Source organism: Centroberyx gerrardi, chromosome 2 (assembly GCF_048128805.1).
Source record: "Centroberyx gerrardi isolate f3 chromosome 2, fCenGer3.hap1.cur.20231027, whole genome shotgun sequence".
Classification (NCBI taxonomy): Eukaryota; Metazoa; Chordata; class Actinopteri; order Beryciformes; family Berycidae; genus Centroberyx; species Centroberyx gerrardi.
In genome coordinates this window covers 24,541,297-24,596,619 of record NC_135998.1, presented here as the reverse complement: position 1 = coordinate 24,596,619, position 55,323 = coordinate 24,541,297, and the positions used below count along the sequence as shown (strand labels likewise).

Below are 55,323 nucleotides of genomic sequence, written 5' to 3'. Positions count from 1 at the left end.
CCAGAAACCTTTTTTGTTGATTTTTTTTTTGGCCCTCTTGGTTACCCAGGATATTTCTCATCCCATTTGAGTGTGGGCGATGGTGGGCCCGAAGATCTTGAATTCATCAACTGGTTCCCAATTTAACCATAGACCTTCAGTGATAAATGAGCAGAGGGGTTCCTTTGGAAGTCAATTCGCATCTAAACAGTTTTATGAGTGTAAAATGTATACAAAAGAGGCTACAAATACATGACCATACAAATTAAGTATCAAAATAAATTACAAGTTCCTGGTGTGAGCAAATGTATTTACTTAAAATACATGTAATTTAAAAAATACATACATGAACAAACAAACATGAACATTTGGCAACAAATAATAAATCAAGCATGAAGCCTCAAACAGGTGCCTTGCATAAAAGAAAAAGGGGAAATTAAAAAAATGAAACCTGTTGTCTTTTTTGCCTCTTAATGAATTAATGAACATATTTTTCAGTCACCGTTTACTGTTGATTTTAAGTACGTTGTACAACTACTTTTCCTTACATTTCAACAGTTAGCAAATCACTGTTTACTCTCTTTCTCTTTTTTAGTTGGTTTTGAGTACAACTAATTTTCATGTAGCCTAGTCACTCCCAGCTGACACATGCATCAAGCAAGTCATGTGACACATGTCCAGAGGCACAGTCAAAACAGGGCTGCATCTAAAAACTAATGGAAATCTATAAATACTGTCCATCTCTGATAACAGAAGCATCTCGGTCTCTTCATATCATCATGGGTAATCACACTGATTTAGACAAAATATGTATACTAATGTTTCTGTGAAGACGTCAGGGATCTCTTCCTCCTTTAGTCCACCACATGTTGCTGAGCAAACTATGGACAAGCAAGGCTTAACAGGTTCTTTTAGGACCCCCTCGAAAACAAGATGGTTCATCTCAAGGGGTTTATCCTAATAAAATAAACCTGTATCATCAAGCAATGCAGCTCTACTGGATTATTCCCACAGTGTGTGTCAGCCCAGTTGAAGCCTCTCCTGCCCCACCCAGGGGATACACTGGGAGCTCTGCTCTTTCTGCTACCCATGTTACTGCCACAGCTCATGCCGACCAACATATTGGGAGCATCTCTGTCCCACACGGCTGAAGGCCAGACATCTGTCATGATCAGCAAGGTGCAGCAGGCACCTCAGGCCTCCAGGCCTTTTCTGCAACTTAGAGACGGTCATAGCTGAAGGCTCACAACCCAAATGTCTTACCTGTGTTTGGATCCCTCATGGAGAAATCTGTGGGCCACAGGGTATGCACATACTAAATATAACTAGGCTCGTATATCTCGAGTGATATTCATAATGATTGATTGTTTTTTTTATATGTAGGCCTAGTGAATATTCCTAATTGTCCTATTTTCCAGAACAGAATAACGTTATTGATAGTCTTAATTTTCTAATGCTCCAACTTGGCTCGGGTTTGTAACAAATGAGAGAGTCCACACACAACTTCAAAATTCAAATTAATTTATTGAGCTAAGTAAAGCAAATAATGTCAAAACCATGGAGTGTGAGGACTTGGAGAATCACTAGTGTGATGCATGAGTGGATGCATGGAAAGTGGAGTGTAAGTGTTGTATGGTGTGAAAACCAAAGAGTCAACCTAAAGGTAAAGTGGTAACCATGAGGAGGGAGTCGGGGCTGCCCAGAATACAAATGTAATGAATGTTAATCCCTAAATGAAGCCACTCCATCTAATGTCTCTTACTTTCAGAAACCCAGACTCCACGCTCATGGCAGCAGAATTTCTGTCATCCACTGAAATAACTCCATGTGTAACCCGTGTCAATAAGAGAATTGTCTTTATATGAGTAGTTGAATGTTTTGTTTTGATAAGAAAACACCCTGTGATGTGATATATAAACCTCCACAATGTAATAATAATCCCATTTCTGATTTCTCAGATAACGGTCATAATTCTTGGAGATTTCAAGATATGTGTATGTGGTCAAGATAATATTTTGGGCCAAGAATTTTCAAATCTAATTGGATCTTTTAATCCTTTAGAATCTGTAATGAATAATCTTACTGGACTTTCTTGGCTTTGCACCTTTCTTTAAAATGTCTAGAAACAAAGGATTTATTTGTCTCTGGCCATTCTGGTATTTAACAAGTTTTTAGCATTTCTTGTTTTTCTTCTACTAAGATCTCATTTAATTGGATTCAGACCCATTAACTCTAGTACCATAAGTAATCCAAGACCATTGGCTTGGCTACATTAGATAAAGTTGTTTGTCTATTACAAGAGAGTGCAGGAAAGTTAATCAAAATGGGAGAGAAATAAACTTGATGTTTTTGTTATTTACATATGAAGAACTTGATTATTGTTCTATGCTGTGGATAAGTTGGCATGAGAAACATATTTTCTCATCTTATTGCTGAGAGTTACTATAAGCCTAGAAACCCATTTAGTGCTGTTGATTAAGTTATTTCTGCAATGTTAATTCTGTCAGAAGGTTTTGATTATATTTTGCCAAGAAAACTGAGAACACAAAAAAATTAAATTACACCACCTGATCGTGAGTTGAATAACCAGAGCATCTGGGAGATTCATTGTTCATTACTTTGAACCAATAGGCTCAAACAATTTCCAGGGGAGTAATAAGAGGAGTAGAGTGCTACAGGTTAATGTGACCAGTCAAGCTAAAGATTCGGTGTCTACTGACTACTGACGCCCAGGTTGATACTGAGGGTGAATGAGACGCCCATAAAGGAGAGAATTTAGACAGCATGATTAGCTTGTATGTTAGGAAAGAGTGTGCTGTTGTGTTTGCAGTGGTGCACTGTATGAGTTGGAGGTCCTCAAGTTACCTCAGGTACTGTATCTTTCTAAACAGAGGAATTAAAATACCCAATGGTCAGACTGGATTTGATGCAAGCAGAATCTAAAGACTCAACACTAAAATAGGAAATAGATGCCCAAAAGAGCAGCTCCTCAGGTATAATAGGCACTAAGACAGAGGGATATTGTAGGGGGAGTGCAGCAGGGTCACGAGGCCCTCAGTCTTGGCAGAAGCACATTGGTATGGAACAGTTAAAGCAACGCCATTAGAAAATAAGGACATCAAAATACACGGCCAGGAAGGAGCAGCAAGATGTGCCAAAGGAGGCTCTTGTGCCAAGCACAACAGATTAAATGGGAAGAAAGGTAGAGAGGAATAAGTTTATCAGAAATTATTTATTTGTTCCCGTGTCTGGGTGGGGATGACTATCTGGCCTTTTTTTTTTTTTACAGGTAATGTTGTTAACGTGATTGTTGTGTTCCTTTTATTCTTTTATTTGTAAATTATTTTATTTTACTTTGTTAATACACAGCCACCCAAATGCAGTTGTTAATATCACCGTTATCACCATACCAGATAACTTCAGAATTCACGACGTTCCCCTTTAAAAAAAATCTTCGTCGCTGCTTCCGCGTTATAAGCCCCGCCCACTCCACTTCGAAATATCACTGCTGCTGTTTCTCGCGGAGCCAGATCATCTTGTGATTTAGCTGCCTGCTGCGAAAATGGTAGCGAGCCTGAAGTTCGCGGTACTGCTGCTGGCAGTTGCGGCCTGCCGGGGAAGTAATTACAACGATATCTTCGGAGAGGATGCGCGTGACGACGAGCCTTCAAAGTACGGCTCCCTCTGGCCTCTGCCACAGAAAGTGCAGATGTCAGAGGTTTCATTCAAACTCACCAGCTCTAGCTTCAAAGTTGTCGACGCCGAAGAGTCATCTGCGGGCGCGAGCTGCAGCCTTCTGCAAAATGCGTACAGGAGGTAGGAAGCTATATATGTTTTGGTTTGTTTTCCTCGGTTTTGCCTGCATGTAGTTCTGCGTCCGGAAACGTGACAGTGATGACCAATTATGTTTTCTTTTCCCACTCGACAGGTATTATGAATACATGTTTGGCGGCGCGAGAAAGACGGGGGACTACAAGGGCAGGGGGTCAGGCCCGTCCGAGCTGTCGGAGCTACAGGTGTGGATCACATCACCTGACTCTGAGTGCGACAGCCACCCCAGTGTGACATCTGACGAGTCATGTGAGTCTCCTCCTGATGCTGGTGATTCTGCGGAAGAGGAAGTAGCATGATGTTATCATGGCCACAGTCAGCAGGACAGACCTGTCTATCCATATCCTGTGCCATGATTCATGTACTGTTTAGGCTGTTTAAAAATATTCTGCATTGTAACCTAGAATCTACCTGATTCTGTACATGTGAACTGCTACAGCCAGGGACTGGGAGTGTGCTCAGGTCTGCCACTGGAATTAGAGATTACAGGACAGAAACTGCAAGGGTTAACGAGGTTAATTTAGACCAAACCCCCCTGAGCGCTAAAGACTCTGACTTTACATCAGTCGGCTGTACTATAATAACCCCTGCCAAGCTGTGACAGGACTGAAAACTATTAGTGATGGAATAAGAAGAAATGTTGTTTTCTAAGGCCATGCACACTGTTTTGTCTCTGCAGATGAGCTGTCAGTGGACCAGCCGTACGCCGTGCTGAAAGCACCGAAGGTGTGGGGAGCTCTGCGTGGTAGGGCTCTCTGCTGTTACTGCACCATTTCACAGCAAGGGATACAAATACACTTCATGGCATTACCCATACATGACCACAGATGAAAACTTAATGTGTAACATGCAGTTGTGTAATAATAGATGGGATAGATGATAATAGACGATAATAATAAACTTTATTTGTATAGCACTTTATAAAAAGTTTACAGAGTGTTTTACAGAAAACAACTCAAAAAAGAAAGACAGACAGCCATACAGAAGACAGACAGTAATACAATTGACAGACAGTAATAGAAAGCACAGGGCAAAAACATTTTTAAAAAAATATTTAATATATATATATAATATAATATAACAGGATAAAACAATTACATGAAGGCCAGTGTGTAGAAGTGTGTCTTGAGAAGTGATCTGATGGAGGACACAGACTTTGCTAGTCAAATTTCCTCTGGCAGGCTGTTCCAAAGTGCAGGAGGTCTAATGGCAAATGCCCGGTCAACTTTAGTTTTCAGTGGAGACTGAGGAACGGAGAGCTCTGCCTGACGATCTCAGGCTCACTGGGATCTGAAATGGGACAGATCTGACATGTAGGTAGGCGCCAGGCCTAGACGAACTTTTAAAGTGAACAGAAGAATCTTTAAATCAATTCTGAAAGTGACAGTGTAGCCAGTGTATGTGTAACTTGTAATTGTATGAGTAATACCTGTGCCTCCAAAAGCTATCGGGCTGATAAAATGTGAAGTCTAATGTGGTTTTGTACCTTGTTTTGCACTGTGATGCCAATTTGGCGTCACTCCTTGAAAATTGACCTTACACACTATTCAGTGTGTATCACAGTGGAACTTTGCACACATATCTAGTGTGTGGCATAAGGCAACTTGTAGTTTTATGGTGTCATAAAAACATCCAACAATCTTTCATATGAGTTTCATTTGTGGCTTGTTTCCTTCGTTTTAGGTCTTGAAACTTTCAGCCAGTTGGTGTATGAAGATGAATATGGAGCTGTAAGTTAATTGTAATGTTCTGACCCAGAGAGTCTTGCTTTATTGTGTATCTGCATGCATTTCAGCTCATTCAAAAGAAAAGTGTCAACCCTCTTGTAAGCCTGGATTTGACTCATGCCGATTGACATTGTCTCCTTTCAGAAAAGCATCAATTCGACCACAATCAGTGACTTCCCAAGATTTGCACACAGAGGAATCTTATTGGACAGCTCTCGTCACTTCCTGCCCATTAAAGTCATCTTGGCGAACCTGGTATGTCAGTTAGGCCTTCTTATCGTGTCTTCTCAGTTTTAGTTCATTGTGCCCGAAAGTAGCGCATTTCCTCATATTTTACTCTTCACTTGACGCAGGAAGCGATGGCGATGAACAAATTCAATGTATTCCACTGGCACATTGTGGATGATCAGTCCTTCCCTTACCTGAGCCGGACCTTTCCACAGCTGAGCCAGCAGGTCAGTGTCATTGTTTATTTGTGTATAAATATTTGACTGATGGAAAGATCTGTACAGCTGAATACAAAGTAGAGAAAAGTTGAGTATTTCATATCCATCAGAGCTAAGGAGCTTCTTCACTGAACTGTGTTTACAGGGAGCTTACCACCCATACACACATGTGTACACACCCGCTGACGTGAAGATGGTCATTGAGTTTGGCCGTCTGAGAGGCATTCGCGTCATCCCCGAGTTTGACACCCCGGGGCACACACAGTCGTGGGGCAAAGGTGAGTTTTTGCAGGTGTTGCTGGAGAGAAATGTGAGTCGGGTCGCCCTCCTAATGAAGCAACTTAAAATGGATTTTCTTTCAAAATACCTGTCGTCATTGTCATCAAGTGAAAGCAGTGAAGCGTGACAAACATATCCCCTACACCTCTTTCCCTCTCAGGCCAGAAAGACCTGCTCACACCCTGTTACTCCGGGCCCACTCCCTCCGGCTCCTTCGGACCAGTCAACCCCATCCTGAACACCACTTACGATTTCATGGGCCAGTTCTTCAAGGAGATCAGCATCGTGTTCCCTGACGCCTACATCCACCTGGGGGGCGACGAGGTCGACTTCAGCTGCTGGTGAGACTGTTTTCACAAAAACTACTCTCCCATATCTGTGGCAAAGAGTATGACTGCTACATTTCATCAGCAGGATATGGTCGAGATGATGATAATATGAGTCAACATCTGATATGAAGTGCTATTTCGCTCTCCCCTGCAGGAAGTCCAACCCGGATATTCAGAAGTTCATGGATCAGCAAGGCTTCGGACAGGACTACAGCAAGCTGGAATCATTCTACATCCAAAGGTGCGTTAAGTCAGAGAGAAATATGGGCAGAAATATGGTGATAGTTCAATGTGAGACTAGTAGAGAAATCTCACATTCTCCAAATTTCAGTCCCTATAAAAGGAAATGAATTGTTTTTCTCCTCTTGTATGATCTGATAGACTGTTGGATATCGTCACCACGACCAAGAAGGGCTACATGATCTGGCAGGAGGTCTTTGACAACGGCGTTAAGGTAACTGAAGAGAAATGCAACACTCGGCAAGTTAATTCCATATTATTACCATGAAGTTTACACTAAAATTGAAATGCAATACTTTTGTTGCATGCTAACTAGACCTAACGTACTGTACAAAATGTGACATGTTCTTTTTTTAATATCCAATCACAATTTATGGGTCATTTTTCAAAATCATGCTGTGGTTTTATGATTTACGCTTTGGTTTTAGTTGTTTGAAAATGACTTGCATTAATTTTGCTCTTCATCCCGTGCTAACCACAAACAAGTCATATAGTGTCTAAGCTGAGTACAGTAGTTTGGCCTGTGACTATTACAGCTGAAGCCAGACACAGTAGTGCATGTGTGGATGGGCAACAGGCTGGAGGAGGAGATGTACAACGTGACGGCAGCAGGCTACACCACCATCCTCTCCTCCCCCTGGTACCTAGATTACATTAGCTACGGACAGGACTGGAAGAAGTACTACGAGGTTGATCCGCTGAACTTCAAGGGTCAGTCTTCATAAGAAGGGTGTCTAATGTTTGTATCGGCTCAAATGGTAAACAATCCTCTCCGGAGGATGTCAGATTGGTTTCTGCAGCTTGGAAAATTCTAAAGACTTCGTTCAACAGGCTTACGTTTGAAAACTGCACAGCTGTGACAAGGCGTTGGCAGGAGAGTCAGTGTCAGACATGAAGAGAGTCAGCATGGGGTGGTGGGGTTGGTTGGCAATTTTTGTTTTTGGTTTTTGGTTTCTTTTGGTTCTTTCTTGGTTTGCATTTAGTTCAACCTGTTAACCCGTTAGGCTTAATCAATCCATTCGCAGTACTCGTCCACGCGTGATCACCTGGACCACGATGGAAATTGGTCTACAGCTTTGACTAACCAGTCAGCGCTTTGTTTTTTGGTTCCCATCAGGTCATCAGACATGCTGTAATGTTCTGCACATAATTTAAAAGATAAGGAACACAAACAGGAGAAAAACTAGACTCATCTTTTCAGTTCACGACACATCAGTGTCTTGAATGTACTCATCAAACTACTTAATGAAAGCCTCTCCTGATATTTTCTATTTTATCTTGCTGTTCCTGGTACTAAAAGCTTGTATGTATGTATGTGTGCTGTGTAGCTGAAACCAGACACAATTATCCACGTGTGGAAAGGGAACCAGCAGCAATACCAGAATGAGATGGCAAAGGTTACATCAGCAGGGTACCAGACCCTGCTCTCCACTCCCTGGTACCTGAACCGTATCTCCTACGGCCAGGACTGGCAGGGCGTGTACAAGGCCGACCCGCAGGACTTCAAGGGTTTGTGTCTGCATGATTGTTTTATTAAAGGGTAACTTCGGTATTTTTCAACCTGGACCCTATTTTCCCAACTTTTTGTGTCTAAGTAACTAATGGGGACAACAATTTTTTTAATTGGTCCAGTATTGAGCGAGATCGCGTCAGCCGGCAGCCGCAAAACAGGCTGCAATGTAATCCGATGGGGCAATTGTGAACCGTCAATGTACGTCCACTAAAAGTGCTTGTTTTTGCCACTGACAGGCTCAGATTGTTATTATAAGTGTCTGACAACATTATGGAAAGGACCCTACAGAGAAATGAAACGTTTTTCTTTACCTTTCGCTTGATCCGGTCTGTTTGTTATTGTGTACAAGTCAATCTCCTATTATAATCTATATATAATGATATATTTATTTAGCCTATTATACTTATTTATTTAGACAATCTGTATGACTTCCACCTACTTGGCCCATTACTGTCCTCTTCAGTGCTGCTGGATAAAGCCGCGTCCTCCTCATCCTCCTTCCCCGCCTTGAGAGGCTCTGACCCCGGCCTCTGTTCGCTCCTCTCCCCGCTGTGACAGTCTCTCCACTGGGACCGGTTCGCCTCGTGTACCCGGCGGCTCCCCGGTGTGCTCTCTCTCCGTTTCGGGACCCCCTCCCTCAGTCGCCTCAAAGAACGGGTTGAAACCGGAGGGGGCTGGGAAAGTCCGAAGGGCTCCAGCAAACGCTTGGGCGTGATAACGCGGACCGGGAGCGTTATAAACCGCGCCACCGTACAGAAAACAATCGTTTTCGATCCGCTCCGATGAGGGTGGGAGAGTCGGGTCCCCGTGAAAAACAACTTCCTCCGGGGTGTAGAAGCAGGACGGCGGCGGGGAGGCGATGGGACGGCTCGCCTGGTAAAGGGACCATTTCCCCGGTGGAGGCTTGGGGTAAGTAACAGTAGCCTCGGTAGTCCGGTAATCTCCCCGCTGGATGGCCGTTATGGTCCCTGAAAGTTGTGTCGTGGTTTTGTCTAGAGAGTTGGACCGACTTGTTGGCCCCGGTCTCGGTTAAAAACGGTGAATTAACGGAGCCAAAAGCTTGGTAAATGTACATGGTGCATTGTAGTTTACTCTTTCTATAGGCTGGTGTTGTGTTTTGTAAGCGTAGGCTTGTGAAATAGGCTATAAGCCTATAAGACTTGGTTACACACAATAACAAACAGACCGGATCAAGCGAAAGGTAAAGAAAAACATTTCATTTCTCTGTAGGGTCCTTTCCATAATGTTGTCAGACACTTATAACAATCTGAGCCTGTCAGTGGCAAAAACAAGCACTTTTAGTGGACGTACATTGACGGTGCGATTTGCCCCCTCAGATTACATTGCAGCCTGTTTCGCGGCTGCCGGCTGACGCGATCTCGCTCAATACTGGACCAATTTAAAAAATTGTTGTCCCCATTAGTTACTTAGACACAAAAAGTTGGGAAAATAGGGTCCAGGTTGAAAAATACCGAAGTTACCCTTTAACGTCACAAAAGAGTGTGATGCCAGTGCAAACAGATGTCCTTGGGATACTCTGTTGTTTTTTACTGTCAATTTTATTGGCCTTTGTCAGTTTCTGCAACATTGCTTTATTTCTCTTTTCAGTTTTGAACTTGCTCCAGCCTTGGTAAATTTCCAACTCACTGGACTCACTGTTAGGACTGTTGCCTTAGTTTTATGGTTATGTTTTATTGTTCTGTTGTCAGTTTGCCCCAGACTGATCAGCTGCTTTTTCGATTCATGTGACAGATCTGAAAAGTTTTTTTGGTTTTTTTTGGCACTCCTGTGCGAATACATGTAAGCCTGTTGAATGAAGAAAAGGGAAATACCGTATTATTTGAGTCAGAGGGGAGAAAATCACCAAATAATTCTTGTGCAATTAAATTCACATTTTCAATTCTGTATCTACCTAGTCTATGGGGGTTTTAAACTCCCTGGACTCTCCTTGTGCTGTCTGATCTGATCGAATATTAAACTTGATTTGACACAGGGACTGACGCACAGAAGAAGCTTGTGATTGGTGGAGAGGCCTGTCTGTGGGGAGAATATGTGGACGCCACCAACCTGACGCCCAGACTCTGGTATGGATCATCATGTGATTCCTTTAAACTCATAAATCACAAAGGGCGCACTTGAATTTAACCTGTTGGACCTTGATACATCAGATGCCATATCCAGTCGCTTTAATGTTTTTTTCCTCTTTCCCTCTCTCCCAGGCCTCGTGCCAGCGCCGTGGCAGAGCGGCTGTGGAGCGCCAAGGAAGTGACCGACGTCAACGACGCCTACAGCAGACTGTCGGCGCACCGCTGTCGCATGGTTGCGTGAGTATCTGTAGTCCTGCAAGAAGAGGGATTCCACACAGTGTATCTGCATTTAAACAAATATTGTTCTCCAAGGGGAAATTTAAGTGCCTTACATACCTAAAATCCTAATGTTTGTATCCTTGAATGTAATAATTATGTAAGTCCCTTGCGCTCCCACTGGTATGATATCAATGTCTGATAAATGAGAATGAAGAAACATAACTTTTATATCCACATCTAATCGATAACTATCTTTTCTTATCGAAGGCGTGGGATCCCAGCTGAGCCTTTGTTTTCCAGTTATTGCCCCCGTGAGTACAAAGGTATCTGAGAACAACTAAAAGGCCGGACATGGGAGCAATCAGCCGCAGCCGGAAGAAAGGGAGGCAAATTCACATTCAAAACAATGCTTGTATTTTCAACTGAGAAATCGAATGTGAAATTATCTTTTTAAAGATGTAAATGCACTGAGACAAATTACGCTTTTTAAATCTGTTCTACACAATTCTTCATCAAATCTATTGTCATACATTTAAGAATGCAGTCTCTTTTTATATTAATGTTTGTATGATTTAGTGAATAAATATTTTAAAAAATGTTGACATTTCAAGTTTATATTTCACCCAATTTACAACTCATGGTAGACTCACATTGTCATCTGTATCCCACCATAGACTGGGGATAAATAAGCCACCAACTAACATCAGTAGATATTCACTCTATAGCATATCACTCAGCCTAGTGGTCAGTGGCATAGTCTGATACTTCAAACTGGATCGGTCCATCTGGCTATTAGCCAAGTCTCTGTCCCAGATTGGCCTTTGGTCCCACTGCTGACCAGTTACACTGCGTTGAGAGCATGGTGTCAGACCAGACCGGCCACTCTTTTGAGGAGGGTACTTTGGTCCTGGGGGTTCATGGCCTCATAGGTGTCCAGCTCCAGGGAGAAGGTGGCGTTTCCAGAGGTCAATGTTCGTAGGATGGTGGAGTAGCCCTTTGGAGGGTGGGAACAGAGTCAATTAGTAAACAAGTTTTGGAGGGACAAGGTAAACAAAACCACTACAGAACCAAATGTACTAGATTTTTTAAATTAGAGCCTCCTATGGTCCATCCTTAACTCACCATCATCTCAGCCAGGGGCACCGTGGCTATCAGCACCTTGTTGTCATGACGACTCTGGATGTCTCTGACAGCTCCTCGTCTTTGGGCCAAGTCCCCCAGCACACAGCTTAGGTGCTCCTCCCCTACTGTCACCTCCAGGGACATCACAGGCTCCAGGACCTGCCCGCCTGCTTGCCTCATGGCCTGTGTCCATAGGAATATACTGAACTGTGGCTCATCTATTTACAAGCTAATAATATGTTATGGTTTTGCCATAGCAAGTTGTAACGGTTTACCTTAAGCATGCAGCGAGACACACAGGCAGACACCATGGCTGGAGACGTTCCTGGTTCCATGCCGACATTCTGGATCAGGGTAGATACACCCTGTACAGGGTAACCTAGCAACGGACCTGAAAGAGGGAGCAGGTGTTGAAAAAATGTGTGTATCAACAGGTTATCCCAAACAAAGGGCTTCATTGCTTATTTGCGTGGGTTTGCTCCCACATACCCACAAAGATGCAACTTTTTGGAAAAGATGAGGAATGAGTTCAGCAGGTGTTACCTTGAAGATAAGAGCTCTGCACTCCATTCTCCACTGCCTCTTTCACTTCAGGCGATAGCTGCCCCTCCACTTCCTCTTTGAACGAAAAGTCACAAGAACTGCCTGTTGAAATGTCTGCAACAGGGCTGATGGCCAGGTCCACCGTCACAACATGTCTTCTCTCCCCAACCGTGCGGTCCAGTGTTTCTGTACCATGGGCACATTGGGAAACTGTAGTTCTCCTTTTACAATCCTCACAGGATGTAACATTGCATCTCTCACATATTCTCGGCAGTAGTTGCCAACCATAATGCCACCATAACTATGCAATGAGTGAACAATGTGGAATGAATGAATTTGAATTTATTGGTTGTACCTGTAGTTGATACGTGTTGGAGAATAGTCTCCCTGTAGGCCACCTGCAGTGGCCCAAGGTGGGTCTCGATGCCATACTCTCTCCTGATGCGATCATGGATGATATCAATGTGCAGCTCTCCCATCCCACACAAAATGGTCTAAGAGAAGAGATTTAATGATATCGAAAGTTGACTTGATTCAATCTGCCAGATGGTCTGACTGATAAAAAAAGAAGAAAAAAAATCCTATGATGGTATTACCTGTCCAGAATCAGGGTCAACCCTGACTTTGAGGCTGGGGTCTTCTCTCTGAAGGCAGTTAAGTGCATTCTCAAGGTCTTTCAGGAAAAAAAACAATGTATGAATGATTATAAGGTTGTTGAAACAGTTATATAGCCAACCACCATTTCTCTATTCTGGCATCAGGATGTACATGGCTAGCTAAGACAGAGTTACACTCTATTGTGGATAACTAATGCATATGTTTCAGAACAATAATAGTTTCACTGCCACTGACCAGCCTGTTTGGCCAAGGTGGGTGGTTCTATGGAGCAGAAAAAGACTGGATCAGGGACCTCCACCCCAGACAGGACCAGGCTGGCCTGCTCCCCACGCTTCTTCTCTTTCCCCCCTTCATCTTGAGCCCGCCGGGCTGCGGCTGCTGCTGAAGCCTTCGATGAAACAATGGTGTCTCCTGTGACTGTCTACATGAAAGGGGAAAACATATGCAACAACATAAACATTACCTCTGTGAGGGGAAAAAAGAACCTTAAAAATGGCAAATGAAGAATAAATTACAATGTAAGGGCAAGTTGACCTAAGAGTAGGACTTGGAATAAATTCAGCTCTGTCAAGCTGTAAGGTAGAAGGATGCTCTACCTGCTTAAGTCCTACGGTCAAAGCAATGTTTCCCGCTGTTAGCGAGGGGATTTCCACATGCTGATCAGCAAATGGCACCATCAGCCTGCTCATCCTCTCACTACATAGAACACATGATACACAAAATGACAGCTTTAATATATCATTTTTAAAGGGGTACTGCACAAAGCCATTGACAAATCCTGGAAATCAATTACTATCGGTATAAGGTCTTTCAGTGATTGCTTGAAGCTAAATCTTGCAAAGGAAAAATCCACCTACAGATAGTTTTACACTGTTATAAATCATCAATCAATGATGTTTAATGCACAAATGGATGGATTTATGCTTTAAAATCACTCTGACCCTATGACCCTGCAGCTCTTGTGCAGGTCAGAGAGTGCTGTGTGGATGTAATGGGAACCACCTACGTGTTGTTCCTGTTGATGTTGTGCACAGCTGTCTGGGACTTCATAGTACCAGAGTAGATCCTAAGAAAAACCAGAGGGCCCCGCTGCTTGTCATGGAGAACCTTGAAGGCCAGGGCACAGAGGTCATCCTTGTACCACCGCCTGTGTGAAGATGAATAATGAAGACATTTTAGAGATTTAGAGCAAGTTTAGAGCAACCTAAACAACCGAAAGCCTTTATAGAGATGATCACTTTATCCTATGGCAGAATTCTTGCAGCTGGACCACCTTAACATAGTCTTGTGACAATTTCTGTCAGTGTCAAGAATTCACTCACACCAAGTCCTGGTGTCTCTCGTTGGGGGCAGGCAGGTAGGCGGTGATGGCATCTAGGAGAGGCTGAACACCTTTGTTTCTCAAAGAGCTCCCACAGAGTACCGGGACCCCTTTACGGGCCAGAGTCACCCGCCGCACTGCCTCTTGGAGCTGAGGACACATGCCAGACACAAATCTGTTACACACAGCTCAACACACATATTTCTATCCATATACTACTGTGGTCAAACCATACAGTGCTTACTTTGATGGAGGGAACCGCATCAAAATTGTCACCAAAATCAGTTAGCAGCAATTCAGCGAACTCATCATCCAGATCAGCAACCTGTGAATGAGAAGAACAGAGAATTAGAGGAGACATTTGGACTAAATTGACAATTTTACACTTTTTAAATGTGTGTCAATGTTAAATGTCAATGCTGTGAACATTTCATTGCTTGTACCTGCTCTATTAAAGCAGCCCTGGCCTGTTTGGCCTCCTGTAGGAGTTCTGGGTTATCTGATTGTCCGAGGGGTTTGGTTTCAAACACGCGCCCATCGTCTCCTGTAGATTTCATCCTCCATATCATTTTCTGGTTGGTTAACAAGTCAACCAAACCTGTGAAGTTCTTACCACTGCCGATTGGAATCTATGAAACAGGATTGCTCTTCATAAGAAAAATAAACGACATGATGGCATACTGACTTTAAGTTTTTCTGTATATATTCTATATTTCAAGTTTTCAATTTCAAAAGTTGTCAGTATCTAATAAATAAAAGTTACAATGAATAGATTAGTTAAACCAATGACAGTAGAAAATATAATGTTTAAACATTTAGCACACCAGGTTTCTGCTCCAAGGTGGGTTACCATTCTTTCTGAAGACCTACCTGGAGGAGGACTGGGTTGGCTTTCAGCTTCTTCCTTATGCTCTCAATGGAAAAATCTAAGCTAAGGGAAATAATGAAAGACAGTTTATAATCTTAAATCTTAATAATCACCTGAATTTTGCAAAAAAGAGAATAATACAAGGTTGGAGTGTTGGGTCACTCACTTTGCTGCAGGTTTATCCATCTTGTTCAGGAAGCAAACACATGGAACATGGTGCTTGTCAGCTTGCCTCCATACTGTTAGAGTCTGAGCCTGGTGGCATTACACAGAGCAACGACGTCACATACGGTCAGAGTTCACCCAGGCATACAGCAAGACACATTTTTACATCAAAAAAGAAGAAGTTTCAAATCAGGAGGCTAACCTCGACACCAGCAGAAGCATCGAACACGGCAACAGCCCCGTCAAGAACACGAAGCGCCCGCTCCACCTCGAGAGTGAAGTCGACATGTCCTGAAATCACACACACACACACACACACATACACACACAGTCTTAGATCTTTGCATGGCTGCCACTTTTAATTCCCATTTGTATGTCTCAAGTCTAAATGTACAACACCAAGTCAAGTCAGAACAAATCAAGAGTCCAGTATCAATTTAATACCTTAAAAGGAAATAAAATATCTAGGAATTTCAATGCAATATAATTTTAATAGTACGCCTATAAGTACATCATGAGTTTGATTTCTGTAATCAGTTTCAACTTCAATAAATTCAATCATTCCGTACAAATTCAGAAAACAGAATTTAAATTCAGTCGTCTGGTGGAACAAATCTCATCACTTTCAATCTAATTCGTCATTTACACAAACACAAGATCTCAAGTCAAGACTTTAGAAACCTTTTCAAGTCATCAAAGTACAAGTCAGAGTCAAGTCCCAAGTCACCAGAACCCAAGTCAAGTCAAGTCTCAAGTCTTCTCTTCATGCATCAAGTCTCTTTTATGCACTCTTCGTGCATAAAAGTGCTACTCAAGTCTGACCTGAGTCCAAGTCATGTGACTCGAGTCCCCACCTCTGATATGTGCTATTGACTCCTCAATGCTTCTTTGACCGAATGTTGATTGATTTTACCTGGGGTGTCTATAAGGTTTATCCTATGACTTTTCCAGTCAAAGGTGACGGCTGCCGACTGTATGGTGATGCCACGCTCCCTCTCCTGGGCCATAAAATCTGTGACTGTATCCCCATCATCCACATCTGAAAGAGAGAGAACGAGGGAGAAAGAAACAGAGAGAGACAGAGTAAGAGATAGGAATAGGCAATGCAGCGATAATGAAAAGTCTGAACAATGTCCATGTCTCGTCTTCGCCATCCTACACACCTCCTAGTGCCCTCGTATAGCCGGAGTAATAAAGCATCCTCTCTGTGGTTGTTGTCTTTCCTGCATCAATGTGGGCCATGATGCCGATGTTTCGGATCCTGAGGATATAAAGCATGAGCAATGCAGAGTCAGCTTGGATCCTAGAACAGAGTTAGTCTAAAAAGCACTATAGAAGAGAAGACACAAAGAGCGCTGCACTGTCAATAAATAATGAAGTTGCTGGAGTCAAAAAAAGGGACCCTGATGAAGGCATGTAAGCTCAAACACATCGGTGGTGAGCCAATATAATAAAGGCTTTTTAATATTTTTCACTGTAAAAAGTGTGCCTTCTTACTATTTTTGAGAATGCCCCTTTTTTTTTTTTACATTTTTACATTTTGCATGTTCCAGTACTAGAGGCCATGGTCTATCTCTCTTCATTGGTCTAGAAAGCATTTTAAAAAATGATTGCAGAATGCTGTTACTTACTTGGATATATCTGGATTGACCACAGTTCGCAATGATTTGACATCATCTATCAGAGGGAAAATGGATTACATTAGTGGTGATTTGACTGAAAGGTAAATGATGATGAAATGAATTAAGCAAATGAAATGAATCAATCGTTAAAAGAACCTACCTGGAAGAAAGCTGTAATGTCTTTTTACATGACAGCTCACTCTCCATCTGCAGAACTGGATCCCAGTTGTTAATAAATACCTGCCCTGTGAATGACAATGATCCTGTCTTAGCATAGGTAAAACATGATAGTAACATAAACAGTGTGCAGTATTGGGATTAAATCATCAATGACCACTTACCCAAATCATCTTGCTAAATGTCCGAAAGGGTTTAAGTCGCATCCTCAGTATCTGCTTAACTTCCAAGCATATTCCCCAAAATCTGACAGACACTCAGGTGAGCCATGTTGAAGCTGGACAGCCAAATATAGCCCGGACAGAGCAATGTCACCTCATTTGTTATGACTAGACCGATGGAATAAAAAAGAAAAACATGGGATAACCGACTAGCTGGAGAGAGAGAGACTACATATATATTAGTCAATTGAACCCAGAGCGAAAGTATTTAAATTCCCTACACAGCAACAGTATAAACTCAGTTTGTGCTACTGTCAAATCACGTTTTCCCCATGGATGTATGGTTTTCCCTGGTTTAAGGCACGATTTCAAAATAAATCCCCCGAGAACAAGCAAGCCTTCCTTGCAGTTCCGGGCATGTAAACAAAACCGGTTTCTCAAATGTCAGCGACGGTAAAATTGTTTATAATACATACATAAAGTTAGACACACATTTAACCTTAATATCCTATAAATTAACGTGCAATTTAGCTCTTTAGTGGGAGCCATTAACCATGGTTAACCTTCCACTTATGGAAGCCGGTTATATTGAACCAACGGACAAGACGTGTTGTTCGTGTGACGTACTTCCTCTAAATATTGGCTTCGGGTAAAACAACACCTAGGACCCAAGCCTCAAGTAAAACGACGAAATAATCCGCATCTGTACCAACAGTTTCCATCTGAACCGTATTCCCTGCAACACTTAACTCTTAAGACACAAAATGGTAAGTGCTCAGCCTTTTATATTCCTGTTATTTGAGCTTCACTAGGCAGTACAACGTGTTAGCATATTGTGCTATCATTAGCTTAAGTTCACATGTGGCAGAGTGACGTGCTCCTCTACACTGGCTATCTGAACGGAGTTGGCGTTTATATTAATACCCGTTTGACCTCTATTAACAGAGAAACTGTTAAACCATTTAATTTCTGAGTATTCTTTAAGATATTTGTGTAACTTTTATACCCCTCCCCCTCCTGGTATACTCGGGAACACGACGTACTCCTCCGCTGTCTTAACAGAGTTGTAGGCATTTCTTGTAAATACAGATAACGCCGTCAAACCTGGCTGAATTGTTGGCTTGGCCGTTAAATTGTTTCCCATGAATGTTTCACTGATATGTACAACGAAATTACTTCACATGAATTGGTTGTGACTCGGTAGCTTTTGGTGTAGCCTGGCCTCAGGGTGTCGCTGTTTGTATCCTTTTTTGTTTGTATTGTATCTTGAGTCCAAACACAGGCAATGTAAAACCTTTTAAGAAGTCCTGACAGCATATTGTGTATTCTTCTTTGGGATATAGAACACAGATGCATGTAAAGAAAAGTCACCCAAAAGGTTATTAACTTTGTAAGTCTCAGAATATCTAGTATATTTTTTGACCAGCCACCGCGTGTGCTGTCAAGATTTCCTCTCAAGGTTGAACATACCAGTATTCCACATTTGGACAGATACATTTCACAGACATCACTCCATGCGAGAATTTGTATGCAGGTTACCCGTTTTTATGATCATAAGACATCAGATATACTTGCATTTTATAACAAAGCACATTGTTCTCTTAGCAGTTTTTCTATGTGTGTGCGAGTGTGTGTCAAAGCTATTTATATTTAAGCTATCTTTGCTCACAGTGGAACCATTTAGATCAGCCAGAAAGTTCCCAACTACAGGCATACAGGTTCTTCAGCAATCATAATCGATCTCTTTCATTCAGTACAAAGTCTGTCCAAGGCAGTGTTGGTCACACAGTATATTTCTCCCTACAGCAAGTATACTGTATGCCTTGCAGCATATTGAATGTATGTATAGTCTACTGTCCATAGTGTGTCATGCACTGTGTTCTTGTACTGTATGCAACGTCCCGTTGTCCGTTTATCATGTGTGAGAATATGCCATGTACTGTGAAACATAACAGGTTGTCTGTGCCGTAGGACTCTGCATCAATGTCACCAAGCCAAATGCTTGTGCATTTATTGTACTTGGCAATTAAAGTGAATCAGATTGTGACAAAAATCTCACAGAATGTTTTTGTTTTTCTCATTTACAGCCGCAGAACGAGCACATTGAGTTGCACCGCAAGCGGCACGGCTACCGCCTGGACCACCATGAGAGGAAGAGGAAGAAGGAGAGCCGTGAAGTCCACGCGCGGTCCCACAAAGCCAGGAAGATGATTGGGTTGAAGGCCAAGCTGTACCACAAACAGAGACATGCTGAGAAGATCCAAATGAAGAAGACGTGAGTACACTTCAGTCTAGGCTCTAAACTGTAGTCCCCGGTGTGAGCATTGGCTTTTCTCGTTTGGTAGAAAAAACTTAAAGAGCGTGCCAAATGAACGGTCAGACAATTCTGATTTGTACTCGAATCTTTGCAGCATCAAAATGCATGAACAGAGGAAGACGAAGCAGAAGAACGATGATAAGACCCCAGAGGGAGCAGTGCCAGCCTACCTGCTAGACAGAGAGGGACAGTCCCGCGCCAAAGTCCTCTCCAACATGATCAAACAGAAGAGGAAAGAGAAGGCTGTAAGTATCCACTGAAATCTACTTGTCTGCAGCCTTCTTCCTAGATTTGTGGTCCTTTTTTCAGCTTGGTCGAGCGGCATGCCACAGTGAATATTTTCCATATACAGCAACAAAAATGTAGAGTCCTTCTTTTATGCAAAACATGTCTTTTAGTTGTAATTGTTTACTCTGTCAGTAATGTGTACCTATGCAAATATTGTTATTAGTGTGCTAATACAAATCTGTAATGCTGACTGACCGATACTGTTTTCTCCTTGTAGGGTAAATGGGAGGTGCCCCTGCCAAAGGTGCGCGCCCAGGGAGAGACAGAGGTGCTCAAAGTAATCAAAACCGGAAAGAGGCAAAAGAAGGCCTGGAAGAGGATGGTCACCAAAGTTTGCTTTGTCGGCGATGGCTTCACCCGTAAACCTCCAAAATATGAGCGTTTCATCAGACCTATGGTAAGATCACACTACATGTAGTGCATTTTAGAGTTTAAATGTTTTACACATTTTGTCATGTGACTGCATTGTACACTTACACATAGACAACACTGTTCATTCATGTTATAAACAGGACTGATGTTACAGTTGGATTATACATTGCTGTTGTAACTCTAAGCACCTAAGTAACACGTGATTTCTCTTTGTCCTCTTTCCGCTCAGGGTTTGCGCTTTAAGAAGGCCCATGTCACCCATCCAGAGCTGAAAGCCACATTCTGCCTTCCCATCCTGGGAGTGAAGAAGAACCCCTCGTCACCCCTCTACACCACGCTGGGAGTCATCACCAAGGGAACAGTCGTAGAGGTCAATGTCAGTGAGCTGGGCTTGGTTACACAAGGAGGAAAAGTGATCTGGGGTGAGTGTTCAATTCTGTTTTTAACAGGGCCGCGTGAATCCATAATCCATGATTCTTGCTGTAAATATAGCAGTTGTTTTCACATGTGGCCGCAGTGCTGAAATTAGATTTAGAGAGTTGTCCAGTACAGACTCAATAAACGATAAACACAAACAACATGAATGTTTGGTTATACTGAAGATATAAGATGCTGTTTTATCATCTCCAACAACGAAGTACTGAGGATTGTGTCAACAAACCATTGCAAAATGTTATACATATGTAAATATTGCAGATAAATTAGTGTGGAATGTGATGAGGTTGTAACTAAAATGTTTCTTTTACTTCCCAGGTAAATATGCCCAGGTGACAAATAACCCAGAGAACGACGGCTGCATTAATGCAGTTCTGCTAGTGTAGGACTCTGACCTTTATACGGACTGCCTGTTAACACCACAGCATTTACTTTTGGAGTGTCTGAGAGGACAAGGAACGCAAAGGTTCAACGAGCAATGGGCTTCAAATGACGGGACCATCAGGAAAAACGGTGATGGTGCACTTTGCAACACAGGATATTTCTGTAACTGAAGTACGCGCAAAAGAAAATGAAACAAAGTCAAAGGGTTGATTACTGTGTTAAATTTGATATAAATAAACCTGATGTGACATTTTGTGAAGTGTTCTTTTGAATTGATTTTTTCTCTTGGAAGAATGCTCCAAACTATAAGGAAATAGTTTAAGAGGCTTCTCACAGTTGCGTATAAAGGCTACAATGTAAATTTAGTTGCCATGGGAACAGTATGAGCATAGTCCTTTATTGATGTGATGGATTAGGTGTTAATATGCTACTGAGGATGAGGGTAGATGCAACCGTCCTGTATCAATGGTAACGGGCTGGAAAGTATACCGTTTGCTGCAGGGGAAAATGAGAGTGTACGTTTACCCTCAACTACACTACTGCACCCCTGCTGATTGTTTCAGGCCATTTTATTAGGGGTCCAAGCACATAGGGCTGGGACACATTTCCCCCCAATCCACTTCTATCTTGTGACCGCCTCCCCTCCCTCTCATGGCGACCGACTCAAACCCCACCCCCAACACAGATAGGTCAACCCGCAAAAGGAAACGGCAAACAGATAATAGATATCAAGGTCCAAAGTTCGAAGCTGGAATCCTCATGGTCATACTGTATATCAAATGCATGGATTAAATTGATTGCTAAACTAGTAAACAGGTAAAACAACAGAGGCAAAGCAAAAACAAAACCGCAATACCCAACTTGACAGGAAGGCATTGCCCCATATAAAGGCCCAATCACAAATGAATGAACAATGTGAATGTTCATTTATGTATGGAAATGTTTGCTGTCAGTGTGTGTAGAGAGAGGGGAGGGTCTTGGCATCCAGACAGTTGGTAAAGCAAGATAAAGATAAGATTACTTAACCATATAAAACAGACAGATGGTGGTGATTGGTTGGCTGCCAGTCTTTCCCACTTCCAACATGAGTCAGACTGTCATACATGAGGCTACTTTTTTGTTCCAGCTCCTTGTGTTGCTTTAACCTGTTAATCCAGGCCCGTCATTGTGCTTTCGCTTTGTTGGATTTACCAGACGGAAACTGGAGGAACCCCCACCCATTTCCTAAGAGGTTTTGTTTGCAGCTCCAACACAGCATTTTTTAGTCATTGTAAACTTGGCAGCGTTCGTACGTCTCAAGTGGAATCCGGAAATGCCTGGTTCCTATAGATAGAGCAGCGGCCACTCTTCCTTTAGCCAAATATAAAAACTTTACAAGAGAGCCTTCGTTTCCTCATCAGGCCATTGATGACGGGCCACACCAGATCAGGGGTGTTAAACTAGCATCAGCACAGGACTGCACCCAATTGCAGAGAAAGTGGCAGCAATCAGAGAGGCACCTATCCCCAAGAATGTCAGTGAGCTGAAGGCTTACCTGGGGTTGAATTATTATCATCGTTCCCTGCCCAATTTGTCCTCTCTGTTAGCCCCACTTAATTTATTGCTCAAGAAGGATATGAAGTGGAGGTGGGGAATTGCCCAGCAGAGGGCATTTGAACAATCAAAAGTTCTACTGCAGTCTTCACAGGTCCTGGTCACTTGCTCCTGGCTTGTGATGCTTCCCCTTATGGAGTGGGAGCTGTGCTGTCACATAAGATGCCTGATGGTTCGGAGAAGCCTGTTGTGTTTGTATCCCGCACATTCACTCTGGCAGAAAATAATTATTCTCAGTTGGATCGAGAGAGACTTGCTGTGGTCTTTGGAGTGAAGAAATTCCATAATTACCTGTATGGGCAGAGATTTACAATTACAACTGATCATAAGCCTCTCATTAGCCTTTTCAGTGAAGTTAAAGCTGTACCCCAGATTGTCTCACCAAGAGTACAGAGGTGGGCTGTGACTCTCCGTGCTTATGAGTATGTGATTATTTACAAAGCAGGGAAAGAGCATGGTAGTGTAAAAAAAGTGTGTAAAAATGTTTAATTGTCATGGCCAGTTAGACAGACATGATTGTGTTGTTGTCTAACTAGAATCAGAATTTTGGGCTGTTATTATCAGAGGGAGGGGAGTGTAGCATGGTCATGTATTTCCTTGTTAGACCAGCAGGGCCCGCCGACCACACCTCCTACCATAAAGGGAGTCTATTGTTCTTAGTCAGCAGCCATGCCATGCCAGGCCAGCCAGGCCATGATTGTTTGTAATCTATCTAGACTCTTCTGAGTAAATGGTCAACTGTGGCTACTGTCTGTTGCCTGATTATTTCTGATACACCCAAGACACCACAGCCTACTTCACTTACTATCAATGCTTTGGATAGTCCAGTAATGATACTCAACTTCCTATCAAGTGACTTGGTGCGGTGGTAACTTGGATGATACCATTTCTAGTCATGAAGTTCTTAAACGCACCACTGGTGAAACTGGTTCCATTGTCTGAGACCACCATTTCTGGTAATCCAAACTGACTGAAGAGGATGGGCATCAATCCATTTAGAATGGGCATCCACAATAACCAAGAACATACAGCCCATGAAGGGACCAGCATAGTCCACATGCAACCGTCTCCAAGGCTTGGCAGGCCACACTATTTTAACACATATTCAATCATAATGAATAGGATTTTAGACACATTTACCCTATATTGACATGTAGTCACATTTTCTTCTGCGCTCTGGTTGTGCGTCCCTCTCATACAGCTTCTCGGGTTAGGGTTAGTCATACTCATACTAGGTGTTATCTTGCTCCAACATCAAAATATGGCTAGCAGGGGCTTTAACCTATTCAGGCAACAGTATAAATATCTAGAACTTTAAAAGACTCGACCTTAATTGATCTCCTCTGAATTTAGTGCTTTTTGCATCTCTAAAGCGTCCGGACAGCCAAGGTCGCTGTCTGCTCACCAGGTGGAAACAAGCTGCAAAACCGACTGTCATTACCGGAAGGCCGTTAGCAGGACAAATTAGGCTAAATTCCAATTTTCAATACAGTTTACATTTCAGTCTGGTGATATAATTGTATCAAAACCCGTCCAATTGACCGTAATAACAGCTGATGACAAATAAAACGATGGATAAAATATAACCTCCAGTCTGTGATCTTCAAGCATTCATTTGTGTTTTATCCCTTAAAGGACCTTATCCTAATAATTTGCATCCGTTTGATTCTTCTTCCTATTATGTATCATATCAGCTTAGGTCACCCTAAACATTTGGGTAAAGTCTCTTCTGCAAATAAAAGGTGCAACCTGGATTACCCTCCACTACTTCCCTGCATATGTTGGTATTAACATATGTTGTGTTGAAAAGTAACATCTGTGGTCTAGTAACTAGTAATATGGATATGGAGTTAAATGCAATGTGCATCTCTTAAAATCCAATGTGAAAATTAATAAATAAATGAAAAAAGCTCTTGGAGCATAAAATGATCACCTACACAGAAGTACAGTAATCCTGTGATGAATTTTAGAAGGGATACAATAGGAATATCAAAACAAAACTGTAAGGAATATTATAGTGATACCATAAGAGATAAGAAACACCATTAAGTATGATAAGGTCACTATAGACTCACTGTAGACACTATAAGCCCTTGTAGGACTTTTTGGTTGGGGTATCCATCTATGGCCATGAAATATACAATATTGACTGCTGGCAATCCCAAATCCTTTGCCTTTTGATATGTATTTGATAGTATCAGATGCTGAGCCATTTAGTGTCCTTTTGACACATTTGCAATTAACAGACCAGACTAATTTATCCGGCACCAAAACTTACACACACAGAGCTCTGTGACTTTAAAGGGTATTTATTGATAATTAAGGCATAATGGTACATCAGCAGCAGAGAGCTGATCTTTTACTCTCAACAAACAGTAAACAACAGTTATTCATGGCTTCTCGGGGGGGGCAGCAGTGTGGTGGAGGGTGAATTCTGGTGTATGGAGAACACCTTCCTCTTTTTGTCAGGCATGGAGAGTACAGCTGGTGGGAACACTAGCTCATATCCTTGTTAAGGTCATATTCAGGGTACGTTTGTTTGCATGTATCATCACATCCGGATCACAAATCCATGCATACATGAATTACAAAGTATTCCAAATGTTACCATGGAAACTGAAATTTCACAGGCCATAAAAACAGGAAAAGGTGTTACTACTATTGCTACTATCCTTTTGAGTTTCTTATAATCAGGATATGAGCTTATCAGCGAAATGTGTCTACATGTGCTCAACTCAACTTAAACAAAATACTTCAGTATTGCAGTTAATATCAGACTATTAATGAATACAGTCTTTGACACGTATTGATGGTGTCATACAATACCCATCTGGTCAGCAGTACAGTGCAGCCACCGCCTCAGTGACCTCTACACCACTGGATGAGGGCAATATTGCTTGTGGACCACAGGAGCATGTGAGTGATAAATAGAACGCAACTAGTCCAGCTGACAAATTTACACTCAAAGTCAGGTGGTTTAGAAACAGAGATGAGACTCGATCAGATTCAGATTTACAATCAGAAGTGTGCTCTTTCCACACATGCAATCACACAATCTCTCTCTCACACACACACAACACTATCTAACATGTTGATCTATCTCTATGCAGATATGATATGCAAGTACACACGATAAGGCCACTTCAGTTTAATGCTTCCTGGTAACTAGCAAAACAAAAACAACAAACCCGTATTGCTACATTTGCAGTGCAATCATTTTTAAAAGGCACAGCATGCAGTGAAAGTTAATACATCACCCGCATACTTCTAGACATCGAGGACAGTTCGTCATCACTGGAGACGTGTGGCGTTTGATTATACTAAACATTGAATTGTTAAAATCAAACATCCCACATTTCCTTGTTTGTGAAAAGCAGAGCTAAGTAACATATATATTTCTGTTGTTCTGATTACACTGGAAAGCCAAGGAAACAGATTATTTTGTCAGCAACTGACGGATACAACATTGCTAACAGAACATTGAGGATGTCTCCAGCTGTGTCCAGGTGTTTGTTTATTCTACAGGGATGCATGTGCTTTCATTGAATGTAACAGTCCTGCATGGTCAGCTTTGGCTTAAATATACTTCTCTGTACTCCTCACTCTTCTTTTCTCAGTTCAGTCACTCATTCCCTCCTACAACCTGTCCAGTCTCGGGATTCTCAGCGGCAGTTTTGGCATTTGGGGCGGCATTTCTGCTTGTTGGCGTTGCAGCGACATCCCCCGCTGGTGTCTCCAGGACCCTTGGAAAGGACCAGAGTAAGGGAGACAGTGTTTGAAACATAAAGTCTCACCCTGGGACCAAATCTGATGCTTAAATCATGAAAAATTCGAGATTTTATTTGCATGGAGAGAAGAGAGCTTTTTCAATAATGTCTTTGAAGCTATATAGACCATAACTTGCAGCTTTTTTTGGATGTGCATTCTTTTTGAGAGGTTACCTAACCAAGGCTAATAAAAACATATTGCCATTTCTGTAACATTGGGCCTCCACAAAAGTAGACGGCAACAAAGTATGGGTCCCCAATCATAATTTACGAAGCCAGGGGGTGTATGAGATCAGATAGGCACATTTGGAAAATGGATGCAAGGACGTGCTGATGAGACATAACAGGACTTCTTACCCCCGGCCCCCAGCGTGGCCCTCTGGTCCCCCAGCAGATCTCAGAGTGACAGACCCTCCCTCCTTCTTCTGCACAGTGATGCCACACTGGAGACTGTGCATTGCCTCCCCCGACCGCACCAGAGTCTATTTATGTGTGTGTGTGTGTGTGTGTGTGAAAGAGAGAGACAAAGAAAGTGAGTGTGGGATAGAGAAAGAACAAGACAAAGAAAGAGAGGGTTGGATATGGGAAGATTTTGTTTGCTCAGGTATGTAAAACACAAAAATATCCAATTCTATGCGTTGAACATCATTACTCTATGCACTTACGGTGACAATGCATGGTTCTTTTTCTTGATTTTGGTGACACCTTTGGTGATAAGCAGTCGCTGCTTTAGTGCAGACTGCTGCTTCTTATATTTCTTCGACCTTCTTATATTTATTCCACACAAACCGTTGCTGTCACTTCCATAAATAAAAACACACATAGAGGATTGTATACCTACACACGATTGCCTTTAGGCGTATCTTCTAATCCTGCTATCTTTCAGAGAGGGAAGGGATTCTTCGTGGTCTCCCCCATGTGATGATTCACCTGGATGACATACTTATCACTGGTCCAAGTGAGGCTGAGCATCTCAAGACCCTTGATATGGTGTTGCAGTGTCTGGAGGACCATGGACTAGCTACCACTCGGTAGCTAGCAATAATGGGCCAATTACATAAAAATGTGAAACTATATCCCTCCGGATTCATATGTTTCTAATGTTTTTTCAGGGGGAAATCAGTGAAATAATATACTGTATGTTTACAGCTTGGTACACAACAGTAGGACAGAGCTGGGCTGTAGCTTGCTCTTTAAGGTAGTTTCCAAGAGTGTTTAATTCTATTCTGCTACAGTAATGAAATGGGACACATATACGTTGTTTCTTTTTTAGCCTATATACCACTAGTATTGGACTAAACTGGGAAAAAGTCAAGTGTTACTTTTGCACCGGAGCTCAAAGTAATATGTAAAGGTCATATAAATGTGATATTTTACTTTTCTTTCTGTGGTGTATTGTGGTGTGTTGTAAAGGGAGAAAATATAATATAAGCTAGATAGCAAAATGGCGAGACCCGTGAGTAACAACATAACAAGTGAAATGCACAAAATATACAATGAAGTACAATGTAGAGACCGCACATCAGGCTAATCTGAAAAGAGAGAAATCCCTCACTGGTGCAAACACCCTTGAACTGAACTATGCAGTTGCCGTGAACAACAATGAAATGATTGACTTGCTCCCAGTGGAGAGCTTAATGGGCTACAGTGTAACTAATCTGTGAAATAAAGGTCAGCTGTCCTAATGAAAAAAACACTACATTAGCCTATTCCTATGGTGACTAACAGTCTGTAGTAGCCTACTCAATAGAGAGTTTATAGTGACCTTTATCTCAGGTAAATATTCCTATAGGGACATGTAATTTTGCTGGGATATTCGTATAGTATCATTTTAAACTTGATTCTAGGATTATTATAGGCCTATATAGGCTATTTATAAGGAATTCTATTCTGTTCTATGGGGAAATTTGCAATGACTCTACCCCGACGGTGTAGCCTACACCCGGATGGTTGTACAAATTTCAAACCGGGTACTAGTGTCCAATAGGCCAGCCTCTCATTCACTGTCAGAGAAGCAGCTCCAGCAAATATCTGCTCCCCAACTCAGTAACATCATAACTGCGTCATGCTTTTAACTACAAGACGGTCCTCTGTTGGCCAACATCCACCAGCAACCACAAGATGTCACAAGTGTAGCCTACCTCTGCTTTATACTTCTGCCCCACTGACACTAATGGTAATAAAATGATTTAAAGAAGCAAAATAGTGCTCCGATTAATTAGCCAGTCTGGAGAAATACATATATTTTTCACTCCAAGACCTAAACTGAATATGTAAACCCTCAGCCTAACGACAGGAAAGAAGAAGTCAAAAAGAATAGTATATAGTGTATAGTGTCAGCCATGTTTGGTTTCTCAAAATCGGACAGAACATAAATGTTTCCTTCCACAATTTAAACGGTTGGGCAGGACTAAATTTCATACACACTTTCTTCCATTCTGAAGACAGATTATGGCCAAATCAGGTTTTTAATATGTGAACAGTAACTGTACAGCAACAGTAAGGCACAGTATATACAGTTGTCTTCAAATGAACAGAGATGTTTTGTAATGGCTTGTCAAATTTTGTCATTGATATGAAAACATTTGTATCAGTTTTGTTCCAAAATTAGGTATACACCATTTGGAGAAGCACAGATCCTTCTCAAAACCAACCAAACACTAACGTTTATGAGGATGGATTATTATCTATAATTTTGATTGAGTAATGAATTTCACCCAAGATAATTTTTTTTTTTTTTTTTTAAAGATGGATACATAGTATTTTGGAACAAAATCCTTCAATTGTGTTTGGTAACATCTTGGTTCCTTTTCACAGGAAAAAAAAATCAAGCATTCCTTTTATGATATACAATGAGATTATTAATTTGAATATTCATTCTGAACTGTCCACAATTTGGAGAATAAGTTCAAAATCATTTAACTTTGGTACGTATTTGTTTTTTGTTTTTCTGCATGCAGACCACCATCATGAGTTCATACACAGTCAACCTCAAACTTAAGCTGCTCTGAGAATCCATAGTCATGACCTGCACACAAGCTTTTTTTTTAATTAAAATTTATTATCAATAACCTCAAAAGGCAAAATGACTTCTTGAAAAATGTGACTGCGGATAAAGAAAACGCAAATATATTAGCTACAGTATATTTTTAATTAGGTACTGAAAGCAAATATGTAATGTCACTATGGGCTGTGGCTGTACAATATTGACAAAAAAGAAATCAAGTGATTTTTATGGCGTATGATGCTTTTATAATATGTGACACATATAGACCCTTTTTTTTTAAATTATTTCTGTTTCAGCACTTGGACACTGTTGAAAATGAGTGTGATATTGTTTTATGAACTCATGACCTGTGCAAAAAAATGTTAAAATGTTTTACCAAAGCATAACACACTGTAGCTCAGTGGGTAACATTTTGTTTTAAAAGAAAATGGTGATAGCTAAAAACGGTGAGGATTAAGGCAGGTATTTCTAGTAATCCATATGGATAACACATTTAAAAAAAACTACAAAACGTCATTTAGTGCACCATAAATGCACAATAGTCACATGCCACAGTTTCATTGACAGGAGGACAGTTCTGTTTTCTAATTACTTCACTTCATGTGCAGCAGCTCTCTGGAAAACAAAAAGGAAATCATCTTCAAGACTCATTGCGATACTACATAAAAAGGCAGGGATCAAGCACCTTAATTAGTTACAAAGGATACCATTCCAATCTCATTATTTTTTCATTCAACCGCCCCTGTAGTCTTTCAGCAGCCCGTCCATTCAGTGTAAGGGAGACGCGACATCGGAGAAAGCCTGCTGATGTCCTCGACACGGCCGAGGTCAGACAGAGAAATCTCCTCTTCAGAGTCCAGACGACTTCGTTTCCTCCTCTCTGTGGTCGGGCCGAGAGCTTCTCTTTTTAAAAAGTGCACACAGTCTGCGATGGACAGTAGCCTCCGTCAGAGGCTGAGATTATGTGTAGTAGTCCAACTTGCTGTCTATCGTCTTACAGCCTTTGACAGAGAAGACTCTCTCTGGCTTGGGGAAATACACCAGATCTCTGGCCACCCGGTCCGCCACATCAGGGTCTCTCCGCAGGCCCTTGGCTTCCATCTCAGCCAGGGCGCACAGGACGACGTGCTTGTGCTCCAGAGGCAGGAACGGGACAAAGAAGTCCACCAGGTTCTTGTCTATCAAGCTCGTATGCCATAACCCACCTGCAGAAAAAGATTGAAAGGAGAACAGTGTTTCCTCTAGGATTTTTTTTAGCAGCGGGGGGAAAGGGTTTTGTTGTACCTGGGTGGTGCGAGCGCGTAGTACGCCAGTGGTCGGAGTGAATATCAATAGGTAATTAAAAAATATGAAATAAAGTGACACTTGACTGCAAAACAAACTTTAGAACATACTCCACTCTCCTCACTTTCTGCCCTCTCTCCTGCTCCACTCTGCTCTGCTCTCCTGCTCCACTACTCCTGCCTGTCTACTTGTCTAATAAGGTTACATTTGAAAATGAGTAATGTTAGATAATTCTCTCACATCACAAATATTTGATCACGCAACCAGTAAGAACATTAAAATATTGTAGTAGCCACCACTAACGTTACATATTTTAGAACCAGAAGGCATTTCTTTCCCTTCAAAACTTCGGGGCATAGCTAAGAACCTTGAGCCCCTCCCTAGCTAAAGTGTTACCTGACTATCTTCCTCATCGACATCAGGCATCTTTCTCTTCTTGGAGAAATATTTTAACAAACTCATCTGAAAATGCAATCTGGAATATTTTAATACATAGCTTATATAAACATCGTTGGCAATTATTTTACCAACGTTTATTAATCTACCTTTCTCTCTCTTCTCTTTCTTTTTCTCTTCTTTCTCTCTCTCCCTCTCACATCGGCCGGGTGTCGCCACTTCCTGTATCCGTCGTTTCAAATTAAAAGCCCTCTGCAGAGTCGTGTAATTGCGACTTCATTACATTTCATAAAATTCTGAAGCAGCGGCGGCAATAATTTTGCAGCGGCGGTCCGCCGCTGCAAAATGTATATAACGGAAACTCTGGAGACAGCTTAAGTAGGAAGGAATGATTTTGTTTTGTTTTTATCAAATCCAGTTTTCACGTGACGATGACTGCTAAAGGTACAGCGCCACAGAATGTACAGTATGAATGTGCAGTCTACTCACTTTGCTTGTTGTTGAACACCGACAGAGAGAGCGCCACTTCCAGGTGTTTGAGCTCGATCTCCTCTCGGTCTCGTCCTGCAGTCCAGAAGTCCAGAGCTGTCTGGGTGATGCTCTCCCCTCCAGCATTACTATGAGGAATATCAGCAACAGGCAACATATTCATATTCATTCATCTGTTTACATTTAGCAAAATCAACACAACACAGAATAGTCAGACTTCAGAGTGAACATATTTAAGTCGGCTGTGATTATCTTCGGCACTCAGCCTGCGGCCTCCTGCCTACAACCGAATCACAGCTGTACTGATATACAGTACAACAGCACTCCCTCTGGTGTGATATTGCTTTTATACAACAGTTCTATAAACAAAGCTATTCATTTGGCAATTTGAGACAACAGATGATTTTTGTCTGTTATTTGTCTCCACCAACAAAAAGGTTGACAGAAATTTTTGCAATTTTCTCCCTGCAACATACCGCAACTTGCGCAAGTACAACGGGCTACAATGGTAATGTGGTAACCGTCACAGCCCTATTATCAGTATATTCCAGTTCCACATGTTGGATTTTCACCAAAAGTTCATAATTTCTCCCATGACACATTACCAACTTGTTTCACATCAGGAGATGCACCATTTATCATGACATGAGATCTGCCTGTTCAAATTCTAGCCACTTTTAAGCATTTCTGCCGATTATTGCAACACCACATGGATAATCAGCACTAACGCTACATCTGAAGTTCAGTGTTGAACACTGAACACTGAAGACAGAATGGGGTGAAAACAGCCCCCGTCCAACTCTGTTGGTGGCGGTAACTAAAACTAATAAACTTTTGGAACATAAGAGAAGAGTATAAGCAGTTATTTGGCTTTCACAAGGATGGTTATGTTACAGAATGTTAGAAATAATTTTTAATTCCTGTAATTCCAGGTTATTGTTGTTTTTCCATTTTCATTTTTGTTCCCCGGACCGGTTCCTTCCCTTGGTACAAATGACAAATTCTGATTGAAGTAAATGCTTTTGGCCTGTTGTCACCTGAGGAAGATGAAGATGGCTTTCCGATAGGAAACTCCATCCAGCTTGTCGTAGTAGTCCAGGTAGGGCTTTATGCTGTCAATCAAGCCAGGATGCATCTTGTCCATCTCATCGAAGATGAACATGGATTGTGCACAGTTGGTGACATTGCCTTTGACCCACTGCTGCAACTGAGTCTGAGGATAAACAATAGGGTACGTCACTAATGAGGAATGACAAACAGAACATTACGTGCCATGTCTTTGCTTGCACTCTGCGTTTGATTAGTTTTGTCTTCCCTCCCCTCCCCATGTCTCTCTCTCTCTCTGTCTAACTAAGAGGTTTCCTTCATCTGAAACAGCTCTCCATGATTCGTCCATTCATCCGTCCATCATAATTAGTCAATCAGCTGTCATCATCGTTCACCAATCACCTGGCTTTAATAGCAAGAATTCTTAACAGGTTTAGTTAGTGTGGGTTCTGTTTTATTTAGTTATTTGATTTTGCCAACACCTGTGGACCAGTAGCTGTGTGTGTCAATTGTAAATGTGTAAATAGACATATCCTTTTCTATCTCTATCACTGGGCACTGTAAATAAAAACTGTTATTACAGTCACATCTGGTTGGCTTGTTGTGCTGCCTCCCCTTTATCTCCCTAGACCCAACTAGAGATCATAACACACAACAAAATCACTGCATTTCAGTTCTAAATAAAAAGGGTCTTAGCCTACTTATTGTTAATGTTAGATCAAGACATAGCTTACCTTGTAGGTCTCAATTCGACTTGCATGCGGGAAGTGAAGTTCTGATGTGAAAACATGAACAAAAGAGCTGTCCATTCCCTCCTTGTAAATGTTCTCAGCAATCATCTGACTGACAAAATTCTTCCCGGTGCCGGTCCATCCATGCAGAGAGAGGACCAGGGGCTTCTTTGGGTTCTCATTGTTCATGAATCCAGTCACAGCTTTCAGAATGATGCGTGATGCTATATGCTGCCCAAACAGTTTGCGTTCCAGGTCCGTCTCCAAACCTGACAAGTACAGAGCAAAAGGTCAATATTACTGGCTATACAAAATTTAATGCATTAAAATAATCTGCGCAGATTGCTGTAAAGTAGGGCTGGCCGATATGATAGAAATCAATATCATAATAATCAAGAATTTTGTAATATATCGATATCGCAATATGGCTCATGAATGCAAAATCACATTAAATAATCAAAGTAATGTTCATCCCATTGAACTGAATGGTAAAGTTAGGTGTGATGTCAAACAAGACTGATTAAAAAAAAAAATATATATATATATATATATTCCTTTCATAACTCATTTTGTTTGAGATTTTAAATAAAATTTGCTCATCATCATCAATTTACGCAGCAGAACTGTGCCATGGTATCCAAAATCATCATATCACCACCATATGGTTCCACTAAAAAGACGATAAACGATAATATCGTAAAGGGATGTCATTTCATCAGTAACAGGTCTGATTCAAATCCTGTAGCAGGAAGAATTTAAGCCAGGAAGAATGTGGAAGGGGAGTGAAAGGGCATATCTGTTGTTGAAGCATTTGAGCTTGGTTTGCATTACACGCTCCCCGTTTCGACTCCCAACTGTAATGTAACCAATTATAGATCTTCATCCCAGGAGCCGCAACAAAACAACACTCGCTGCTACAGACAAAGCACAGACACAAACACACCCTGTGCATGTCCTCACCTGTTGAATTAAAGGCGATCCATTTGGAATCGCATTTTTCCTGAGAATACTCATAGATCCACCGTCCTAAAGCTGCACCAACACCGACAACAAACGTTGCTGTGAATGGATCGAACGCATTTACCGCGACACTTGCGATTGAAACGTATAACAAAAAAGATTTGCACGTTGGTTTCATTGTAGAAACCACTTAATGGCTGACATTAGTAGTGTTGTGTGATTAAATAATCATAACAATCAGGAACACCCGTAATTCGACAGACCAGCCTGCCACCGAGAGCGCGCATTTCCTAATACGTCATCAAAATGCGACAACAAAGTTGTTACGAGTTCCATTCAACAGCAGAACTGTTTAACGTTTTGAGAAATTGAAAATGCTAGTTTTAGGTTGCGTACTTTATATCATTTGCGATGTAGCAGATGCCTCCGCTCGGTTAACATTAAACCTATCGCTATGACACCGTGAATGTTTCAAAGTAACGCGATACACACCACAAGTTGTATTCCCCTAATACCCAGATGCCATTAGGGATGTGTTCAAAATCAAACGCTCAGACTTATGCTATGCTTATGCTGTGCTGGATGCTCCCAACATTACCTGATCTGTTGAAAGAAATCCACTCCGGTCGACAGCATTCGTGTAAATAATACAAAATATTCTGGTACCTGGCTAAAAAGCCAGTGAGAGCCGCTGCCATGCCAACTGCTATGCTGGTACTGATGGGCTCAATCGCCTCGTTCATGCCAGTGCACACGAACATCAACACCAACAACAACAAAACGTGTCGCTTTCTCGGCTTCATTTCACGCAGTCGTCACCACGTTACATTAAGTTAAACTATGATAGATTGCAAATGAAAATCAGAGTCTCCAGCATCCAAAACAAATTGTTGGATCAGAGCGAGCAGCGGCAACGCTAGCCGGTGGCAGAACAAGCAGCACTGTTGTCATGCGCGACGGGGTTGACATGACGTCACGGTCCAAAGGTGAACTTCACCTGAGCTTTGAATCATCTGTTAATGAAGTCCTCCTCCATATTCCCATCACAGAGATGATAATAGGACACTACATCCTACTTCCAGATGCTTGCATGCATATCTCTTCTTCTTTTTGTCATGCATATTTCTCATCCGTTATGGCTGCCAAATAGTGTTAGAGAAACGTCAATTAGGCAAAGGGAAGGTTAATGAAGAAAATGTGCCTACTTTTTAATTTAATTTAATTTATTTTCTAAAAAACAACAACAACAACAAAAAAAACATAATACTGAAAAACCGCCAGAAGAGGGCAGCAGCGCAGGGGTGGCTCCTGAACATTTTGAACAGGGTTCAGTGGTTTCAGGTGGGACACAGAATCACATGGGCCTGACATCCACAGAAGAATAAATTTAACTTTTCTAAGTTTAACTTTTCAGCCGTTATTCATTCATTATTACTAGTTAGCATCCAGATCTTCATTTTATTCATCTCATTTCCATTATATTCTACCACATTTGATCCAGTGGGTATAGCCTACTAAAAGAGATGATGGTTTAGCAAACCCATACCTGAAGGTAGAGAATATATTGGATTGAGTAGAGGAGGTAACCTAACGCTGCCACCACCTTTGATTGACCGTTCTGGTCTGATGTCAGAGCCCAAGGAATCACAGCCACTACCAAGATTACCAAGGCGTAGGTGTGTATTATTCCTAATCTTGTTGCCTCCGTGTCAGCTTTTTTTTTTTTTTACTTTTTGATTTAACCACTCTTGATTTTTTGAATTGTTGACTTTGGCTTGTAAACGTTTGGGTACTGTTTGGTAACGACTGGATTGAAATACAATCTAGTGGAAATCTATTTCTCCAAGGCTGCTATACATCTCCTGCACGTCCTCTAGATAGCTACGGAGCGGCTAGTGGATTTACCAGACTACTATGCCAATCCGAAAGCCAAAACTGATGATGAATATACGACCACTGGTCAGGTACGTGAGCTCTTGGAGAAACAATGTGAAATACAGGTGGGTGTTATCACCTGCTGGGCATATCTCTACTTCCGGTGCGCTGCATGGCCGCACTGGCGAGCACTCCCTGCAAACTTCTTAGTTTTTTGTGTCTTAGTTATTAGTTATTTTTTACTTTCTTTTATTCATTCTGCACTGCTGCACACACTTTTGGATATACGTTCGTCGCTTAATACAGACTTTAAATCGACAGACTTTATGGACCAGGCTGCCCCCCTTCACTCTACCGCCGCTTTGTTTACAAACTCGCTGGCGGAAGAGAAAGAGAGGCAAGCGAGCTGGGATTCTAATGCAGGAGCAGAAAAAGATACTTCAATCCTTCCCTTCCTTCCATTCTACTCGCTAATGTCCAGTTACTGGACAATAAAATGGATGAATTTAGCGCACAGATTAAGTAGGCGTGACATCGGGAACTGCTGTGTTTTGGCTTTCACTGAGACGTGGCTGGACTCCGCGGTGCCTGACTCTGCTGTGTCACCGGCCGGTTTCTCCATCCACGGCCAGGACAGAACAGCAGACTCTGGTAAGCGCAGAGGTGGAGGGGTTTGCTTTATGGTCAACTCTCGGTGGGGCACGGATGTAGCAGTATTGGCAACACATTGCTCACCTGACCTCGAGCTCCTAACCATTAAAGTCAGACCTTATCTGCCCTGTGAATTCAGCTCAGTCATCCTTACAGCAGTCTACATCCCACCACAGGCGGATAAGACATGCGCGCTAGACGAGCTGTATGGAGTTATCAGTGGACTAGAGAATGTGCACCCAGAGGTTGTTTTCATTGTTGTAGGCGACTTCAACAGAGCCAACATGAAAAAAGTGCTCCCAAAATACTACCAGCACATTGGCTCTCCCACTCGTGGTGACCAGACTCTGGATCATTGTTATACTGCATTCCGGGACAGTTACAAACCCGCCGCAGGGTAAAGAGCCGATCACACCTCCATCCTACTGCTGCCTGCATACAAACAAACACTACAACATGCATCGATGACATCGTCCCGAGGATCAACATACGGACATTCCCCAACCAGAAACCCTGGGTTAATGGTGATGTCCGTGCTAAGCTGAGAGCACAGACTGCTGCCTTTGGCTCTGGGGATCTGGATGCTTACAGAATGGCCAGATACAACCTCCGGAAGGCCATAAGAGTTGCCAAGAGGGACTACAGGGACAAAGTGGAATCTGCCTACCTGGCTCTCTCGCTCACACTGATACATTCTATCGCAGTGAGTTTTGATTGCGGCAGTAGGCTTAATAGATTACGCTAGTATTAAAATGGACACAGAACCAAAAAAACGAAAAATGAACTATACTATATAATTGAATTATACAGCAAGTACATGCCGGTACTAACAGCAAAGCAGAACAACAACATAACTAATAAGAAGAAGAAGGCGGTATGGAGATTGATTACTGCAGCTGTCAACGACTGTGCCGAAGGGGGAGTCGGGTGTCGGACAGAGGACGAGGTCAAGAAAAAGTGGAAAGACCTCTTACAGGCTACAAGAAGAGATTCCCGTCTCATTAAGAATCCCCAACTGGTGGTGGACCGGCACCAAAAATTTCTCCATACAGCACAATAATAATGGACCTCTTTGGGGATGATTCTCCCGCTTTTATGGGGCTAAACGGTCCAGACAGCACAGAAGAAGGCATGAAATTTGGCCAAACTGAAGCGGCTACACAGGATACTTCATCTGACTCTAACAGCAGTTAGATGTAGTCTAGTCTGATGGACACAAGTCACAAAGGTAGCCTATAGGCAAACAGGTCTATGCTGAATGATAATTAATGCATTTATCCATTACAGACGCCGGTGACCTAATCCTACCAGCCCACTTTAGCACCAAGGACAGCGACGGTGACACAGACTCAGTCCAACACAGCAGCGCCCTCACCTAAGCCCTCTCAAGCAAAGAGACGAAGTCAGGATCTCCACAAGATTTTAACGGAGAAAGAAATATTAAGAGTAGAGATGGAGACGGAGAAATTGCGAGTGGAGAAAGAAATTGGAGCTTGAAAAGCGCAAATTTACTTTGGAAATTCAACTCCTTGAGCGCCAAGCAAACTACACCATTGACGATGACAGCATCTTTTTAAATATGTAAATAGGCAGCTATAATACGCTATAATATAATGTAATAATAGGCTGTAATATGTATAAAATGTTATATATCATATAGTAAATAGGCTACATATCTAAAACATCCCAATCAGTTATTCACATATATAGTTCAAGTTAGTTCAATGAATAATTTATTTACAATGTTTTCCTGTATTCTTGTCGCAAATGATGACCTATGTGAACTATATTAACAACGTTATGAGCATAGATTGTGCTGGATATAGGCCCATAATTAAGGCCTTTGTATCAGTTGGATGATATGGTTTCGGATCAGTCGACCATTGACATCCTCATTGGCAGCAGGCGCTATCTGATGCCCCACTTCAGCCTCCGCTAGCACTACTTCTTCCACTGGGAGAGGCACTCTCTTCTCGATGCAAATGTTGTGCAGCACAGTTGTGGCTGTGACAATAGTGCAGACCCTTTCAGGATCCATCCTCATTTCCCCGTGCAAACAGTGAAATCTTGAAGAACAGAGAGAGCACAACTCAGAATTTAACCTAAACACTAAGGACCGTGTTCATTTCAATAGTCTGTCAGATTGGCAGATTCTATAGCCTATAAAACTAGTAACCTCTATACTAGTCAATACAAGGTTTGTGAGCCACACACCTGCGCTTGGGGACTCCAAGGCAGCGTTCAATAATGCATCTAGTTCTTGCGTGCACGTAGTTGTAGTGTCACTCCTGCTCTGTCCTGGGTGCTATGAGAGGTGTCATGAGACATTTTTTTCAGAGGGTAGCCACTGTCTCCAAGCATGATACCTTGGAGCCTTCCTTCCTCACACACTCTGGCCAGTGCGCTCTCCCTTAGGACGTGTGCGTCATGGGCAGATCCATACCACTGTGCTACCACGTCAATTATCTTCATGTCTGAGTCACAGACAACTTGGATGTTTAGTGAATGAAAGCCCTTCCTGCAGCTCTCCTCGTTGCCAAACCACTGGTAGAGGTTGCGGGGACAAGGAAGTGTGTCGTAGGTGGATCGGATGAGGAAGCTAAGATGGGCTTGTGGGATTTTCCACAGGTCTGACCAGCTGATCGGCCTGTTAACAATGGTTTCCCACATTGTCCACCCTCCCTGGCGACCTTGCAACACGGCCTTGATTTTGTGCCGCTCCTCCTCCATCCTTGACACCTCTGCCATGACCAACTCCTTCCTCTCCTTCCTGTTGGCCTTGGACCAGAGCCGTGGAGCTTCTCCCCAGCCAAGTCCTGTGCATCAGGCCTGGACCCTGCCAACAACTTCCTGGTGTTGGAGCCTGCTGATTGCCTGGTCGACTTCGGCTTGGGCCCTCCACTTCCGGCCAGTGCGCACCTGGACATCTGTGCACCTTACTAGCTGGTCGGTGGATTCCCTCACCTCCAACACCAGCCTTGTTTTCTCCTGCTTGTACCCCAGGCTGATGGATTTTAGAGGTAGCTGCAGAGTGTTCCTCCCAAAGAGGCCGGTCTCAGAGAGGCATCATGGCAGCCCCAGCCATTTTCAGATGTATGAGTTGGCTTTCCCATCCATTGCCCATCTTCAGTGGCCACATCACCCTGTGGTACAGTGTGAACTCATAGCACCACACCTTATACTTCCCTGGGAGCTGGCTTTGGTCGATCCTTGCCAGGCCATCTGAGAGTTGTTTCTGGACAGATCTCCCTGTCTGCTTATCAGAAAGCTCCGCGGTGTACTGCCTCCCCAGACTTTGGATGGGCTGCTCTGCCAGCAGAGGAATTTCTCCCTGCCTGCAGAAAAGGTGATGTTGTCATTTCTGACCCCTTTTCTGAGGGACAGGCTTCGTGACTTGGCAGGCTTGATCTTCATCCTTGCCCAGGACACCAGCTCGTCGAGCCTTTTCAGCAGCCTGGATGTGCATGCTGCTGTCTGCAGGATGCTTGTGACATCGTCCATGTAGCCTCTCAGTGGGGGTAGCCTCTGCCCTGATGGTAGCTTGACTCCTCCTACTATCTGTCTTGCGCCGATGAGGATGATCTCGAAGGCTGCCACAAACAGGATGGGTGAGATGGAGCATCCCATGGCAATACCAACCTCCAGCTGTTGCCACCCAGTTGTGAAGTTTTGGAGGGCGAAGCACATCTGCAGGTCTTCAAAATAGCATCACACAAGGGCTCTGGCGCAGTCCGGCATATGGAAGAACTCCATGGCAAACTCAATGAGTTGGTGTGGGACTGACCCATTAGTGTTAGCGAGATCGAGCCACGCAACATGCAGGTCGCTCATCTCGCGTCTGGCTCTCTGGATCTGTTCCCATATCATTGAAGAGTGTTCCACACACCCTGGGAAGCCTGGGACTCCCGCTTTCTGACAGCTGGTATTGATGTAACCATTCTCCATGAGGTAGCTGGTCATCCTTCGGGCCATGACTGCAAAGAAGATCTTCCCCTCCATGTTCAAGAGCACGATGCTCCTGAACTGGCTGATGTCTTTGGAGTCCTGGTCCTTGGGGATGAAGACCGCTGCTGTTCTTTGCCATTCAGATGGGATGCACTGCTTTTTCCAGGCTGTTTTCAGTCCACAGGTGTTTCAGTACCCCGGGGCAGTACTTGTACAACTTGTACGGTATCCCATTTGGCCCTGGTGCAGAGGCTGCCCTTGCCTTCTCGACGACCTGCCTGACTTCGCCGAGCTTGGGGAGTGTGGTGTTGAACTGGGAAGTAGGTGGTGGAGGTCGTGGCACGTACCCTGGTGGTCCTAACGGGGTGTTCCATGCAGGGTCGCTGTACTGGCCTCTGATGTGCTGCAGAGAGACTATTACAAGGAAATGTTACTCCCGCAAGAACGCAATTTCAAAGGCTTCTTACAATTACTCATGGAGTCTATGAATACACGGCTGGACAGCATAGCTAAAGATGTCCAAGAGTTGAAAGGTAGGCTAGTCTTCCGTTCACTCAGAAGAACGTTGATAATTTGACAACCGCTCAACGGAACCTTTCCGAGAGAGTATTTCCACAAGGAAGGACATTTCCACAATCTGCGAGAGCCTGTTATCAGTTCAAGGAAAAAGAATACCTGTAATCAAGGAGAAACAATCTTTTTTTGATGGCATCCAGGAAAGCCAAAACGAAACGTGGGCCGAATCTGAGAGCAAAATCATTAAGCTGCTCTCTGATAAACTTGAATTTAAGCATATGAAGATCGAACTGGAACGTGCACACAAAACTGGGAAACAGGTTGGCAGCGGAGCCAGGAGTGACAGACCCAGGCCTATTGTAGCCAAATTCCTGAGATTTAAAGACAAACTCATGGTTCTTGAAAAGGCAAAAAAAAAATTGAAGGGGACTAATGTCTACATCAATGAGGATTTCCCCGAAACTGGAAAAGAAAGGAAGGAAAGAACTGTTGCCAGCTATGAAAGCTGCGCGACGAGGAGAAATTGCATAGGCCACCTAAGGTATGACAAACTGATTGTTCACCCTCCCTCTACAAGCCATCTCAAGAGGAGCGATAGAAACAATCACTGCTGAACAAGTATGCACACACACACTCACTAGTCTGCGCACATAGCCTACATAAACCATAATTCACATCATAATGGACTCTCTTAACACGTTCTAAATGCTTTAGTAGAGTTACAACAATGCTTATTGTACCTGCTGCAAAAAGTGTTTCCACAATAAATGTACATCTATTACCACTAATCAAAGTACAGACCGGGCTTCGTGGATCTGTTCTGATTGTTCCTTTTTATTTCCGTATCATGAAATAAATGACGATGATTTATTACTCATGAATATGCCTGCTGGGATTCTTGATCAATTAGTCTTTAATCCATTCGACATAAATGAGCCCAAAAACAGATTTTTTTTATCCTGACATAAATTTTCTGAAAACTGTCACATTCGGGAGTCTCCTGCAATTACTTTGATGTGTTACATTTCAAGAACCTATGTGAGAAAGTAACTCTAAGCTCAGCTAATAGCCTATCTTTTCAACTTTTCATATCCGTAGTCTTCCCAAAAATCATGACCATTTATTGCATTATCTGTCTTCCCTTGGTCATCAATTTTCAATTATTTCTCTTTCTGAGACCTGGCTAAATGATAACATCATATAGCTTTATGAAATGCCTAACTATAATTCACTTCATCACTATCGAAAAAAGAGCAGTTGGGTTGTACACCATAAAAACTGCAGGGTTGAAAACAACCCAATCTGGGTAGTTTTCAACCACACGCTGGGTTAATCTAACCCAGCAAAATAGGTTGAATATTCAACCCAAATGTTTGTTCATATTAACTAGAATGCTGGGTTAATTCTACCTCATAAATAGGTTATTCTTATTTCATGTTTCCTTACAGTAAAATATGTATAAATGCTATTTCAATAGACATGTCTAGTTAAACAGTTAAATTACTTGGATATGCAGGCCTACTTCAAAATACATTCCAGTTTTGGTAATGCAATTCATACATACATGCAATAATAAACACATTTTTAAACACAATGTTGGAAAAGTTTAGAAAAATATTTATTTTTCAAAAAGCAATAACAATAATCATCAATAGTAATAATCAATAGCCAATTTACATTGAAACACTACATTTTAAACTTTTTAATATTCATTTTAGTTTTCAATTCCAGAGCAGAGCCACTATTAAACTGGAGTCAATAACAATATCAATAGTAACATTATAACAAGCCCATAAAAAGTCCATAACATAATGGCCTTGGCACCTCAGCCTAGTCTAGTCTATTTATATAGCCCTTTATCACAAGCATGTCTCAAAGGGCTTTACATAGCATCAGTACAGTACATACAGTACATACAGTACATATATATATATATATATATATATATATATATATGTATATATACACACATACACATCATGTACATCCTAGAGGAGCCAAAAAGACCGCTTGCTGACAAACCGACACTTTTTGCAGATAAATCAGCAGCTGGGTTTTAATAACCTGGCGGCTGGGTAGAGACCTTTACACACCTTTTCACTCTTTCTTGAAATTCCTTCTTGTTCATACTTTAATGGGAAAAATATCATTATCGCCTGTATATACCGACCCCCTGACTCAGACATTGCAATTTTTAATGACCTGATTTTAGTTACCCTAAAAAATCAAAATCAAAATCAACATGGAAGGAAAATTATGTTTTCTTCTTGGTGATTTCAACATTAACTTATTCAAGAGTGAGCATCAACCTTTAACAGCTGACTTCCTGAGTACTTTTTATTCTAACTAATTTTATCCCCTTATCTATAAACCCACTAGAGTTACTCCCACATCTGCCAGCCTCATTGACAATATATTCACCAACTCCTTTGACAATATGGCTAAATCTGGTATACTTTACACTGACATTTCTGATAACTTTCCTGTATTCAGTTTCTCTGTAGCTACCAAAAGTAGAAATGAAGAAAAGGTTAAACCTAGACAAGGTAGGATTTGTTTTGCGAGGTTGATCAAAGATATTACATTACAAAAAATAAAGTGATTTATATGCCGTATGTTGCTTTTACAATATGTGACACATATAGACACTTTTCTAAATTATTTCTGTTTCAGCACTTGGGACACTTTTTAAAATGAGTTTGATATTGTTTTGTTTTTTTACAATTACTTATGCAGCCCTAGAAGCCAATGTTATTTTTGATTGTTTATGAACTCATGACCTGTGCAAAATTTTTAAAAAATGTTTTACCAAAGCATAACATACTGTAGCTCAGTAGGTTTAAAACAAAATGGTAACAGGTATTTCTAGTAATCCATATGGATAACACATTTAAAAAAAACTACAAAAAGTCATTTAGTGCACCATAAATGCGCAATAGTCACATGCCACAGTTTAATTGACTGGAGGACAGTTCTGTGCAGCAGCTCTCTGGAAAACAAAAAGGAAATCATCTTCAAGACTCATTGCGATACTACATAAAAAGGCAGGGATCAAGCACCTTAATTAGTTACAAAGGATACCGTTCCAATCTCATTATTTTTTCATTCAACCGCCCCTGTAGTCTTTCAGCAGCCCGTCCATTCAGTGTAAGGGAGACGCGACATCGGAGAAAGCCTGCTGATGTCCTCGACACGGCCGAGGTCAGACAGAGAAATCTCCTCTTCAGAGTCCAGACGACTTCGTTTCCTCCTCTCTGTCGTCGGGCCGAGAGCTTCTCTTTTTAAAAAGTGCACACAGTCTGCGATGGACAGTAGCCTCCGTCAGAGGCTGAGATTATGTGTAGTAGTCCAACTTGCTGTCTATCGTCTTACAGCCTTTGACAGAGAAGACTTTCTCTGTCTTGGGGAAATACACCAGATCTCTGGCCACCCGGTCCGCCACATCAGGGTCTCTCCGCAGGCCCTTGGCTTCCATCTCAGCCAGGGCGCACAGGACGACATGCTTGTGCTCCAGAGGCAGGAACGGGACAAAGAAGTCCACCAGGTTCTTGTCTATAAAGCTCGCATGCCATAACCCACCTGCAGAAAAAGATTGAAATGAGACAGCTTGAGTAGGATGGAATGTTTTTGTTTTGTTTTTATCAAATCCAGTTTTCACGTGACGATGACTCCTAAAGGTACAGCGCCACAGAACGTACAGTATGAATGTGCAGTCTACTCACTTTGCTTGTTGTTGAACGCCGACAGAGAGAGCGCCACTTCCAGGTCTTTGAGCTCGATCTCCTCTCGGTCCCGTCCTGCACTCCAGAAGTCCAGAGCTGTCTGGGTGATGCCCTCCCCTCCAGCATTACTATGAGGAATATCAGCAACAGGCAACATATTCATATTCATTCATCTGTTTACATTTAGCAAAATCAACACAACACATAATAGTCAGACTTTAGAGTGAACATATATTAAATGATTTTTTTTACAATAAGTTATTTGAGTACAAACCAGGGGAAGGAACTATTGGTTTGTTCTAAGCATAACCAGATGCAACATTTTCATGACTGGACCTGAAATGGGACATGGAAAATCAGCACTATATCTGAAGTTCAGTGTTGAACACTGAACACTGAAGACAGAATGGGGTGAAAACAGCTCTCGTCTAACTCTGTTGGTGGTGGTAACTAAAACTAATAAACTTTTGAAACATAAGAGAAGAGTATAAGCAGTTATTTGGCTTTCACAAGGATGGTTATGTTACAGAATGTTAGAAATAATTTTTAATTCCTGTAATTCCAGGTTATTGTTGTTTTTCCATTTTCATTTTTGTTCCCCGGACCGGTTCCTTCCCTTGGTACAAATGACAAATTCTGATTGAAGTAAATGCTTTTGGCCTGTTGTCACCTGAGGAAGATGAAGATGGCTTTCCGATAGGAAACTCCGTCCAGCTTGTCGTAGTAGTCCAGGTAGGGCTTTATGCTGTCAATCAAGCCAGGATGCATCTTGTCCATCTCATCAAAGATGAACATGGATTGTGCACAGTTGGTGACATTGCCTTTGACCCACTGCTGCAACTGAGTCTGAGGATAAACAATAGGGTACGTCACTAATGAGGAATGACAAGTTAGTTTTGTCTTCCCTCCCCTCCCCATGTCTCTCTCTCTCTCTCTGTCTAACTAAGAGGTTTCCTTCATCTGAAACAGCTCTCCATGATTTGTCCATTCATCCGTCCATCATTATTAGTCAATCAGCTGTCTTTTTGACTTGCTGCAGTGCGCTGCTCTGTTTGCCAAAGCTCTTGTTTAGCCTGCGCCCCTCAAGTTGTTCCATTCTATCAGTCTGTCCTTTGTTGTTTTGTGGGAAATAACTAGGTACGTTTGGGGTTCCCTGTACATTAGCATACAGGATTGTTTTTGTTAAAGTCAAGTTAAAGTGATTACCACCCCTCTGTATTTATATTTGGATAGATAACATTGTATATTTTGATTTAATAGCAAGAATTCTTGACAGGTTTAGTTAGTGTGGGTTCTGTTTTATTTAGTTCTTCTTTCCCCCTCTCCCTCTTTCTGTTGGGTAGTTCAGTGTCTCTGAACCGGTAGCTGTGTGTGTCAATTGTAAATGTGTAAATAGACATATCATTTTCTATCTCTATCACTGGGCACTGTAAATAAAAACTGTTATTACAGTCACATCTGGTTGGCTTGTTGTGCTGCCTCCCCTTTATCTCCCTAGACCCAACTAGAGATCATAACACAGAACAAAATCACTGCATTTCAGTTCTAAATAAAAAGGGTCTTAGCCTACTTATTGTTAATATTAGATCAAGACTTAGCTTACCTTGTAGGTCTCAATTCGACTTGCATGCGGGAAGTGAAGTTCTGATGTGAAAACATGAACAAAAGAGCTGTCCATTCCCTCCTTGTAAATGTTCTCAGCAATCATCTGACTGACAAAATTCTTCCCAGTGCCGCTCCATCCATGCAGAGAGAGGACCAGGGGCTTCTTTGGGTTGTCATTGTTCATGAATCCAGTCACAGCTTTCAGAATGATGCGTGATGCTATATGCTGCCCAAACAGTTTGCGTTCCAGGTCCGTCTCCAAACCTGACAAGTACAGAGCAAAAGGTCAATATTACTGGCTATACAAAATTTAATGCATTAAAATAATCTGTGCAGATTGCTGTAGTACCAATACCATGATAATCAAGATTTTTCTCATGTATGCAAAGTCACATTAAATGCTGAAATTAATGTTCATCCCATTGAACCGAATGGTAAAATTAGGAGTGATGTCAAACAAAACTGAATTTTTTAAATAATATTCCTCCCATAACTCATTTTGTTTGAGTTTTTAAATACATTTTGCTCATCATCATCAATTTACACAGCAGAACTGTGTCATGGTATCCAAAATCATCATATCATCACCATATGGTTCCACTAAAAAGACGATACTATCGGCCAGCCCTACTAAGGGATGTCATTTCATCAGTAACAGATCTGATTCAAATCCTGTAGAGGGAGAATTTTTACAGTTCAGCCAGTCCTGCTCTCACTCACAATGTAAAGTGATGGGATTTGTAGTTTTTGAGTTATGAACATTTGTTCAACACTACTGTGTTTGACAGCAGTTTTGCCTGTCTTATCAACAGCTTTGTCTCTTTTACACATTTTTAAACTCCATATCTAGGCTAGTAGTAGTAGCAGTAGCAGTAGCCTATTCAAATTTTAAAGACATTCGTTCAAATAACTTCAACTGTCCATCTTTTCAAACTGAAGCCAGCACACAAATTTTCTTCAGAAAATGTAACCTTTTCTAGTTACAGATCTTACAGATCAAAACAACACTCGCTGCTACGGACACAGCACAGACACAAACACACCCTGTGCATGTCCTCACCAGTTGCGTTAAAGGCGATCCATCCGGGATTGCATCGTTCAGGCAAAACTTCATAGATCAACTTGCCTATAGTTGCACTAATAGCGACAAAAACCGATGTTGGATCGAACGCGACACTTGCGATTGAAACATAGAACAACAAAGATTTGTACGTTGGTTTCATTGTCGAAACCACTTAATGGCGGGCATTAGTGTTATCTGATGAAATCATAACCCGTGATTCGACGGTCATAAGGTATCCGCATTTTGTTGAGGAGACGTGTCTGTTCACGAGAGTTGGAGGATAGGGTGTGACCTATCCTCACACCCTATCCTCTGTGTAGGATAGGGTGACCTATAGATCTGTGACCTATCCTCACACCCTTATGTCTGTGTCGCTCTCTGTAGAGCAGGGTAGCTGTCTGATGTTGATCAATGTCGCTGTAGGCGATCGCACGGAATATCATTATTACAAGCATAGGCGCTCTGATTAGGTGAAAAAAATGAAAAAGCCTTTCTTGACTACATGGCTGAACAAAGATTAATAATTAAAAAAGGTAAACATCTATCTTCAGATCTTGGATCTTATTTTTGTTTATTGTCCATAGATCATCTGTCATAGGCCTACACGTTTGTCCATTGGAAACACAGAAAAACCAACGCAACGCTCTTTTTCTCTTGTGTTAATAATATGAATCACCTGAAAAAGTTAAATTCCAACTTCCGAAACTGTGGGCGCTGTCTGCCATTTTTGTGGTTAGCGTACCGGTAACCTAGCAACAGTCACCTCCTTGCAGTCAACAGAGCGCCAGCGGCAACGAGTCTGACAAAAAACGGAAACCTATCGCTAACGACACCGTAAAGGTTTCAAAGTAACGCGTTACAGACCACAAGCTTCGTAGTTGGTTGTATTCCCGTATTAGGCTACCCAGTTGCCATTACGGGTGTGTTCAAAATCAAACGCTCAAACTTAGGTTATGTTTGCTGGATGCTCCCAACATTACCTGATCTGTTGAAAGAAATCCACTCCGGTCGACAGCATTGGTGTAAATAATACAAAATATTCTGGTACCTGGCCAAAAAGCCAGTAAGAGCCGCTGCCATGCCAACTGCTATGCTGGTAGCCTATTGATGGGCTCAATCGCCTCAGTTTATTAGAACTGAAGCAATAAATGCTTATCTGAGTCGTCACTGTATGTGATTGAGTGTCCATGGGATGTGTTGTGTCTTGTCCACGGTGTTGAAAGCTGCCAGTGCACACGAGCATCAACACTAACAACAACAAAACGTGTCGCTTTCTCGGCTTCATTTCACGCAGTCGTCACCACGTTACATTAAGTTCAACTATGATAGATTGCAAATGAAAATCAGAGTCTCCAGCATCCAAAACAAATCGTTGGATCAGAGCGAGCAGCAGCAACGTTAGCCGGTCCAAAGCTGAACTTCACCTGAGCTTTGAATCATCTGTTAATGAAGTCCTCCTCCATATTCCCATCACAGAGATGATAATAGGACACTACATCCTACTTCCAGATGCTTGCATGCATATTTCTCATCCGTTATGGCTGCCATATAGTGTTAGAGAAACGTAAATTAGGCTAAATTATAGTGCATACATTATATGAGCAAAGGGAAGGTTAATGTAGAAAATGTAGCCTACTTTTTAATTTAATTTAATTTAATTTCTAAAAAAAAAAATAAAAAAAAACTAATTCAAACATAATACTGAAAACCCGCCAGAAGAGGGCAGCAGCGCAGTGGTGCGTCCTGAACATTTTGAACAGGGTTCAGTGGTTTCAGGTGGGACACATGGGCCTGACATTCAAAGAATACATTTAATTTTTCTAAGTTTAACTTTTTCATTCATTATTACTGGTTAGCATCCAGATCTACATTTTATTCATCTAATTTACATTATATTCTACCACATTTGATTCAGTGGGCAGCCTACTAAGAGATGATGGTTTAGCAAACCCAGAACTTAAGGTAGAGAATATACTGGATTGAGTAGGAGGAGATAACGCTGCCACCACCTTTCATTAACTGGTCTGGTGTCAGAGCCCAAGGAATAATCACAAGATTAGAGAGAAAAGGCATACTTTACTGGATAACACTATAAAATTCATATAGCCATTGAGAGGCACCAGACACTTGTTCACCTAGCAGAGTCCAGACAGAGTCACTCAGACACAGCTTACAGTTACAAAGTGCTTTACAAGCACAAAGCAAAATAATAAATAAAAAAAACCCACAACAGAATAAAAATAATTCAGCACTAAAATAAAATGCAATAAATAAAATACAAGATAATAAGGGGGAGGACTATAATAAACAGGGTTACAAAGTAAAATAGATACAGCACAATAAAATAAGCAGTAGTAGAAAACAAAGAGAAAACACCTCTTTTGGAGTGGTTTTGGATGAAGGAGAAAATTGCACATAAACCCTGGTCTAAGATCAGTCTTGGTGATGGCATCTTGACCAAAGTCCTGCTGACAGCGGTTGGTCTCTTCCTGACTCTGTGTGCAGCTGCAGCACTGGGACAGACTGACCCAAATCCACCAAATCCAAAGCCACTCTGCAATGGGTGGGTTGAATAACTTTGTGTCTTTATTGAGCGTTGATGCATTGCTGTCACTCAGATTATTACATGGGGTAAGTTCAATGTGTAGATAAACAAAAGAGAGAGTGAGAGCATACATATACATGCAGTATGTATGTCAGACTCTTTGAAGGCCTAACTGATAGTATCATGAAAGTAGACATATTGACAAAGGCCTGCCCCATTGAACTGGATGTTATAAAGCCATTTGAAGTAAAGGGGAATGCTGTAGCTTTGAAACCTCTAATTCAATACACTGACCCATTGCACTCTTGTTCTGTTTATACATTTGAGTCAAATTTTCTGTAGTTATTTTGACAGTATGAGGTAATGCACTCTTATTGCTTTGTATCAATAAAACCGCCCTATCCAGGTACCCCTTCATTTTATCTTTATCTCATGTTTTTGCTCTGCAGATCGTTTTTTTCTAATTTAAGAGAGATCGGTTTATAGATACCAAATGTCTCTTGTGGTATTTTAGCCTTTTTATGGCCTCTGTAGGCCCCTGACACTGTTAGGTTTTCAGCACACATTGAGGACGGGATGTGGACGGTGACACACTGTGACCGAGAACAGGTTTGAACCTTGTCTTGCAGCTGCGCATTTAAATACATAGACATAACAACATGTGTTTAGAGAGCTAGAGAGGGGAGAGGGAAAAGCTCTGTTGTGAAAAACACTTGAAGGCAATTTGTTGAGTAGAATCTAGATAGAAGATACTGTAAAGATGTTACAGTAAAAGGCCTGTAATGAGTTGAATGAACACTTAAGGGGTTTAACAGCTTTTGGTGAAAGGTGACCGGGTTGCATGTTTTAAATCAATTCATCTGCAGCAGGTGAACACAAGAGCAGTGATAAATTAGGATCAGGCAGGTGGTGCAGATCCCCCTTGATGGCGCCTGGACTCCCAGCCTCCCTGGCATTAACTCTGGCCCAGGACAGCGGGCATAAATCTGCCAACACACACCGTCTCATGAGGACAAAGGGCAAACAAAGGACCGGCATTTTCTGCTGTTTCGGGTGTTTTTCCTTCCTCTCCTCCAGCCCCTCACTGTGTCCTTCCTGGTGCGGCGGGGGTCAAACGGTGTTCACTGTGTTCCAGGACCAGGGCCTTTCCTCGAGTTCCTCGGGGTGGCTCTCGGGGGTGGGAACGGGTGCGGCGGTGACGAAGCCCAGGCTCCCCTTGCAGGCAGAGATAAGTCAGAGGGAAAGAAGGGATTTGAGTTTCCTTTGATAATGCAAAAGCTGTGAAAAAAAAACAGAGCAGAGAAAGCTTGAAAGCGGAGAGGTTCCATCCCGACAGCCGCTCTCTCCTCGCCTCCGCTCCCAGAGAGTCTTGGCAGAGATTTCCTGTGTTATTCGTGAGCATCTGCATGAACACTGCAATGAGATTTCGAAAATAAATACTCTTCATTCTTCTTGTTTTCTCCCAAGAAGGTCATTGGTCAACTTTTGAATGGGATTATAATTAGATTTTTGAATAAATATATGTTTCTTTTTTTATTATAATGCCGCACCTGACTTTGGGTGAATTTATTAAATCTTCTGTTTATTGTTATATTACATCTGTTTTAAAATTGTCAAATACTTTACTTTGGTTTACTTCCTTATTTCAGGTTATTGGTATCAAGAAACAACATTTTGTCTTCTTTGGTTTGGCTTTTCAAAAATGGATCCCAATTTGCTATTAATAAATATCAATAAAGACTGTTAGAATGAAAAAATCAACTGGTTTGGGGTGTGTGTGTGTGTGTGTGTGTGTGTGTGTGTGCATATGTGGGTACTTTATGCATATTATTTATGCAGTACCATAACATTAAGATGTTTCACTAGTCTGACACTTAACATGGATTATTGAACTATACTTACTTAGCTTGTGCAAAAATGGATAATTCACTATAAACCTGCTGCACAGCTCAGGAGCCAAATTAATTTAACCTGGTGAAAGTTAATCATGAATTTGTATTGCGTGAGATTAGTTTGAAGATGATGCATCAGCAATAATCACCAAGAATGAGCTAATAAACAGCAGCACCTCAGTAGTATTTGTGGTTTCTTCGGCTGTAAGCGCAGAATATCTAGTCTGTTGCTTCTGAAATACAGTGTGTGTGTAGTCTTATGCAACAGGTCCTGCTCCTTGGCAAACAGAGGAGCTTTCTGACCCCCGGGGCCTGACGAGTCTGGGCATCCTCTCAATGCTCATCAGCATGGGAAAGCACAGTGAGTAAGACTGCCGAATCACTGTGGATGTTGGAAAATGATTTGATGACTCTGGCAGACCAGAATATTGTGTCTGTCTACAAGTGTTTAACTCTACAGTTACCGGATGTGATCTTCACACCTTGAGGCCTAAGAACAGATCCTCTAATACAGTGATTCTCAACCTTTTTCATTTCAAGGACCCTTATTTAGTCCACATTAGGGCCACAGACCCCCATTTGATGAGATTTTGTCTCTTGGACCCAAATCTGGGAATATTTTGTCCAGAATCCCATGACTATTTGTTTTGTAGGTAGAGAGATAACAGTCAGACCCCCCTGGAACCCACTCAAGGACCCCTGGTGGTCCCCGGGCCCCATGTTGAGAACCACTGCTCTAATATCACAAACGTGTATTAAAGGTAACACTGGGAGAGAAGACTGACAGACGCAGAAACACTCAAACCTGGATATGATTCGTTAAAGCGTTACCGCCACACATTTGGAAAGTTTTGGTTTAATTCTGGATCAAAAGGGTGCTATCAGTGGTTTGAAGAGGGAAAGCTGATATGTCTGTCTCCCTCTCTGTTATTCCCACACAAAAGTAATTCCTCCAGTGGTCAGCGGTCAGCGGTGGTCAGGGATGAAGAATGGGAGAGGGCAGTTGTGGAGGCGTCAGGGGTTTTCGGGGGAAACAGGGGGACAGGTCATCCTCTAATCTCACTATAAACAGAGAGCGCTGCCACCACAGACCGTCACTGATACTCCGACCTGACCCCGGCTCCCCCCTCTATTCACCCCAGCTCACCCTCGCCTTAACCCCCCGCCCCCCCCCCGTACCCAGCAGCTCTGACTGGGTGACACTTATAGAGTAAAATCAGAGGCAAAGCACATTCCTGTGAAGTCAAGAATGAGAGAATCAGCTGAAAGAAGATTAAGAGGAGTGAATCAACTGGGAAGATAGATAGATAGATGGATAGATAGATAGATAGATAGTTAGATAGATAGATGGTTCATTATTCCAATAAAGTAAATCTAGGTGTTAAAAATGAAAAATAAAAATTAGACTTTGTGGGGAAAAAAACAAAACAGAACTAAAACTAGTTTGCGTAATTGTCACTAGAATTAAATAAAAATATACATTAAATGTTTTTAGTTTTTGTCTTTTTGTTTATGAGCATGGCAAAAAAAGAGAATGATTTTTTTTTTTTAAAGAAATTATTATTTATTGTTTGTATTAAACAATACCTGTTGCAAACACATACAAAATACCTCTGATAGAAAACTTGAAGAAAAAACCAAGGCAACTCCTCTTTGAAGTATCAAAAGACTAAATACTTTATTACGTCATAGAAGTATTACAGTATTTTTAGTACTTCTATGATGTAATAAAGTATTTAGTCTTTTGATACTTCAAAGAGGAGTTGCCTTGGTTTTTTTCTTCAAGTTTTCTATAAGAGTTTTTTGCCCATAGACCAAAGAACACCCTCTTATACTACAAAACCCACCAGTAGCGCTCCTATATCTGCTTTTCACATACAAAATACCTGTTCTTAACTTCTAGCATTATACCACCCCTATCAAAAATACTACAACTAAAAATTGAAACTAAATAACAACTCAGCTAAAAAAAAAAGCTAATGAAAAATGTGAAAAACAAAAACGAATCTAAAACAACCAAACCCACACTGAAAACTAACTACAACTAAATAAAAATAGCTCTTCTCAGATCCCTTCAACTAAGCATTTTTTACTTTGATGTGTTTGTAACAGACAGGAGTGGTTTGCATGCCACTTTGTGTTTGTGTTGTCTTACCTACTCACACCAGCAGGGGGGGCTCACTGCATTTGTCTACCAAGTGTGTCCCAAGTGTGTTCCCCTGTACAGGACTGGTGAGTTTTTTGGAGTGCGGAAGACACACACAAATGAGTTACAGTAAGCTTTCAACACTGTGGACAAGACACAACACATCCCAAGGACACTCAATCACATACGACTCCGATAAGCGTTTATTGCTTCAGTTCTAATAAACTGAGGCTGTGGTGTAATATCTAGCTATCTTTCTGTCAGTTTCCCCCCTCTCTCTTTCCCACACTCTCTCTCTCTCTTCTCTCTAAATTACATTACATGACATTTATCTGATGCTTACAGCGAGTGCAACAGTTGAATAAGCTCCAAATCCTAAATCACCAAAATTATAAGCATCCAATATTGAGGAGTGCAAGGGTCAGAGCTGCAGCGCCTTAACAATATTCCTGTGGGTCTAGTTGTAATGTAGGAGAAAAGTGCTAGGGGAAGAAATAAGAGAAATAAGAGCTGAGGAGAGAGGAAGAAAGGATTTTTTTTTTTTGTGATCTCTCAGGTTTTTGTGGCCTTTTAAGCCGTCTCTCTAGATTTCCACAGAGAGCGATCCACACAGGCAGAGATGTTGCACAAGATCTGCAAGTCAGTCACTCTCTTTCCCTTTAAGATGTCTGTCTCTAATGTAAAGTATCACTGGGTGCGATCTGGAGAATCCAAGTTATATCATCTATTTTCAAAAAATGTCTTCTTGCATGTTCCGTGTCTGTGTGTTCTCTGAGATGCATGGCAGCTAATGAGGGGCCTCGTTTAGCTAACCAAAGGCTCCCCACCACAGGAATCGCAGGGTGCCCCAGCACCCCAGCTAAAATATGGTAGAAATTACCCAAAACGCTGGAGAAAATCCTTGCTCGCCCAGACAATTCAAACCAACTGTTGGATGTGTGTGTGTGTGTGTGCTGTACTGTGTTTTTGCTACAGCATGCTCAGACAGAGATGAAACCTTCCCTGCTTTGTGGCACAGGAGAACTAATGACCCCGGCTGTCACACA

General features: G+C 41.9%; 5 protein-coding genes across 8 annotated transcripts; 2 read left to right on the top strand and 3 right to left on the bottom strand.

Moving 5' to 3' along the window:
- The first annotated feature begins 3,506 nt into the window (after nt 1-3,506).
- hexb (hexosaminidase B (beta polypeptide)) lies at nt 3,507-11,248 on the top strand. Of its 2 annotated transcripts, none has more exons than XM_071912037.2 (14): nt 3,507-3,795; nt 3,908-4,059; nt 4,490-4,555; nt 5,494-5,540; nt 5,682-5,792; nt 5,891-5,992; nt 6,129-6,261; nt 6,423-6,603; nt 6,746-6,832; nt 6,973-7,045; nt 8,160-8,340; nt 10,338-10,428; nt 10,564-10,668; nt 10,918-11,248. In XM_071912037.2, the coding sequence occupies exons 1-14, from the start codon at nt 3,542-3,544 to the stop codon at nt 10,979-10,981; spliced, it is 1,647 nt and encodes a 548-aa protein (XP_071768138.1). In that variant the 5' UTR covers nt 3,507-3,541; the 3' UTR covers nt 10,982-11,248. The 2 variants fall into 2 exon arrangements, with proteins under 2 accessions (XP_071768138.1, XP_071768140.1); XM_071912039.2 differs by lacking the exon at nt 8,160-8,340 and adding an exon at nt 7,368-7,542.
- gfm2 (GTP dependent ribosome recycling factor mitochondrial 2) lies at nt 11,226-17,571 on the bottom strand. Its single transcript, XM_071912036.2, has 20 exons — nt 17,251-17,571; nt 17,070-17,154; nt 16,919-16,964; nt 16,451-16,548; nt 16,201-16,326; nt 15,490-15,578; nt 15,289-15,377; nt 15,125-15,185; nt 14,698-14,883; nt 14,499-14,579; nt 14,256-14,404; nt 13,940-14,080; nt 13,530-13,629; nt 13,168-13,354; nt 12,912-12,988; nt 12,671-12,809; nt 12,316-12,501; nt 12,048-12,163; nt 11,773-11,955; nt 11,226-11,644 (listed from the first exon to the last, which is right to left on the bottom strand). The coding sequence occupies exons 1-20, from the start codon at nt 17,290-17,292 to the stop codon at nt 11,516-11,518; spliced, it is 2,310 nt and encodes a 769-aa protein (XP_071768137.1). The 5' UTR covers nt 17,293-17,571; the 3' UTR covers nt 11,226-11,515.
- A 302-nt stretch (nt 17,572-17,873) lies between these two features.
- Nucleotides 17,874-21,298, top strand: nsa2 (NSA2 ribosome biogenesis homolog (S. cerevisiae)). The gene is made up of 6 exons (XM_071912044.2): nt 17,874-18,014; nt 19,335-19,522; nt 19,659-19,809; nt 20,070-20,249; nt 20,454-20,646; nt 20,978-21,298. The coding sequence occupies exons 1-6, from the start codon at nt 18,012-18,014 to the stop codon at nt 21,043-21,045; spliced, it is 783 nt and encodes a 260-aa protein (XP_071768145.1). The 5' UTR covers nt 17,874-18,011; the 3' UTR covers nt 21,046-21,298.
- A 7,509-nt stretch (nt 21,299-28,807) lies between these two features.
- Nucleotides 28,808-47,854, bottom strand: LOC139921732 (torsin-1A-like). 2 transcript variants are annotated; one of them, XR_013506905.1, is made up of 6 exons: nt 47,692-47,854; nt 46,630-46,895; nt 45,697-45,872; nt 45,027-45,154; nt 43,981-44,883; nt 28,808-29,708 (listed from the first exon to the last, which is right to left on the bottom strand). XR_013506905.1 is itself a non-coding variant. In XM_071912048.2 (5 exons), the coding sequence occupies exons 1-5, from the start codon at nt 47,852-47,854 to the stop codon at nt 44,639-44,641; spliced, it is 978 nt and encodes a 325-aa protein (XP_071768149.2). In that variant the 3' UTR covers nt 43,192-44,638. The 2 variants fall into 2 exon arrangements, 1 of the variants encoding a protein (XP_071768149.2); XM_071912048.2 differs by lacking the exon at nt 28,808-29,708 and having other exon boundaries at nt 43,192-44,883.
- LOC139921723 (torsin-1A) lies at nt 29,748-35,205 on the bottom strand. Of its 2 annotated transcripts, none has more exons than XM_071912034.2 (5): nt 34,916-35,205; nt 33,361-33,626; nt 32,617-32,792; nt 31,580-31,707; nt 29,748-30,615 (listed from the first exon to the last, which is right to left on the bottom strand). In XM_071912034.2, the coding sequence occupies exons 1-5, from the start codon at nt 35,118-35,120 to the stop codon at nt 30,371-30,373; spliced, it is 1,020 nt and encodes a 339-aa protein (XP_071768135.1). In that variant the 5' UTR covers nt 35,121-35,205; the 3' UTR covers nt 29,748-30,370. The 2 variants fall into 2 exon arrangements, with proteins under 2 accessions (XP_071768135.1, XP_071768136.1); XM_071912035.2 differs by lacking the exon at nt 34,916-35,205 and adding an exon at nt 34,318-34,585.
- Nucleotides 47,855-55,323: the final 7,469 nt, after the last annotated feature.

What these genes read in the sequence shown, in the direction of transcription:
- LOC139921723 (XM_071912034.2), bottom strand. Translation starts at nt 35,120, where the DNA reads ATGAAGCCGAGAAAGCGACACGTTTTGTTGTTGTTGGTGTTGATGTTC. An exon ending in GATTTCTTTCAACAGATCAG is followed by an intron (nt 33,627 to 34,915) that starts GTAATGTTGGGA and finishes TGTACTTGTCAG; the next exon opens with GTTTGGAGACGGACCTGGAA. An exon ending in GGTGTTCAACAACAAGCAAA is followed by an intron (nt 30,616 to 31,579) that starts GTGAGTAGACTG and finishes CTTTTTCTGCAG; the next exon opens with GTGGGTTATGGCATACGAGC.
- LOC139921732 (XM_071912048.2), bottom strand. Translation starts at nt 47,854, where the DNA reads ATGAAACCAACGTACAAATCTTTGTTGTTCTATGTTTCAATCGCAAGT. An exon ending in GTCGAATTGAGACCTACAAG is followed by an intron (nt 45,873 to 46,629) that starts GTAAGCTAAGTC and finishes GTTTATCCTCAG; the next exon opens with ACTCAGTTGCAGCAGTGGGT. An exon ending in GCCATCTTCATCTTCCTCAG is followed by an intron (nt 45,155 to 45,696) that starts GTGACAACAGGC and finishes TATTCCTCATAG; the next exon opens with TAATGCTGGAGGGGAGGGCA.
- nsa2 (XM_071912044.2), top strand. An exon ending in AGAAGAGGAAAGAGAAGGCT is followed by an intron (nt 19,810 to 20,069) that starts GTAAGTATCCAC and finishes TTCTCCTTGTAG; the next exon opens with GGTAAATGGGAGGTGCCCCT. An exon ending in AGCGTTTCATCAGACCTATG is followed by an intron (nt 20,250 to 20,453) that starts GTAAGATCACAC and finishes CTTTCCGCTCAG; the next exon opens with GGTTTGCGCTTTAAGAAGGC.
- gfm2 (XM_071912036.2), bottom strand. Translation starts at nt 17,292, where the DNA reads ATGCGACTTAAACCCTTTCGGACATTTAGCAAGATGATTTGG. An exon ending in ATGCTTCTGCTGGTGTCGAG is followed by an intron (nt 15,378 to 15,489) that starts GTTAGCCTCCTG and finishes TAATGCCACCAG; the next exon opens with GCTCAGACTCTAACAGTATG. An exon ending in ATGCGGTTCCCTCCATCAAA is followed by an intron (nt 14,405 to 14,498) that starts GTAAGCACTGTA and finishes ATGTGTCCTCAG; the next exon opens with CTCCAAGAGGCAGTGCGGCG.
- hexb (XM_071912037.2), top strand. Translation starts at nt 3,542, where the DNA reads ATGGTAGCGAGCCTGAAGTTCGCGGTACTGCTGCTGGCAGTTGCGGCC. An exon ending in TTCCACAGCTGAGCCAGCAG is followed by an intron (nt 5,993 to 6,128) that starts GTCAGTGTCATT and finishes CTGTGTTTACAG; the next exon opens with GGAGCTTACCACCCATACAC. An exon ending in CGACCCGCAGGACTTCAAGG is followed by an intron (nt 8,341 to 10,337) that starts GTTTGTGTCTGC and finishes GATTTGACACAG; the next exon opens with GGACTGACGCACAGAAGAAG.